The 72,089-nt window shown below is 37.1% G+C and overlaps 1 protein-coding gene across 4 annotated transcripts; it reads left to right on the plus strand.

Moving 5' to 3' along the window:
- The first annotated feature begins 14,386 nt into the window (after window positions 1-14,386).
- On the plus strand, window positions 14,387-31,418 carry MGST1 (microsomal glutathione S-transferase 1). Of its 4 annotated transcripts, none has more exons than XM_069489963.1 (4): window positions 14,387-14,493; window positions 19,952-20,114; window positions 25,084-25,178; window positions 31,150-31,418. In XM_069489963.1, the coding sequence occupies exons 2-4, from the start codon at window positions 19,974-19,976 to the stop codon at window positions 31,394-31,396; spliced, it is 483 nt and encodes a 160-aa protein (XP_069346064.1). In that variant the 5' UTR covers window positions 14,387-14,493; window positions 19,952-19,973; the 3' UTR covers window positions 31,397-31,418. The 4 variants fall into 4 exon arrangements, with proteins under 4 accessions (XP_069346064.1, XP_069346065.1, XP_069346066.1 ...); XM_069489964.1 differs by having other exon boundaries at window positions 14,392-14,497; window positions 19,952-20,099; XM_069489965.1 differs by lacking the exon at window positions 14,387-14,493 and having other exon boundaries at window positions 19,949-20,099.
- Window positions 31,419-72,089: the final 40,671 nt, after the last annotated feature.

The raw sequence follows: 72,089 nt of genomic DNA on the forward strand, positions 1-72,089 counted from the left end.
AAGTGTAAGGAAGCATATAAATACACACATATATGTGTGTATATATTTATATACAGATATAGATATATAGATAATTTTTCAACACACCTAAGGGCCATGCTTTATATTCAAGGGTAAGTTAGGTTGGTGTAGTAGAAGTGTCAAAATTATAAAAGTAAACAAATTACAAGGTAATGTAAACATGCCATAAAAGAGTATTTTGCTATAAAAGTTTAGCAGAAGATGAAATGATTTTAATTGGCTAAGAGATTCAGAATTGAGAAGAAATAGGGGCTAGGTTAGGCTATATGGATTTTAGAGAGATTTACATGATAAAGAAGACGTTCTCAGACAGGATAATCTGAGGAGAGGTATAGCCATGGAAGCCCGTGGAACATGTGTGAATTAACCACCTCCAGAACAAGTAACACATTTAGACTCTCACCCTTCTGCTTTCTCTGCCTCATCAGAAATTTCATATGTAGTCAAGATATTAATACTTTCCCTACTGGCCCCATGAGCTAATAACTCCTTTGGCATCCCTAAGCTATTGATGACAGGGATTGGAAACATCCCATCACTGTTAACGTAGAGCACTCTATTTCCAGATCTCGTTTGAGGCAGGAAGCAATACATTTTACCAGGATAGGGGCTTTAAACCCCATCTTTATCTTTCCAATACCCTTTGAGTAAGAGGTAGGAGGATGTTTATTTTACAAAGAGACGGCAGATAGAGAGAGTGTCATTGTCTGCAGCCAGTCAGCATTTAAAAATCATACTGGAAAGAAAAACTTTTCCACAAAAGTCATATACAGACTTCCATATACAAACTGCACTATGAGCAAGTATCCACGTAAAGACTGAGACTTCCCAGGAAGCATTCTGCAGCAAGGTGCAGCATAGGTTTTGTTGGACATAACTAGGGTAGGACACGCAGGAGACAAATCCACTCAGACTCAAGTTGTTGCCAGTTACCGAGTTATTGAATTAAACAATTGCCAGTTTCTTCCCAAGGAGGAACTGGAACTGTGGTCCAAACCTGCTGTATGTTTATTGTGTGTTAGTTGTTTAACCAAAATGTATGTGTGCTTGAAAGGCCCTCTCTTTCTCAACCTGCTCGTTGAAGCTCAGCTCAGCACCTCTCGTGATTCACTTAGGTCAATAGGTGTAGAGTTGCCTCAGTCAATAGATAGGAAATCAATTACCTATGACTTTACAGAGAATTGGACACTTTACTAAAGATTGCATGGGAAAAGAAGAGATGGATTACGTTACATGTTATGTCTGAAAACTTAATAAAAATCTCCATTAGTTACATCTGTTCTCCCTCTGAAGTTCTCCAGTTGCCTCATCTCTTTCTCAATGTTTTCTCCAACTGCTCCTGAAGCTTTACTGGCTCTGCCTTGTAAGGTTTCTATTCCAACAACCCTCCTCTCTTTCTATCTCCTTTCTATCTTATATAGACCTAGTTAAAATCTCTCTTTTTCAGTAGCCACTTTCTTTTGAGGGTGCCAGGAAATTGCAAATTACTAATTTTCTTCAATAGAAATTTAAAAATTTCCCATATGTATAATAAGAAATAATGTTTATTTTCAAAATGTCTGCTTAGTGATTCTCAGGAAATCCTTCATACTGTCTTCAGAGAGAAGCTTGAATTACATAACTCCTTTGGTTACTATTAATACTAAGTGCAGGTAGATCTTACCTGGCTATTACAGTCAAGATCTTAACACTCCAAAATTTGTCCAAACCAGTTAGGAAGATCCATTCTATTTCCCAAATACTTTACTTTTACTGCAGCATGACACATTCTAGAGATAAGACTGGGAAGGTAGACCAGGCGGAAATGACTGAATTGCTTAAATTCCAGACAAAGGGAACTACTAAGATGATTTTCCTTAGTGAAATCTAGTGCCTCAATCAGAGGTTTGCTTCAGAAAGTCCAAACAGGCAGTACTAGGTGGGGAGAGAGAATGAAATTGGGGAATCCAGTTAGAAAACTGTTGTGATATTTCCGTGGTCACTGGAAAGGTGTCCTCTGAAGAAAACCTGAGATAACTCCCCAAATTCTGCTATGGCCTGAAAAAAGCATTCCTTTTATTCTGGACAGTTTGCTATTTCTCATTTGGATTTTCACCTAAGAAGTGAATACCTCATAAAGTAGATTGAATAGTCTCATGAGTGGAAAGACAGAACTCCCCTTTTTTACTTACTAAATTGCAATATTGTTTTATAAATGAGTAATAATAAAAATATTATTTAGGTTATTAAGTATAAAATGTCCAATTTCCTTAAGTACTAAGTTTGACAGTTGATATCTCTGACATTTCACTTTGACACCTCTTGTTTTATTTTTATTGTGAAGGTACATCTTCATTCTTTCAAATGCACGGTTTGGCTTGGGATTATCTTTCAAAATTTTTTTTAGAGCAATTTTTGTGAAACCATGGATAAGTCAAAAATTCGTGTTATTTTCAAATATGAGTCCTGTCGTGGAACCAGTGCAGTGCAGACAGCTTGAAATATCAACAAAGTGTTTGGGAAAGATGTGGCTAATGAATGCACAGTACATTGATGGTTTGAGAAGTTCCGTTCTGATGATTTTAATATTAAAAATGAGCCACGTGGGTGACCTGTGACCAAGGTGGATAATGATGAGCTGAAAGCTGTAGTGGAAGCAAATCCATCTTAACGTATGCGTGAAATAGCAGCAAGGTTCTATGTTACTATTCCAACAATATTGGATCATTTGAAACAAATGGACAAGGTAAAGAAGCTGGATAGATGGGTTCCACATGAATTAAATGAGCGTCAGAAGAGAAATCATCTCTCGAAGCTTGCCTTTCTTTGCTGTCACACCATAAAGGCAAACCATTTCTACATAGTATTGTTATGTGTGATGAAAAATGGATTCTTTTAGACAGTCGCAAGTGTTTGGCACAGTGGTTGAATAAAGAAGAAGTGGCGAAACACAGTCTAAAACCGAATATTCATTAAATATTTAAAATTATTTAATAAAATTATTTAATATTAAATTTAAATATTAAAGCTAATGGTATCTGTTTGGTGTTCCAGCGCTGGTATTATCCACTACAGCTTCATGAAACCTGGTCAATCAATTACAGCAGATGTCTACTGCCACCAACTGGACAAAATGATGAGGATGCTTGAGATTAAGCAGCCAAGATTGGTCAATAGAGACAGGCCTATCCTCTTGCAAGACAATGGTTGACAATATGTTGCACAAACAACGCTGTTCAAACTGTAGAGACTGGGCTTGGAAACTCTCTGTCATCCACGGCATTCACCAGACCTTGCACCAACTGACTACCACTCGTTCCAGGTTTTGGAACACTTCTTGCAAGGGAAAATATTCGATTCTCAACAAGCTGTGGAAAATGCCTTTTGTGATTTCGTCGCTTGTTCTCCAGGCTTCTTCAATGCTGGCATAAACAAGCTACTGTTAAGATGGCAAAACTGTGTCAATAGTTTAGGAGCATACCTTGATTAATTGTACAGCTTCTTATTTGAGATATAATAAACTAAACTTTTGATTCAAAATCAGACATTTCACATTTAATGACCTAATAGTATGAATTCATTCTGGAGAAACTGAAGACTTGCATAGGCCAATAAAAAGGAAATATTTAAAATATTTTAATATGAGGCTGGGAGCAGTGGCTCACGCCTGTAATCCTAGCACTCTGGGAGGCCAAGGCGGGTGGATCGTTTGAGGTCAGAAGTTCGAGACCAGCCTGAGCAAGAGTGAGACCCCGTCTCTACCAAAAAATAGAAAGAAATTAACCAGACAATTAAAAATATATATAAAAAATTAGCCGGGCATGGTGGCACATGCCTGTAGTCCCAGCTGCTCGGGAGGCTGAGGCAGAAGGATCGCTTAAGCCCAGGAGTTTGAGGTTGCTGTGAGCTAGGCTGACGCCACGGCACACTAGCCTGGGCAACAGAGTGAGACTCTGTCTCAAAAAAAAAAAAAAAAAAAAAAAAAGAAAGAAAAAAAAAGAAAAAAAAATATTTTAATATGGAAAGACAGAAACATCTGTGAGGCTCAGCATTTGTAGCCCACCCACCTTCTAGTCGGCCATGCTTCCCATTCTCCCTTTACTTTTTAATTGCCATTTGACATTTCAAGGTCATTTAAGCTCTGTTCTTCAGTTTCCTGATCTATGAAAGGTAGATAATACTTCTCTTAAAGTGTTGTTCTCAGGATCAAATTATCAGTAGAAAAGAGGGCACTTGAAAAAAAAATTGAAATGTTAAAAAAATTTAAAGGGATAAAAGGTCAATTTCGTAAACAAAATTTGTTTTTTTGACCACTGTTCCTGTATGAGCCCTATGTGGCTGGGCTGAAAGGATAAAAGACATTTATTTAACTTCTATAAAATGTATGTCCCTGACTATTAATATTTGATAATATACCCTGCTCTTAGGGTTTAAAAAATGTTCGTGAACACTGGTATTAGATGTATGATGTGTCTAGGATAGAAATTTTAATGGAGAATAAATTGGTAACTCCAGAGAAGTTTTCTGGAATGGTTGGAAAGATGTTCAATTGACATGAGCCCAATCAGAAATTCTCAGTTTGGGGTGAGTTGTCCTCTGCTCACCATAAAAACAACTCTTCCTAATAACATTTAATAATCTCAGTCTCCCTCTTCCAGCACTAATGCTATACCTCAGCCTTGCTTGAAAATATGTACTGTTGCTATCACTGATGTACCTGTGCTAGAAAGAAACAGGCTTTCGTTTCCAAGACTGTCAAATCGGGAGCTTTCACAAGAACACAAAAATTCCCTCTATTATTGCACATCATAGAACTCATGCCTGTAGCTTGAAAATAGAAGTCTTTGGTGTAGGCATTTGCTTGTTTGACAGTTCTGTTCTAAATTTTGCAACTAGTGGTACTGTAAAGTGCCTGTCTGACAATGGTGTACCAGAGCTTAGTCATGCAAAATAATTATTGTTCATGGTTCCTTAGCTGAAGTCAATAGCTCCCTGCAAAACACAACATAATGCAGAGATCTAAAGTTACTAAATCAAAACTGAGAAAAAGAAGAATTTTAAACAGGTTTGGCAGAAAAAAATAGTTTCTACAAGATTTACCAAGTAATTTCTCTCAGCCCATGGAAGGCCCTAATCTTTCTAAGAGAGGCTCCGTGATAGAAATGTTGATAAATTTTATTAGTCCATTCTGGTAATTGTTATCAGTAAGCTTATGTGATGTCAAAGGAACAAAAGCAATTATGGAGATATTAGCAAATAATGCACAGTGCTTATTTTCTAAACTTTAAATAACAATTATGTCTCCATGTTGCCTGAAATATTTGTCAGAGAATCCTGCTTCACTGCTTGAATAAAAAAGATAATCTCCTTATTAACCTTTGGTAGACAATTAGATGTAAGAATATCCCCCTTGTAGGAAAAACAAGAAAACAACAGTATCTATTGTTTCCCCAGAAGAGACAGAAACCCTGAAATAAGCAAGGATTTCACAGAATTCTCTATGATATATTTATGTACATTTCCCTTTAATACTTTCAATCCAATATTAAGGTGAAGCCACTTGTAATTAATATGTAATTAATTTAGTCTTAGTTTATTTAAAAAATTAATTTGTTATTGAGACATAATTTGTATACAGTGAAATGCACAGATTTTAAGTGTACATACAGGTCAATGAGTTTTGACAGATGTATACTCCCATGTAACCAATACCCTGCACATTTCCATCATTCTGGAAAGTTTTTTCATGCTCTGCGATTGTCTGAATGTTTGTGTCCCCCCAAATTCATATGTTGAAACCTAATTCCCTATGTGACGGTATTAAAAGGTGAGGCTTTTAGGAGGTGACCAGGTCATGAGGGTGGAGCCCTCATGAATGGGATTAGTGCCCTTACAAAAGAGGTTGAAAGGAGCTGCCCTGCCCTTTCTTCTATGCGAGGAAGCAGCAAGAAGGCACCATCTTACAGACACAGAGCAAGCCCTCACTCTACACCAGACCTGCTGGTGCCTGGAACTTGGACTTCCCAGCCTCTAGAAGTATAAGCAATAAATTTCCATTGTTTATGAACTACCCAGTTTAGGGTATTTTGTTATAGCAGCACAAATGAACCAAAACATGCTCCTTTCCAGCCAATCACTGGCCCCAGTCCACTAGAAACAGCCGCTTTTCTGATTTTTATTATTATAAATTAGTTTTTCTTATTTTTGAATTTCATGTAAATGAAACCATACTCTTTTGTGTCTGGCTTCTTTTGTTTAGCATAATACTGAGATATAATTTTGTTATTCTGTTTATCAGTAGTTTTTAATTTTTTTGTGATGTAGTTAACATTTTCTCGAATGAATATACTACATCTTGAATTTGCAGTCTTCTGCTGATGAAAATTTTGGTTTCTTCAGTTATTCATAATTATGAATAAAGCTACTAAGATCATTTTTGAATAATCCTTTATGTGGCCATATGCTCCCATTTCTTTTGGGTGAATACTATACCTAGAAGTAGAATTGTTGAACTATAAAATAGATCTATGGAACTGGGTGCAGCAAGATGGCTGAATAGAAACCTGCAGTGATAATTCCACTGCATTAACACCAAATTCAACAACTATCCACGCAAGAAAGCACCTTCAAAAGAACCAAAAATCAGATAAGTGAACATATTACCTGGTTTTATCATTGCATCAAGGAAAGAGGCACTGAGGAGGACAGAAAAGATAGTCTTGCATTCCCTATGCCACTCTTCCCCCAAACCCCAGCAGCAGCCAGCCAGTGAACCAGATGAAAAGACAATCTGTGTGCCCAGGAGGAGGGAGAGTCACATGATTGTGGGAATTTGCATTGGAACTCAGGGCTGCTCTGTCACAGGGGAACACAGCACAGGGCAGAATTCCACTGATGCCCACAAGGGAGCTTTTAGACCAGTCTGGCCAGAGAGAAATCCTCTGCTCTGAAACCCTGAGTACTAGCTGGCCCTCCTTTGGGCTGACAAAAAGCAGCCTGGGGCCTGGACTGAATTCCTAAGGCAGTCAGGCCACAAAGGCTGCAGTCTTTGGGCAATTCTTGTGGTTATGCTGGCTTGGAGCCAGCGGACTTGGGGTGCATGTGACCCAGTGAAATACCAGTGGTGACAGACAAGCCAGTGCCTGTGTCACCCTTCCCCCAACTGCAGGCAGCGCAGCTCAGGGAGAGTCTTATTCCACTTGGGGAAAGGAAAGAGAAGAGTTCAGAGGACTTTGTTTTGCAGCTTGAGTACTAAGCCAGCCATGGTAAAATAAAGTACCAAGCAGATACCTGAACCCCCTAATTCCAGGACTTAGTTCCTGGACAGCATTTCTAGACCCACCCTGGGCCAGAAGGGAAGCTGCTGCCCTGAAGAGAAGGACCCAGTCCTGACAAGATTCACCACCTGCTGACTAAAGAGCCCTTGGACTTTGAATAAATAACAGCGGTAACCAGGCAGCAGTTACCATGTGCTTTGAGTGAGACTGGGTTGGCTTCAAGTGTGACCTGGCACAGTCCCAGCTGTGGTGACTATGAGGCAGTGTCCACATCACTCCTCCCCCAACTCTAGCAGCCCAGCACAGAGTGAGAGAACTTGTCTGGTAATCCAGAGAAATCTCCCATATCTTATGTAAGCCCACCAAGGTAGTACCACCAGGTGTCTGCAAGAGTCACAGCATTACTGGGCTTGGGGCACTCCCAGTGCTTGCTGATATGGCTGCAGTGACCAAAGACTTAGGTAATAACACTCAATTCCTTTGAATATCTGGAAAGCCTTCTCAAGAAGGATGGGTTCGAACAAGTCCAGACTATGAAGATTAAAATAAATACCGTCAATGCCCAGACATTGATGAATATCCACAAGCATCAAGAACACCCAGGAAAACGTGACCTTGCCAAATGAACTAACATATCAAAACCTATGGGATACAGCAAAAGCAATGAGGAAAGTTTATTGCAATTAGTGTCTACATCAAAAAAGTAGCAAAGCTTCAAGTAAACAACCCAATGATACGTCTTAAAGAACTAGAAAGAATAAACCAAACCAATAATTAGTAGAAGAAAAGGAATAGTAAAGGTCAGAGCAGAAATACATGAAATCGAAACCAAAGAAATCAATACAAAAGATCAACAAAGGTTGAACCAGGAAGAAATCCAAAACCTAAATAAAACAATAAAAGGTAATGAGATAGAAGCAGTAATAAAAAGTCTCCTATCAAAGAAAAGCCTAGGGACTGATGGCTTCACTGCTAAATTCTACAAAGCATTGAAAGACGAACTAATACCAATCCTACTTTAACTATTCCAAAAAGTTGAAGAGGAGGAAATATTCCCAAACTCATTCAATGAGAGCTGTATCACCCTAATACCAAGACCAGACAAAGATGCAACAACAACAAAAAAGAAAACTAAAGGCAATATTTCTAGTGAACATATATGTAAAAATCCTCAACAAAATATTAGCAAACCGAATTCAATAGCACATTAAAAAGATTGTTCATCATGATTAAATGTGATTCATCCCAGGGATGCAAAGATGATTCAACATATACAAATCAATCAATGTGATACATCATATCAATGGAACAAAGCACAAAACCATATGATCATTTCAATTGATGCTAAAAAAGCATTTGATAAAATTCAACATCATTTCATAATAAAAAATTCCAAAAAAAACTGTGTAAAGAAGAAACTTATCTCAACATGCCATATATGACAGATAAACCTACAGCAAGTATCATACTGAATGGGGAAAAACTGAAAGTTTTTCTGGAATAAGACAAGGATGCCCACTTTTACCACTGTTATTCAACACAGCATGGGAAGTTCTAGCCAGAGCAATCTGACAAGAGACAGCAAGAAAAGGCATCCAAACTGAAAAAAAAGAAGTCAAATCATCCTTGCTTGCAGATGATATGCTCTTATATCTAGAGAAATCTAAAGACTCCACAAAAAAATCATTAGAATCAAATTCAGTAAAATTGCAAGATACAAAATCAACATACAAAAATCAGTAGCATTTCTATATGCCAACAGTAAATAATCTGAAAAAGAAACCAAGAAAGTAATCAGATTTACAATAGCTACAAATAAATAAAATATCTAGAAATAAACTTAACTGAAGAAGTGAGAGATCTCTACAGTGAAAATTTTAAAACATTGATGAAGGAAATTAAAGAATAAACAAAAAATGGAAAGATATTCTATGTTCATGGATTGGAAGAACCAATATTATTAAAATGTCCATACTACTCAAAGCAATCTACAGATTCAATGCAATCCCCACCAAAATACCAATGGTATTCTTCACAGATAGAAAAAAATAATCCCAAAATTTATACAGAACCAGAAATAGCCAAAGCCATCTGAGCAAAAAGAACAAAACTGGAGGAATCACATTACCTGACTTCAAATTATACTACAGAGCTATAGTAACCAAAACAGCATGGTACTGGCATAAAAGCAAACACATAAACCAATGGAAGAGAATAGAGAATTCAGAAATAAATCCACACATCTGTAGTGAACTTACCTTTGACAATGGTGCCAGGAACATACACTGGGGAAAGGACAGTTTCTTCAATAAATGATGCTGTGAAAACTGGATATTCATATGCAGAAGAATGAAGCTAGATCCTTACTTCTCACAATATACAAAAATCAAACCAAAATTGGTTAAAGACTTAAATCTAAGACCCGAAGCTACAAAACTACTAACAGAAAACATTGGGGAAATGCTTCAAGACATTGATCTGGGCAATGATATCTTGAGTAACACCCCCAAAGCATAGGCAACCATGCAAAATTGGACAAATGGTATCACATCAAGTTAAAAAGCTTCTGTACAGCAAAGGAAACAATTAACAAAGTAAAGAGACAACCTTCAGAATGGCAGAAAGTATTTGCAAACTACTCATCTGACAAAGGATTAATAACTGCAGTATATAAGGAGCTCCAACAACTCAATAGAAAAAGATCAAATAATCTGATTAAAAAATGGGCAAAGGATCTGAATGCAAATACAAAAGAATACATATTAATGGACAACAGGCATGTGAAAAAATGCTCAACATCATTAGTCTTCAGAGAAATGCAAATCAAAACTACCATGAGATATCATCTCACCCCAGTTAAAATTACTTTTATCAAAAACACAGGTAATAATGAATGCTGGTGAGGATGTGGAGAAAGGGGAACTCTTGTACACTGTTGGTGGGAATGTAAATTAGTGCAACCACTAAGGAGAACACTATGGAGGTTTCTAGAAAAACTAAAAATACAACTTCTATATGACCCAGCAATCCCACTGCTAGGTATATCCAAAAGAAGGGAATTCAGTGTATCAAAAAGATATCTGCACTCCCATGTTTATTGAAGCACTATTCACAATAACCAGTATTTGGAATCAACCTAAGTGTCCATCAGTGTATAAATGGATAAAGAAATTGTGGTACCTATACACAATGGAATATTATATAGCCATAAAAGAGAATGAAATCCTGCCATTTGCAAAAACATAGATGGAACTGAAGAACATTATGTTAAGTGAAATAAGCCAAGCATAGAAAAAGAAATCTCACATGTTCTCACTTACATGTGTGAGCTGAATATTAAAAATAATTGATCTTGTGGAGTCAGAGAGTAGGTGATGGTTACCAGAAGCTGAGAAGGGTAGTGGGGGGTAGGGATAAAGTGGGGATGGTTAATGGGTGCAAAAATATAGTTAGATAGTTAGAATAAACAATATTTGATAGCACAACAAAGTGACTATAGTCAACAGTAAGTTAGGGTATACTTTAAATTAACCAAAAGAGTGGAATTAGAATGTTCCTAAGAAAAAGAAATTATAAATGCTTGAGGTGATGGTTACCTCAATTACCTTGAATTGATCAATACACATTATATGCCTATATCAAAAATCACATTTCCTATAAATATATTCAACTATTATGTATCCACGATCATTAACAATTTAAAAAAAAACAGATCTCTGTGTATTTTTACAAGAAATGATGAGAGAGTTTTCCTAGGTTGTGTTCCATTTTATACCCTCACTAACAATGTATGAGAGTTCCTTTTGCTCCATACCCTTTTGAATATTTGATTTTGTCTGTCTTTTCAATTCTTGCTTTTGTAAATTTTGGTAAGTATCTCATTGTGGTTTTTTGACTTGCGTATCTCTGAAGACTAATGGCATTAAACATCTTTTCATGTGTTCCTTGTCCATTCATATATCTTCATTTGTGAAGTGTGTGTTCAAATATTTTGCATGTTTCTATTTTTAATTTTATGTTATTGTCACAGGTGTCCTTTTGCATACACGTTATTTGCCAGATAAATGTACAGTATTGATATTTTCTCCCAGTCTGTGGATTGCCTGTTTATTTTCTTAATGATGTCTTTTGATGAGCAGAAGATTTTAATTTTGATGAAGTCCAATTTATCAATTTTTTTGCTTCACAGATAATGCTTTTTGTGTCCTGTTTGAAATAGCATTTTCTACTCCAAGGTCATGAAGATAATCCATGTTTTCTCCTAGAAGCTTTATAGCATTAATGTTTAGGTCTACAATCCATCTCAAATTAATTTCTGTGCATGGTGTCAGTTAGGGGTCAAAGTTCATTTTTTTCCATATGGCTATTCAATTGTTCCAGCCCCCTTTGTTGAAAGCTTTCTTTTCTCCATTGAATTGCTTTGGCGCCTTTGTTGAAAATCAATTGCCCAATTAAGTGTGATTCTATTTCTGGACTCTATTCTATTCTTTTGACCTATTTGTCTATCCTTATACTCTTATCATACTCTTTTGACTGGCTTCGAGAATCTTATCATTTTTTTTAGTTCTGTCCCTCTCATTCTTGCCTCTTGCTGCTGTTAAGTTCAGAGTTTATTTCAGAAGTTAACACAACTGCCAAGCTGCCATGGATCGCAGCGTGACCACCTGTAAAACAGGAAAAATAAGAACTTCCTTATAGGATTGTAGGAAAAATAAATAATGTAGTGTACATTTTAAAAATATAATTCTAAAATAACATTTACTTGTGTAGAATGTTGCTTATTTTTATTTCACTTTTTAGGGCCCTTTATCTTAAGACGTAGTCTCATCTACATCCACTGAAATCCCCAGGTAGGGTCTGCTCCTTGTGTTTCAGATTGCGTGGGGCACCTATTTGTGGATTTAGGAGAAAACAAAGATCCAATATAATTGAGGGGGTGATGGGCATCTATTTTTCTTTCATTTACAATAAGCCTCATCAAGTGGCAATGGCAATCCTTTTTGATATTTCTCCTTGTCTGTTTTAAAAAGATAGGAACTGCTGGACTTCTAGTGCTTTGTTCTTCTAGATATTTGTGACTTGATCTCTCCAACAGGCAGCTACACTTTGCTGAATGACCTTTGCTCTCCCCACTCCAAATCAATGACCTTTTAAACTGTTTTAATATTTACCAGGGAATTACTTTGTCTTGAAGCTTGGATTGGGTTTCTCTGAAAGATTTTATTCTAGGATTAAAATGGTGGTGAGGAGAAGGATAGAAAATCTGAGCTCTTCCTTTTATCCAAACGAAAACAAGTTGAATAATAACCCTTTCTCTTCCTCACTCATCTAACAGCATATAGCAAAGATCAATACAAAGCATCAATTTTTTCACAACTTTTTCCTTTTACTGTCATAGTTGGCACCCCAATTATCATTCTTATTTCTAAACTGAAACTTTCCTTCTACAAGTTTAACAGCAACTTTTTGTCTTTTTGGCCTTTGTGTTTATTAGATCATAAATTCCTTAAGGACAGCTATTTTATCTTAGTTTTAGATTTTAGCATCAAGCCACTTAATAAATGTTTATTAAATTATATTTATAGTAGTTGAGGGCTGGTATTGTACCAAAGACAGTGTCATATATATAACAGATAGGCAATAATTGTTCATGATTTATTAATAGCAAGAACTCAGTATTTATTCATTTATTAGTTAATAGTTTGAACACATTCTGCAGTAGAATCAGGTGCTCCTTTCTTTTCAAAAACATGTTGGAACCATTCAACTGGCATTCTGTAGATCAAATTATTTAAATAATAGCTCTTTTGTACCTTTTTCTATAATTGTTATTCGTAGGATTTGGGCTGTATCACCTTGTTATAAATGAAAACAGTCTTTTAAATACTTATAATACCAAACTCCCTTGGAGAGAATTCAGAATAGATTTTTTAGAATCTCAAATTATATACTATTCTAGTTAATGTTACAGCCAGGTTTTAGTGTACTTTACAGAGACAGGTGAATAAATACAGTTTTCAAGAGATACAGACATAAAAATGAAGCACTAATGTCTTCTGATACTAGATTTTCCAGTGCTCCTATTGTTACAGTTATGTAAAAATTGTTCTTAGGCCTGCCTGGGATTCATTTCTGTCTCCTAGGCAAACTGGTAATTCTTACTTCTGTTTTTGGTAGAACACGAACTTGTCCATCAAATCCTACAAAGTTAGTTCTGGTAGTATCCCTTAGAGCCTAAAGGGGGTAAAATTAAGGTTAAAAAAAAAAAAAAAAAGGGAAGGAAGTAGACATGGCAACAGGTGGTAAATGTCTGAGAGAAGTAATATAAATTGAAAACATAAATTATTAAAAATTTTGCAGATAAACCCATGGAAGACAGATCCACAAATTTGATTGTGGGGATTGTGGGGATTGTGGGGAATTGGTAGCTTGGAAATATCCCTAATCTAGATATTGATGTTAGCATAACTTTGCCCTCCTAAAACACTCCCCGAAATGTCCCTGTAAAAAACATACTGTACTGACTGTGCAATGAACTGATCCAGTATAATCTCCTCCAATTCCATTTTAAACCCTTAATGTGTGGGGACATAGTGACAAAGCAAGTTGTCTGGTGTCATGAATCTGGAACACTATACTCCATCATCTTTGTTAAAAAGTTACTTTCTGTCAGTGCTAGCCTCTTAAGGAGGCCTCCCCACTGCTGCAGGGAAGGGGGGTAATTTTGTCAATGACTTCTAATCAGTTTTCCCCCATAGATATTAAAAGTTTATTTTTAAAGCTTTCAAAATGCAACATTGAAATCTTTTTCATTGTCTCCAGCTAAATAAATGTGGACCATCTTCTCCTTCCTTCCCCTCCCCCGATGCTGAAATGTTTGAGGACCCAGAGTTCTTATGCAATCGCTAATGTCCCCTCTACTGAAAAGGGGGATGGCATTTCAGGAACCAGAGCTTCGGGGCGCCAAATACAAAGGTTCAAAGAAGGGAACCGGTAGTCCGGGTTACGACAGGGAAAAAAATCAGGCGATTTAGGGGAGAGGCTTGGCGAGGTTGGGAAATCCGGTTTAAACTCTGGAGAGCTAATTACCACGAGATTAGCCGGGGAGGGGGCGGCGCCTGCGTGCTGCCCGCGCGGTGACACGACCCAGCGGCCGCAGTGCCCGCGCGCCCGGCGGCTGGACAGGTCCGCGTTCTCCCAGCTTCTCGGCTTCACGGCAGGTGCCCGGGGCGGGAGCGTGGAGAGGGTGGCGGGTGGGCAGGGGAAAGGCTGGTGGCGGGTGTAAGGCTTGAGGGATCTCTCCCAGCCCGAAAGTTCTTGGCTCCATTTAGCTGCTAAACGTCCGCTTTGCAGTCGCTCACTCCTGCAGGGGCACCGTGTTTCTGTTCCCATGGGGGGAAGGTTTCCCGCTTCTCAAACTCCTAGAACGAAACTTGAGAGTAAGTCTTTCCGTGTTTAAGTAATGCTTTCCTCACTTTTTAAATTGTAAGTCAAAGTAGCCTCCACTTTGAAAGGGTCCCTTGAACTTTGGGGGAGGGAAAAGCCTGTGCAGGAAAAGGGGAAGTCGCGGTGCCTCTGATTTCATGGACATGATGGCCTTTGTACCTATGGCAAGACAGGGTTTGCTCTTCTCGGTTCACCTTGATAGGCAAGAGAAACATCAGCAAGTTTTAAAAAGTATAATGATTAATAATAATAATGATAATGTGCAGGAAGTTGTGGATTGGATTATGATATAGATTTTATAGGCCAGATGACTGGAGAGCTAAGGATAAAACCCCTTGGGAGGGTTCTCACGTGTGTGTGACCCCACGCCCCTCCTCCAGTCTGGAGGAGGAAGCCATGTGGAAGGAGGAAAGGAGAAGGGGACCCTTTTTGGGAACTAAGGCCTCAGATATTATTGCTCTGGCTGCACTGGGGCAGTGGAGAGAGGGGTGCCTGCAAGTCTTTCGGCCTCCTTGCACCCCTTGAAATGTCGTAATGTGAGCAGCACATTTATTTTCTCATATATCCTCTCCCTGTTTTCTCTCCAAATGAGTGCCATCTGGGTGCTTACCAAGCATTGTAGTGTGTCCCCCTAGCTCCTCAGCTAATAGTTTTTAAAGAAGAAGTCCATTCTCTGGGGGACTCCTAGCCAGGCTAGACCCACCTTTTGCACACTCTGGAGGCCTGCTCTCCTGGGATTAGGGTAGTCCTGGGTTTCCTAGTCCTCTGCTCTTTCCAAAATAAGATGACTATGTGTGCTGACCATCTTTGGACATTTAAATAATGGCAAATCTGTCTAAATTTGAGTATCACTCTCTGTGGCAGACAAGTAAAATTTTTCCAAGGGCTTGTTTTTGAGTGGCATTTATTAATCCTGGAGGCTGGAAAAGGAGGTCCCCCCAGGCCCCTGAGAATGGACTTCCTACCACATCCTCCTCTGCCCCCCTAGAGCCACCAGCATTTTCCTCCTGGGCCTTGGGCTCTGGATCCCCTCTGCATGAGACCACATAGGAGGCTGAGTTTGCAGCTACCACAGCCTCCTCAGTCAATTCTAGAATTGATTAAGGTAAACAGCAACGTGGCCACTGAATTATCTTTATTTAAAAAAAATCTCATATGTAGTGTTTGTTAGTTTCAGAAAGCACAAAATTGCAGAGTCATGGACCTGGACATGCGTACCCAGATTTTCCATGTGTTTCACAATATTGGTGTAGAGGGGCTGCATAATCCCGAGAAGAGAACTTTGCTCTGTTTGGCCAAGAGCCTATAAAGGAGAGAGGTGAACTGGGAGGTGAAGACACTTCTCCAGTAGATTCTAAGGGGAAATAACAGGAGCGGAATGAGATTTAACAGGAAAAAGCCTCTGGAAGACCAGAGCTGTCTAGAATTCTTAGCCTTGACAGTGGCTAGCCCATGAGTTAAACGGTTGAAAAAACTGAACCCCCATTTTGGTCTCTCCAGCTGTGAATTTGAGTCATATTACTCACTGGACTACTCTGGGCTTCGACTTCCTTGTATACTAAAGCTTGAGAAAAACATTTGCTCTGATTACTTTAGGGCTTATCAGATTAAGTGAGGAAAAGTATGAGAAAGGTTTCTGAAAATTCTAAAATGGTATCCTCAGTGCCTAGAACAGCTCCAAAGTCAGAACTTTCTTATTCACTAAACACTTACATAGCACTTAGTAGGTCTCAGTGCTTTTCTGAGCACTTTTCACTTCACTCAGTTAAGATACTCTACCCTGCGTCCTCTTACGAGGCAGTCACTTCCACATTGGGGACCGAGCCCTAATCTCTGGTGAGATAAGTGGACATATTCACTACTCTGCTGGCCAATAAATGGATGATAAAAGGAACAAACCACTGTACAAATGTAATGCATCATTGTAAATATTTTCTGTAATTCATAACCAAGTTTCATGTTTTTCCCTACTTGCTTTTTCTTAGATTATTTCTCCCTCATTCCTGGAATACTCAGGTCACCTCACATTTTATTTATGTATTTATTATTATTTCTTAATTATTATTACTACCGGACTGCTCTTATCCCTTCTGGCGGCCTTTTTCCTGGTAAAAGCTTTCAGTAACTTTGACTGTAGTGCCTATTCATGATAGTGGCTTGAGTTTTGTGCATCAGGCTCACGGCAATTTATTGGTAAGTCAGCTTTGGGGGAAAAGAGAAGTCCAGACCAGCATGACTTTAATCCATGCTGTAAATTACTTCTATTTTTTTTTTTTGGAGACAGAGTCTCGCTCTCTTGCCCGGGCTAAAGTAGCGTGGCGTCAGCCTACTTCACAGCAACCTCAAACTCCTGGGATCAAATGATCCTCATGCCTCAGCTTCCCAAGTAGCTGGGACTACAGGCATGTGCCACCATGTCTGGCTAATTTTTTTTTCCCTATTTTATTTGCCCAGCTAATTTCTTTCTATTTTTAGTAGAGATGGGGGTCTCGCTCTTGCTGAGGCTGGTCTTGAACTCCTGACCTCAGTGATCGAGGCTAGGATTACAGGAGTGAGCCACCATGCCCGGTCAACTTCTATTTCTTAATTTTCTTACTTTCACTACGCCTCACCTGGCCCTCGGGTACTTCCGCAGGTAAGATGTTATCCAGGAGACGTGGTTCAGGGTGTGTAGGGTGTGTATCATAGGCTGGGTATTGGCTCGTCTCCCAAAACCACTGACTTGAGGAGTTAAGCCACATTCTTCATGATTGAGAAACTCTTTTTGTGAGGTGTGCTTTCTTTGTGTTGCTCACTTTTAAAGAAAATGCCTCCCATTCTCGTTTTTCGTCAGCTGCTGACATCTTTGTGTTCTTTTCCCACTAACGGTTCTGGAAGGTTTCCACTTTTCTCTACTCTTTCAATACTGATTTTCACTGAGGGGAAAAAAAAGTTCTCTGGACTTCTGTTTCATCCCCAAATAAATTTCATTCTAGGAACATTAGTAGAGAACTAAAGAGACTATTTTAGTTTTAAGGTTGTTAAGTAGCAAACTCCTACTTGATAAACTTTTCTTAATTTTTAAAAAATGAACATTCCTGCTGTATTTCTTCAGATCTCTGTCTAGAGGCATAGGACTTCAGGATCATTTTTTGAGTAAATTACTTTATATGTGCTCTGAAGGATAATGCAGTTTATTCATGACTTTCACCTCCTCAATACTAGAACAAGAGCAGATACATTAAATGTTACTGAAAGTATTATCTTGCACTGAGAACTAATCTAACGGACTGTGCTTTCAAGACTACAGACTTTGGATTAATTTGTTGTCATATGTGGGATTTTTTTTTTAAAAAACCTAGAATATATAGTTTTTATTTGCCTAAATCCAAGGAGTACATTTTTAGTCTAAGTAAACAAAAATGGGGATTTATTAATATTTAGGAAGCTTTGGTTTCTTTATCTGCACAATGGGAATGATAATAGCTACCTCAGGGAATAACTGGAAAAGGAAAGAAGATGACGGATGCCAGGGATGCCCAGCTATGCCAGCCACAAAGTGGGCATTCAGTCAATGTCAGGTGAATCAGAAGTAAGCAGAATTAAACAGTTGAGAGCTGAGTTAATCAAGTCTCTTGAAAGAGACAGTACAATGTGGTTAGCGTACAGGATGTGAGGTCAAAAAGTCCTGGGTTTATGTCCCAGGTTGGCTAATTCCCATTTGTGTCATCTGTGAAATGGATATAGTTATGACAAGTAAAATACAGTTACAAAGATTATGTAAAGTATTGCACAAAACACACATGGCATAGTTGGACACATAGCAAACTGTTACCAAATTAAATATATGTGGTTTATGTCATATTCACCAGCAATAGTAGACAACTATATGATCAGTAACAATATATATAGAAATATGTATATATTTATAGATTATTGGTAGTTGGATAGAATGATCAGAATCTGATACTTGTCAGGCTTATAATGTCACATGCAGGGGTTGAGCTTTAAAGGCAGGAACCGATGTCATCTAGAAGAGGCAGGACTGCATGCTAAGCAGGTTAAACAGTGTCTAAGCTTGAGTATGGGAAAAGATTTGTGTTTCTGTGGAAGAGACAGAAGAAGTAGGTAGCAGAGCTGATGAAAGGACAAGAGGAGGTTACAAAGAATGACTGTCAAATATGGCTGAGAGTTTAATTTTAAGAATTACTCTGAAGTCCTATATGCTTTGACTTCAGTGTCACCAGCATGCCTTAGCTTTCTTCCTGACCCCATTCCCGATTATACTTCCAACTGCAGACGCAGATAGCGACATTCCTTCATTGGACAGCTTTTAGGTGGGTGTAACTGTGGAATGTGAAATGACCCGAAGAGTCATATAAAGCTAATTCTCCTTCTCTCATTCCTTCTATGAAAGTGCCATAAATGCTAATTCCTTACCTTGCATTTGCAAGCCTGCTACTGTGATGTTTCCATTATACTACTTCTGTCCTTCACCTGTCTTGGTATTAGTGATGACCATGATCATGATGATAGTGATGACCATGATAAAGATGTCATAAACTTTAAGGTTTTTCATGGGCCAGGTGCTATGCTAAGTATAGTGCATGTGTTCTCTCAGTGAAATTTGGCAACAGCCCATTAAGTTAGAAGGTATTACTATTCCTATCTTATAAATGAAGAAATTTAGTCTCAGAGAGGCTGAATCCTTCAAGCAAGTTTAGTAGCTAAATGGTGGAATGAAATTCAAATCCTGGAGCCTGTGATTTTGAATGCTACTGAAATGACAAAAAACTGTAAATTGGGTTTCTAAAGCAGGACATAGATTAGACCCTAGGCCTTCCTAATAAAACAGCAGTGGCACTATTGTGTACATAGTCTGATGTTTCTAAAGAGATCAGTTTAAGACCTCTGGTCTTGTGCATTCAACCTATAGTTCATCTTGGTGCTAACATATGATTTTAGTCTATGTTTAGGGCATCTGGCTATTTATTTTTGCTTGTAATACCCCCTACATTTTCATTCAGTACTTGTTTGATGTCGCCAAGCTTAATGATGTAGGACTAGACACTATTGTTTACTTTAAAATTTTTAAAACGAAATGTTCATTTCCTCTGCATATAAACCAAGATGCTTTTGAGAACAGTATATTAACAGTTAATGCCTCAATATAAGCAAATCGAATGATCATCAAGTTATTTTGGGTATTTGTGTGTGCTTTTTCTCATCTTGTCTAAAATCTTTTTAAGATTTCAGACCAAAATTGGAAAAATGGCTGACCTTACCCAGCTAATGGAAAATGAAGTATTCATGGCCTTTGCCTCCTATGCAACAATTGTTCTTTCAAAAATGATGTTTATGAGTACAGCAACTGCATTCTATAGACTAACGAGAAAGGTAAGAAATTTGGAGGTAAAATTTTCTTACTTTTAAGGGTTGGAATTCTGGAAAGTGGTTTTCTTAATTTAGCTCAATATCACACTGTTTAATGCTGTAAGTGACGTATATACTCATTTGATGCAGATGGATCTAATATATTTATGGAACAGTTGCTTCTCTCAGAACATAGAACATTGTGACTTTTACATTTTGTCATTGTTTTTAACAGATGAGATTTCTGGAGTATCACAGTTTTCAAGGAGTATCAAAGTTCTCTGTGATTTTGGAGTTAATTTTGCCAATTAGAGTTTAGAAAATAGTCATTTCCCAGACAGTTAATGGTGTTTTCAGTTTTATTACAGGCTAAAAGTATTATTTGGTGAGGGGAGAGTAGGGAGAAAAAAGAAGAAAGAAAGAAAAAAAGAAAAAGAAAAGGCAGAGAATTAAAATTCTTATTCCCACAGTAGAGCCTCTTATGATTAGAATGAACCATTTGAATTTTGTGTACTTCTGACTTCTTAAGTGCATTCCTTTTCTACCCAGCATTATAAGAAGGACTTTTTAGAAAAACAGCAGGTGTGTGAAAGGTGGTAGAAAGATTTTGAAGCACATATTCAGTATTCTGGCAGGGTTTATGGCTCAGGAAAGGGGATGAGTGAGGCTGCCTTCACAAAGTTAGAAGATTTTCATTGATATAGTCCCTGTGTCTGTTAGCAACTTCCTCCTGGAAGCCACCTATTTCTCTCTTAGGGCTTGTCCTGAGTTTTTGTTCCTCCTGAGCCTTGATTTTATGTAGAGATCACAGTTCTCCCTAGGGTGTTCCCTTGTCACTGTCTTGAGGTATAGTGGAAGGATGTTTGCATGTTAATGGTTGGCACCTACACACATGGGTAAGTCTCTGATGGGGCACAGTGTTGGAGCTGCAGGTCACAACATGACTGTCTGCTACTGGGTCCACACTGTCCTCTAGTGAGGAATGATAGCAAGGAAACGTACCCTTCCTCAATAAGAAAAGAAGAAGGGAATTCAGGTTTGTTTTTGCCAGGAGTCACAACACTAGTTATATGTGCCTGATCACTGAATCGTTTTTCATAATTGATAGCCTGGTCAGGTGAATTGAGGGTTGGTTTCCCCGTTTTATAGAAGAGGAAATGAAAGACAGTGTAGGCTGCTGTTTCAAATAGAGTGGCTTAAACATTTCTCTCTCACAGATCTGGAGCTTGGCAAGTCCAAGATAAAGATGCCAGCAGATCTGGTGTCTGCTGAAGGCCTGATTTCGGGGTGGGGAATCTTTTCTTGTTGGAAGGCCACATTAATTTAGCTGTAATCAAATAAGGCTGCATTCAAGAAACTTCAATTAGATATACTTAAAAATGTACATTATTTTGTAAAAATCTAACTACTATGTACTTAATTTCAAAAAATGAAAACTCTTAATTTTAAAGTTAACTAAGCTTGTAATGACTTTGTTGTGTCTGCTTTTTGTTGGAAAGCATTTGAATATTTGGTTGCAGCCCGGAGGTCTGCGATTTCAGTTGATCCTCTAGATGGGTATCAGTCATTTGTGACCTTAAGGACATCTTGATTTGGGTTAGGTAGGAGAATGTAGATTCCCAGCAATAAGTGTTTGAAAAGCAAGAAAGCATTTTTCAGGCATGTTGCGGAAGGCACTTTTCCGTATTTCAGTTGGATCTTCATTAACATCAAACAATGACTTTAAATGTCATCTACTAAGAGCTCAATCAATTCCTTTTGTAGTTCTTTAGGTACCTTGGTGATATCAACTAGGTGAGGTTGAAATGCTAATTTGAGTGTGATGTCATGATTCTCAAAGTCAGTGAACCTTTCATTGTATTCTCTGATTAATAGGTCTATAACAGAGGCGTATTCTTCAAATAATTCACATATATCATGCTGCTCATTAATGACCTTTGCTAACTGGGGAAAATGTTCTGAAATTTCCTTTTGAAGAAGAAATGTTTTGACAAAAGATAGTATTTTCTAAATTGCTTAGATTTTTGGCCACATATCATATGTAGACTTAGTTTTACCTTGCAAAGAAATATTTAAGTTGTTTTGATTTGACATAATATCACACAGAAATGCTGCAATTCCTATGGAAATCTTCTTTCAATAATTCACATTGCTGATTCTATTCTTCATAATATTTAACTATCTGTTATCACAGAGGTAAAATTTTGGCTAACAGCTGTCCCTGAGATAGCCAACGCACCTTAGAATGATATGGCAAATCCACACTGAATACCTCATGGTTCAACTTCAGCATGTTACAAAATTGGTGATGCTGTGTTGCATTTGTACCAATATGTTAACAATACTTACAACTTGTTGCAAAGTATCACTTAACATAGTAGCTTTAGCACAGAGATTTTGCTGATGCAAGATACAATGAAAAGAAATGAGAGTATCTGGATCTGTTAATAATTTTTTTTATCTGCAATAAACCCTTCATGTTTTCCTGCCATGGAAGGTGCACCATCTGTACATATACTCACTAAATTGACCAAATTCAGTCCAACTTCATGACGTTTATCTTGAAAGTTGTTGAAGATACCTATTCTCCATGTTCTGTTTTCAAGAAACGAGTAACTCTTCATAGCAAAGAAAATCTTCTGTTATGACCTGAATGAGGTATAAAACCTGTGCCTAGTCAGTAGTATCAGTTGATTCATCCAAAGTGATTAAATTATATGTATTTTCCTTTTGAAATGTTGCATGAAGTTGTTCTTTTAAGTTGAAGCCTAATTCATGCTACTGATCAGTTATGGTTCTCTTTGAAAGAGATAGTACTTTGAAATGTCATCTGGGTCTAAGTGTCCTACAACTTCAACAATGCATTCTTTCACAATTTCTACATCACTGAATGGCATCCACTTTTTCCTGAGTATATAAGCTACTTTATAAGTTCCTTCAGTGGCATTATTTCCAGGTGCTATTATTGCTTGAAAGAATTGTCTTTGCTTTTGCTTCTCATCTTTTAATTTCTACAGTACAACCTTTGGTGACTCTCCCTCTAGTTTAAAATATTTGTGGTCCTTATGAGTGTTATAATGCTGATGAGCATTGAATTTCTTTAATGTTGATATTGCAGTATCACAAAGCAAGCAAATCATCTTTAGCATAAACAGGATAATATTGCAATTCCCAATCCTCATTAAAAAATGTTTTCTTCCTTTAGCATTCACTTGGTTTTTTTGACATGAGGGGCTGTTAAGCAGACACAATTAAAAAATACTGTCAAGCTGTGCAACTATTCACAAATTCCACTTCAAACAGAAACACAATGCATCCTTGTCAAAAGCTGATGACAGACTGGCGTACTCGACCCCCATAAACTCTCACCAACCAGCCTCGTGTGGTAGTGGCGCCAGTCGCAGGGGGAGAAGTTAGAACTAAATCATTAGTATAGGAGCCGGTAATTTAGCCCTTATGGGTTGCTAATGTTCTAATTGTGCCAGTCAGTCTGGGAGGATTATTTTGTTGAAACTTATTTTATTCTTTGGTATTTTAAATACATTCATTTTAAAAATAAAAATATTAAAGACGAAAAGCTTGTATTAATAAAAATAAAATTTTGGATCCAGTCAAAAGGCCACACTGAAGAACCTAGATGGCCACATGCAGCCGTAAGGCAACAGGTCCCCCATCCCTGGCCTGATTCCTGTTTTGCAGATGGCCGTCCTCTTATTGCGTCCTCACATGGGTAAAGCAGAGAGAGAGAAAAGGACAGAGAAAGAGAGAGGGAAAGAAGCCAGTTCTCTCCTGTCTCTTTTTATAAGGGCACTGATCCCATTCATGAGGGCTCCACTCTCATGGCCTAATCACCTCCCAAAGGCCCTACCTCCAAATACCATCCCTTTGGGGATTAGGCTCCAATGTATGAATTTTGGGGGGACACAAACATTCAGTTCATAGCAATAGCTTACCCACGGTTACATACAAGTAAAGGGTGAGACTGAGATTCAAATTGAGATTGTTTTAAATCCAAATCTCATGCACTTTCCATTGTAATACATTTATTTCTTTGTTCAGAATATATTTATTGTACATCTAGTATGAGCCAGGCACTTATTTAGGGGACACTAAAATGAGCAAGACAGACAAGCCTGACCTCAAAAGCTGATATCACTTTTCTGCCTGTCAGTTTTCCTCAACATCTTCATCTGGAATAAATGCTCATATCATATTAAGAAAAAATATAATATTTATGAGATTTTTTAAGCTTAAATTAAGACTGATTTTGCAGTTTGTGTTTTTCTTTATAGTGAATTATTAAACAGTGGGACATGTGTACATGTTTTGTAAATGCATATTTCAAGTTTCAAGGGATGGGGAAATCATTTCAGACAGCATAATAATTGCAGGAAGGAATACATGAATATGTAGTGTTATTCTTAGGAATGCAGTTCAGCTTCTTAAATTTCACTGTACAGTATTATTGAACTCAAAGTTTTACCTAGTTTAGGAAAAAGAAAAGAGGTACACATATCCTAACAGAGTACAAAATATCTTTCCCACTCCTGTTTCTTTTATGTTTCTTGCCTGTTCTCTAACATCTTTGGCAAGTAAACTTATTACTTTCAGAAGAGCCAATCACCTGGAAATGTTAATACACTTGAGAGAAGGTGTGTCAACATCACTATGAAAGAGATGCCAGGGAACCATAGTAATAGTCAATCATGACTTAGAATTATGCCTCTTTTCCAGTTTTGCTTCTTTTATACTGTTTTATATGCTGGGTTTTATTTAAGTTATTTTCTATGCTTTTTTAAAAAATTTTGCCTGGCTAATAAAAATTTAGGTTTAAACTATAGTTGCTCCTCCCTCCCCTGTGTTTGACTTACAGCTTGAAATTTTGTTTTAATAAGTGCCAACCTGGATACCTGTATTTCTTCTATTAACGTGCAAGTAACTTACTAGGTAGGATACCCCCATGTTATTTGGTATTTGGAATAAGGTTTTTTCTTGGTATTTGGAATAGGTTTTTGTCAACCCAGAAGACTGCGCAAGCTTTGGCAGAGGAGAAAATGCCAAGAAGTATCTTCGCACAGATGACAAAGTGGAACGTGTACGAAGGTAAACCACTGTGTCTCGAAATTACTTTCTAGATCAAAGAATTTTGGCCAAGGAGTTTGCTGAAGATGCTGGAATCTTGGAGAAGAAGGATAAAAAGCCAGTCATTTTACCTACTATATATTATAATTGCAGAAATCTAGGGATAGAAAAGTCTCCAAGTATCACTGCAATTGCTCATATTGCCAGTTTTGCAATACTGTCCTCTTATATGCAGTTTGTTGGGGATAATGACTTTGCTCTGTAGAAGGATGTATCAAAAGTAATGGCAGGCAGGAGGTAAAGTGGGGACAGTGGATTCTTGCAGTTTTGTCATCTTTGTCCAGAGGTGAGACTAACTCACATAAAAAGTTGAACAACTAGGTGTTTTTTGCATAAGATTCAAAATAAGAATGTTGATAATTTTTGTAGAAATAGGGAAATCAGTCTCCCTCTCTCTCTTTCGCTCTGTCTCTCTCTCTCTTTTGTAGATACTATGTTTAATGTACTGGGAATTCAATGAACAATGAAAAGCAATAAGCCAAGATACCATCTACATAGTTCCTAACAATACAATTAATATACTTATTTGAAAAGCAGGTTAAATTCTAGTTTTGGAGGTATATTTCTTAATCTTTATCATAAGTCTTGTAAATCGTGAAATATTTTATATTGAGATTCACTGCCAATCCCTTAGTCACCTTTCTCTAACATGTGAAATACCAAAGTTACATACTATCTTCTCATTTAGAGTTTTCGGATGCTCATCCAAAGTGTAGTGCAGTTCTAGGCACATTTGAAGGAACACATAAAATTATATACAATTAAAGAGTTAGTGAAGAGTTTTTATAAGCCACAGTTAAATGTACAGATACTTAGATTTTTGATGAATAGGTTAGATAAGAAATATAATGAATCTATGTGATTATACTTCCTTAATTTGATGAGTATGGATAGGTAGTGAAATGAATACTGAAAGAAAAGAGTTTTACTTTTGTAATTCAGGTATCAGCTGGAGTCTCTAGTTTCTTTAGGAGCTAGACCATATTTGCATGATCCCTTTTGCAATTCCCTGTGAAAGGCTGAAGTCTCTCCTGAGATTTCTGCAGATTCCCTTAGGGCCTATGGTCTCAAGATTAACTCTGGATCTGGACGTCTGGATCTGTGCATGTTTCCATGTTCTGCAATTTGTTACTCTGATGTACACCCAGCCCTTTTCTCAGTTCCCTCGACAAATCAACTAAAAAGTGTGGATAAAAGTAGACTTGACTAAGTGGAAGCGCAGAGGAGTTTACACAAACATTTCAAGTTGTCTGTTAGACCACTGTGTCTGACAGTGTCCTTTAGCATCCTGTCTCTGGGGAATGTGCCCCCTACCTTCTTCACTCACGTGGTGCCCAGCATGGCACCATTTTCCAGGCTCCCCCCTCCCCCCACATACTCTTTGGCTCTTTCAATACTAAAATTTACCTTCTTGCTTATGCAAAACGGTTCTGCTCCCAAGGTATTCATCGAGCAAGAATGTTTTTCTTCTAAGAGAAAGTCTGTGTACTAGATACTTAGAACACAATTTCACCTTCTGTTTCACTGAGTTATGTGCTTGTTAATTCAGCAGTCCTACGGAGTAAATCAGCCAGTCTGGAAAATGGGTTGTGCCAAGAGTGTGGATCTAGGCCGGGCGCCGTGGCTCACGCCTGTAATCCTAGCACTCTGGGAGGCCAAGACGGGTGGATCGTTTGAGCTCAGGAGTTCGAGACCAGCCTGAGCAAGAGCGAGACCCTGTCTCTACTAAAACAATAGAAAAAAAATTAGCTGGACAACTAAAAATATATAGAAAAAATTAGCCAGGCATGGTGGCGCATGCCTGTAGTCCCAGCTACTCAGGAGGCTGAGGCAGGAGCATTGCTTGAGCCCAGGAGTTTGAGGTTGCTGTGAGCTAGGCTGACGCCACGGCACTCTAGCCTGGGCAACAGAGTCAGACTCTGTATCAAAAAAAAAAAAAAAAAAAAAAAGTGTATGGATCTAAATAGTGTCAGGACAAGGAATCAATGTGAAAATTTCAAACAATATCAGAGGAAAAATTGTAAGTGAAATGATGAAAAAGAGTAAAAATCAGAAAAGGTGCGTGAAGCTTGGAATTCTCAGAACCGCTGAAGAGACATCAGGCAGTTTAAAGCTTTGTCTCGTCGTTTGTGTACTTCCCTTTTAGAGCAGGCAGCCGTGAGCATGATGCTAATCATGGCCCTATACTCATGAAATTGCCTAGGAATGAGTGGAAAGTGAGAGCAATTAGACTCTCAGTAGCATTAGTAAGATTGAAATGAAGATCCAAGTAAGTCTCATGTGTGAAAGCTTAACAAAAGATATTTATTTGAGGATTTTAGATTCCTCCCCACTATTCTTTCCCACCTCCTACCCTTACCCCCTGCCCTTGGGATTGCACTTTTAGAGGAGAAAGCTATTATCTAAGTTGATCCTCTAGTCAGGTTGCAAATACATTTTAGTAAGAACAATTGATCCTAGTTCCTAAAGGGTTCAGTGTCCTTGAGGAGGTGCGGCGATTGTGTGCACAGCGCCCCCTGGTGATCAGACACTGGCTTTTCATTGTGGCAAGAGGAGCATCTGTAAGAAAGACAAGGTGTCCAGTTTCCAGTTGTATTGATAATTTTTGAGACCTTATCTGCCCCACTGAAAAAGTTCCTATTATTTAAAAAGTGTTATTACACACTTTTGTAGATACTTTTCAGAGAAAGGGTTTCCAGAATCTCCCCTTCCCATTTTTAGCCTAAACTTTTTTCTCTCTTATTACTTCAACACGTAAAGCATATTCCAATGGCAGGGACAGAATGGGGCTACAAATGAAGGGAAAAGTACGCTTTACGGTGTGCAATAATGAGAAAATGAATACATACACATATAGCATGATTAATCTAAGACTTAAAGTAATATGTGTTGAAATATCAAGATATGTGGCTTAAAGTAAGTTATTTGAGTTCTGGACAGAAATCAATGATGATTAGAAAGCACTTTACATATTTCTTTATTTAATCCTATCTTATCTTATTCTAGGAAGCATTCAAGACCCATATACATTCAATACAACAAGATAAACAGAAATTGAAAAGCAAACAGGGCCTCTGGTGAAATAGAGGGACTCATTCAAAAGACAAAAAGTAAGGCTAGGGAGAGACACTTAGAATACACTACCTTCTAACGTAGATAATACCCCTTCACTGAGAGCGTTTGCTGGAATCTAAGTGACACTTGCCGGGGATTCTTTCAAGAAACTGGAGCATCAGCTAGGGGTTGAACTAGTTGACATCCCTGTGGCCCCAGTGCGTAAACAAAGCATTAATGGAGAGATTGTCACGTATGTATCAACAGTCACTTCCATTGGGATGCTACCAAAGAGCTGTAAGACTGGGTTCCTGGGTTTATAACACTCCCCCTGATAATAAGACCAACATGCGTGTAGCAATCAGAGAATCATATGAAGCAGTGCTCCGCTACATGTTAAAGTGGTGGGGTGCAAAGTGTAAGGTCCTAGGATATTTAGGAGTATTTCGTGAAGGAAGACCTTGAAGAATGTTAGGATTTGGAAAGAGGAAGAGGAGAGGAGAAATCATGTCAATTTGGGAAAATTCCTTTGTGGGGATTTGGACACACTGCTGTGTGCTGAGAGGGAAGAGCTTTGGCTGAGATGAGGGCGTCAGGAGAAATCCAGTGTGGATTTCCTTTTGTAGTTGGCCACCCCCTGACAGTTCCCAGATGTGTGTAGCAACTCCATTGTAGGCCAGGTGGATGCTGAGATCCAAGTGATTCTGATCTGAGGGGATGAGGTGTGGCTGTGACATGAGCACAGAGCTGGTGGGAAGGCCCGTCACAGAGCACATGTGTGCCACAGGGCACCAGTCCAAAGGAGAGACAAATGGGAACATGGAATCCTGGGATAAGGGAGATAGACCCAGGTAGAAAGTGGTCACTCAAGAAGACTGATATCCACTTGGTAATAGGCTTTGACAGCTGTCTGTAAATGGCGCTAAAGTGAAGGAAGCTGCCACCCTTAGAAGGGGTCTGTTGTTTGCACAGAGGGAAGGGTTAGATCAGAAGGGGGTGATATTGAGCCATAGCAGGTTCTCACTGGGAGAGCTGGGGAAGGATATGCCTGGAACAGGGTCTAAAGAGAACAGTATATACAATGGCATACATTAGCATAGGGCATGAGGGTCTGTACTAGGACAAAGAGGAGTGTTGCATTATCCCTTATCCATGAGATCCCTTATCTGTTATCTGTGAGAACGTTTGAGGGCTGAAGAAAGAGAAAGATAATTGAAAAGGAGAAATAAGATAGAGAATGAGGCTGGAAGAAAATGGAGGAACCAGAAATGTCAAAGGAACCCCTGCCCCACCCTTCCTTCCCTCTGCCCCATGTCCTCCTGTTGTCCCTGACATCGTCTCTGCTAAGACATTGCATTCTATTTGTCAATTGCCTAATATTGGCTTAGAAATAGACACTGTTTTCCAGAGGGTCTCTCCCTATGATAGTTTCTTCCTCCACTTTAAAATTTCTGTCCTTTTAGCCTGTTGGGAAGGAGAACATTAACATGCCCAAGGTTGGAGGTGAGGATATCCCTGTGGTCCTGCAGGAGAATTTAGATGACCAAAACAAGTACACTTGGTGTAATTGATGAAGCGAGCCCTTCTTTAGTAGAAAATGGTATTCCTGTCCTCTTTTGCCCACCTTATTCTCAGTAGCCCTGGGGTTGTTTCGTGAAAGAGAGGGCACAGGGACACTCACATCTTTCTCTCTTTGCTTTTATTCAGGGGCAGGTACTTCTTTGTCTAAGCCTTTCGAACCATTACTTACCTATGTTGTTGTTGCCCTTTTCGTCTCTTCATGTAGTGATCAGCTTTGTCAGGCAAAGTTAAAGATAATGTAGGAAAACAGGAGAAAGGAAACAAGAGAGGATAATGGTGGTCACTGAGCAGACAATAGGAAATAATTATATTTTATGCTAAAAAAGAAGATAGTAACATAAAACAAATACTTTTCATTTTGAAATATGTATCCATTAGCTGACAAACTCTATCAAAATCCCCATTTCTAGCCTAGATTCTAAAACAATTTGTAAGTCTGTAGACTTTAAAGAGGACATCAGATTTTAAAATTAAGCATTTTTAAAAATGTCATGTCAATGATCGATGTGCCTTGTATTAACAATCCTAGCCAGAGAAACCCAAGGTGTCATAGACTGGAGCAAAACTGTGGCTAAACCATGCTTTTTGTTTTTTGTATAAAGATAAAATTTAGAAAATCTCTCTTTTTCTCTTTCACCCATCATTTTTGTGTATACTTTATACTCTTGCACCATCATTATTAACTACTTCCTTTGGCATTTTGAAGACAGGTTGGCCAAAATTTTACCCATATTTGAAAGGCTAGCTATGTGTTCTGTTATTTGGATGTAAGAGCATAAGATTCTTGATATTAATTGGTAATTAATTCTTGAGAACCTCGTGGTTTGAGTTGGCAAGGACTCGCGAATAACCATTTCGTAGTGTCGCAGAAGTGAATGAGGCATCTTAAGAAAGGTCATCACCGAAATGGTTTTGTTCCTTTGGGAAAAAGAGTTTTTGTAGGAAGAGTCTTGAATTACTAATTGTTATGAACCTCAGAAGAGAAGATATTTCATATTTATAAAAATGGAGTACGTTTTATTAGATAGATGCAGTTTGATATCTAGAAACTGCAAAGTACTTTCTCTGTTATGTTTAAACATGCACTAAAAATAAAAAGAAGCAAAAATAATGAGACGTTGTAAACAAAAGTCAAGTGGGTAAGGAAGCCAGGCAATCTGAGAGGAAAAAAAATGAATCTTACTTTGCAATTTAAAGATCCATTAGCACTTGTATTCAGTTTTAGGACAGAGGGAAACATGGATGTATTTCTGCTGCTTTTGAAATTAGTGTCTTTAATAGTCATCTTTTTCCACAGGGCCCACCTGAATGACCTTGAAAATATTGTTCCATTTCTTGGTATTGGCCTTCTGTATTCCTTGAGTGGTCCCGATCTTTCTACAGCCCTCCTGCACTTCAGACTTTTTGTTGGAGCACGGATCTACCACACAATTGCGTATTTGACACCCCTTCCCCAGCCAAATAGAGCTTTGGGTTTTTTTATTGGCTATGGAGTTACTTTTTCAATGGCTTACAGTTTGCTGAAGAATAAATTGTACCTATAAAGAGAATCGTCCAACTCATAATCCAACTGGTGTTTTAAGAATTCTGTACTTCCAATTTTATACATATAATGAATACTTCCCTGGCTTTAGGTAGAAGGGGAGCCAAGAATTTAAGAATCAGGGAAAACTCATTTTGAATATTAGCATCACCAATATCCTGTATTCTTGTTTCATACTTGTACTAGAAATTTAACATCATAATTCTTACGTATTCTGTCTTCTTAAAAGTACTTTGTTGGAAATTTTGATTGTGTTATAATTTGTAACATTCATTCAGCATTTCATATTTTGAATCTATAAAAGGATTGTGGGTATGGGATACCTATATTTCAATACTGCAGAAGTGGCCATATATAATAAAGAATTTAAAGAATAATTTTGTTTGGTGTTATTTTTCCTAATTTTTTTATTTTCCCAAAAGTACCAAACTTATGGAAAAGTTGAAAAATAGTACAGTCACTTTCTGTATACCCTTCACCTAGACCCATCATTTGTTAACACTTTGTACATTTGCTTTAGTCCTCTACTCAATTTTTCTGAACATTTTGAAAGTCAGTTGCAGATATCATGACACATCACCCCTAATACTTTGACATTTTTCTCCTATGAACAAGATAATCTCTGAATAACCACAATACCATTATCTCACCCAAGAAATTTAACATTAATATAATATTATTTTATATGTAGTCTTTATTCAGATTTCCCCAATGTTCTCGATAACAGCCTTTATAACTGGTGTATTTTAGGTCCAGGAATCAAACAAAGACCATACATTGCCTTCTGTTATCATCTTATTTAGTTTTCATTAAAATGGAAGACTTTCTTCACTTTTTTTTTTAATGACCTTGACTTTTCTTGAAGAGTACAGGCCAGTTGTTTAACAGAATGACCCTTAATCTGGATTTGTTTTATCTATTGTTTTCTCATTCTTAGATTCACGTTAAACATTTCTGGTGGTGTGTGTTTCATATTACAATACACCAATAGGCATATGATGTCAGTTTGCCCTACTATTGGTGATGTTAAATTTGATCAATTTAGTAAGGCAGTATCAATCAGATTTGTCCATTGTAAAGGTATCTATTGATCTTTGTAATCATATGTAAAATAATAAATTGAGATTATGTGCATATCCTTTTCCTCTAAAAAGTTTCACCCAGTGGGTTTAGCACCCAGAGATGATCAGTTTGGATTTTACTTAAAAATATAAATATATAAACATAGAAATTTGTAAAATATATATAATATAAATATATAAACCTACAAATAAATACAAATTTAGACTTTTTTGTCTTAAATGGAATTATGTGCACATAAACTTTTATAACAAGGGTGAACTTTTAAAATATCAATATTTGTCTTATATATGCCATCCAATTTACATTAGCTATTAGTTTTCCTTTCTATCTTTTGATTAGTCTTAATTACTTGTTTATTAAGTGGTACTTTTAGTGGCATTTGTGAATCATTTAGGTTTGCCACACAAATATAAAGTCACTGTGTAATATTTTAGGTTTCGTGGTTTGAGCAACCCTAAACTTTTCCTTAATGTTAAGAAGCAGTTTTGTGTACTGTGGATCTTGGCTTTAGAGAATCATTGTGGTGTAATTAGTGGAAAAGACCATGAGCTCAGAAGTGAAAAGTCCAATATCCAAGGATAGGATTAGATCTGCCTGCATAAACACATGCACATGTCATACATCAGCACACTCCCTGCTGTCTGGATTTGCACACCCTACTTACCCTGTCTGATCTGCAGTTTCCTCAAACTTTTTATGAGATTGTTTTGAAGGTCATATGCTTTTCTGTATTTAAAGCATATGGAAAAAGTATGTTCTAAGCAATGAAGTGTTCTCCATATGTAAATTATTTGAGTAATCCATCAATCATAAAGATTCAGTTTGCTGAGTTTTTCCTGGATTTGGGTCAGATCTTTGTTGAACCATTGTCACTAATCTCATTGCTTTCTTAAAATTTCTATTCACCTGGTAATGCTTCTGTGAGTAGTAGCAGAATGGATTGTGGTTATTGTAACGGTTACCTATTTAGCTATTAATATTTGATACTCATTACTAGACAATTATTAGGAAAAAAGGATATTTAAACTTTATATTCTCAAAGGTTTAAGAACGATGTATATGTGCAGAACATGCCTACGAAAAATGAAGAAGTCTAGGGATTACTTATTTCAGTTTCCAAATTTAAATAAAAGTTGTAAAAACAATTTAGAATGGTGTCTAACTATATTTTCACTGATAAGAGAAGCTTTAGATGCTGGGGATTACAACTACTTTCATGGAGGAGGATGGTTGAAGGGGAAGAATTATTACTGGTTTTGTCTTTGCTACACCAAGCGATCCCCATCTGACCACATGACAGAATTGGCTCTAGAGTAAAGTCTGTGTGGCAAGTGACCGTAACCTGTCATGGGACACAGGTGGAACTGCGCAGCTTGCCTTGACACTGTTACCTGTGAGGGACAGGACGGATGCGTTTTTCTGTTTCTGACACTTAATTAGCGCTCTTTGAAAACAAAGATTGTGGTTTATTTATCTTTGTGTCTGCCTTCACATTCATGTACACATTCACACACACACAGACACACACACACACACACACACACACACACACATTGAAGGATGGAGGTGGGCCATGAGATGTTCATGTATACTGAAAGGCTCTGTGGTTTAAACAAGGTTAAGATAAGCTTGTAGAATCAATGTCAAATGGATGTCCCTCCCACCCTTTGAAGACTGAGAGACTTACTCTTTCAGGGCACAGGTGTGATTAAGCCCTGAGAGGCAGACTCATAAGAACCTAAATATAAATGAAACTGGAGTGGAAAACAGAATGGCAGGAAATTCATGGAAACTCAGACTTAAAACCGTCCCATGACCTGTTATTTTCTGAATCCTAAGAATTAGTCCACTCTGCCCCTGTGGTCAATCTGCCCTGGAAGCTAAATCCTAAGAGAAGCCATATTGGTTCTCTTGTGGGATCACCGCTGAAGATCCCGGAGTCCCTGCATATCCCAGTACTCTGCACCCTGCTGTACGTAGACTTGTGTGGCAAAGCAGCATGTTTGGTGAGCGTGGATCAACCAAAGAGAGGAATCAAATATCAAATGGCATAAGACTAAGATAATCTGACACATCCATTTCAAGATAGAGATGAAATTATGAATGGAACTAAAGATACACACAGTCCATTGACGACAGCACTCCACCTTCATCTCTGCATTTGGAACTGCCTTGCAATTTAGGCCTGGCAAAGCCAAGTCTGATGACACGAGACCTCACCACCGTGGGTGCTTGGACAAGTACAGTCAATGCTTATCTTGTTTTCCTGTTTTCTTGGCTATCCAGTCGCTCTCTGACTGAAACATTTTCCCTTTCACCGTATTAAAACACACAGAGGCTACCTTTTGGGTCTTACTAACCAAGAAGCCAGTGACTTGGCATATCTATGCTGCGTTTAGCTAGGAGGTTAACTAGGAGGGTAATTGTGAAAACTCTGGTCCCTAGTTATTGGGCAGGGGGGAGGTTCAAAACCCCTAAGCACTATTAGCTACCTTCCTGATCCAACATCCAATGATTCTAAGGCCAGATGTTTTTTCAGGCAGTGAGGAGAAGGCAGCCAAAGCATTAAGCTTGAAGGCAGAGTGGCCCAGTCCTAGGGAATCCTGCAGAGGCTCTATGCACCATTCACCTGAGGGCTCTATTTCATAAATACAAAACCAAAAAAAAGTTTTTTGAGTTGCATAGTTGCATCACACTGACTCTTCATGGAGGCAGATGGTAAGATGTGAGGCATTTGCCTTGGGAGTCTTTACAATCCATTTAGAAATAGCAGCACAAAAATCCTATGATCATCTCCCCCCTGCCAGCCTGAAATGTCAGCCCTGTGGGAAGCTGATAGGTGTTCCTGCCATCAGCTGAAGCAGCACCTCTACATTCATACCTTTCAGGATACTTTATTCACTATATATTCTATGTAAACTGTTGGATTTGACAAGGAGGAGTTGTCAAAGGCAGCCTATTGGGAAGGGGCTATGTTGGGTTGAATTTGGCACCAATCTCTCACACTTGACAGCTCAAGTACGAGATTGTGGATGAGCTATAGGACCTGTGAGCCTCCTCAGTCAGCAAGTGCAGGCCTTAAGTCACATTTAATTCAGAAAACCTTGACAGCCCTGCATAAAATGTGAGCCGTAAAATGGAGGGATAGGAGCTGTGTGTAAGAGTAGACCATTTAAAGTTATTTCCTTTCACTGAAGTTTTGGAAAATATGAACCAGGACAACACAGACTCCAACACACTGCAAAGGGATCCACATTAGTAAATAAAGAGAATAATCCAAACTTTAAGCCATGGCGACATGATTTTTAATGGCTAAAAGCTAAGAGGGAAATCGGTGGAGAGTTAGAAGCTGCCTAAAAGTCTTAATTTTTTAGCCTAAATCATACATATGTATATCTCTATATAAACAAAAAACCTAAAATAAAGAGAAAAGTGAAGGATAGAAGCAGCGTGGCATAGTGAGTAGAATACTGGAAAAACACCTATATCTGGGTCTTGATTCTGAGACTTTCTGGCTGCCTGGGATAACCAAGGCTTTAAGCTCCATCTTCAATTCTAAAATGGCCAAAGTAATACTTCACCTACTATATTAATAGTCTATTGACACAATAATTCTGCATAACAAATCATCCCATGATCCAGGATGCTGCAGGGTTGAGCTGATCTTGACTGGTTTTGCTCATGTATCAGCTGTAAGTTACAGGTGGGCCAGGCCATTCTGCTAGATGTGTGGTTGGGCTCACATATCTGGAAATTGGCTGAAGCTCGGCTGACTCAGAAAGATCTCCACAAGCATAACTGGGGCAACCCAACTCTATTCCGACCCAACTCTATTCCATGTGTCTTATTCTCCCAGTATCGTGCTCAGCCAACTATAGCCTATGGGCCGAATCCAGCCCTTGGGCTATTTTTTATAAATAATGTTTTATTGAAACACAGAGGCACTCATTTGTTTTCATATTTTCTGTAACTGCTTTTCTACTACAGTGGCGGAGTTGACTAGTTGAATTGTTGCAGTGGAGAACACATGACCTACAAAACCAAACGTACTTGCTATCTGGTCTTTTACAGAACAAGTTGTCTGATTCTTGCTCCAGAAGGCTAGCCTGAGTGTGTTATCATGGCCGTGGCAAGGGAGCAAGAGAGGAAATGGAATTGTGTAAGCCCCTCTGAAGAGTCTGCACACTAACACACCACTGGCCAGAAAAGTCAAGTGGCTGATTTCAGAATTAAAGTGCTGGGAAATAGATTCACCCTCCTGGGAGGAACTGCAAAGTCACATGGCATAGGGGCATGGATGCACAGAGAGGTGAAGAGTTTAGGTCATTGATACAATCAGCAGACTACATTTGTCCACTTTGTGATGCTCTTATGAGGTTCAATTCAGACATGTATTAGCATTTTATAAACCCTACAACATTATACAATTAAAACAGTATTTGTTCTAATGTGTCATAATTTTATCAGATTAGTGGTAATCTGTGATATATTCAGTATGCTAGCAATAGTTATAACTAAGTAAAAAATGCAATACAGGATTTGTGAACTTGGTCTTCTCCCTCTTATTTGCAATGTGCTGCCTTAGGAAGACAGATGGGACAAGGAACAAATATTTGGATAACCTTATCCCCTCTATGACCAAGTTGGTTCCCAAACTGTGCCCAGTGTGCTCTCTTGAAATTATCATATGCACTCTGCTCCCAACCAAGTTTTTCATCAAATTTAATCAGTTTCTGACTATCGGCATATTGAATGTAGACCAGAGAATATCACTGGCCCAAACATAGAATTTTAGTGTTAGTCTTTGCTGAAATAATTGTATATTATCTTCTATGGGTTGTATTAATCACGAAAATAAGACTGTGCTAAATCTTATTTGAGCTACCCAATCTATAAACTTGATAACTAATGGAATGTAATTTACTTTTTTTTAAAATAACTCATCTCTCATGACAATATAGTTAGAGGTGGAATCCAAGAATTGATTATAATGATAGTCTTGCCACTGACAAACGTGAGACACCCAGGCAAATTACCTACTCATGCTCTGTCCATTTCTTCACATTTATTTTGTTCCCACTTTTTAAATTTATATATATTCATGGGGTACAAGTAAAATTTTGCTACGTTGATATATTGCACTGTGGTGAAGTCAGGGTCTTCAGTGCATACATCACTGAAGCAACACACATTGTACCCACGAAGCAACCACCTAACTTCCACCCCTCTCCCACCCTCCTACCCCTCTGGGTCTCCATTGTCCATCATTCTGCATTCTGCTCCCATGTGTACATACCATTTAGCTCCACTTATAAGTGAGAATATGCTGTATTTGTCTTTCTGTGTCTGAGTCGTTTCATTTAAGACAATGGCCTCCAGTTCCATCCATGTTGCTACAAAAGACATGATTTCATTCTTATTTACAGCTGAATAGCATTCCATTGTGAATATACACCACATCTTTTTTATCCAGGGCTCCATTGATGGACATTTAAGTTGACTCCATATCTTTGTTATTGTGAATAGTGCTGCAATAAACATACAAGTACAGGTATGTTTTTTATGTATTGATTTCTTTTCCTTTCGGTAGATACTCACAAGTGGGATTGCTGAATCGTATGGTAGTTCTATTTTTAGTTATTTGAGAAACCTTTATACTGTTTTCCAGAGAGATTGCACTAATTTACATTCCCACCAGCAGTGTATAGAGTGCCCTTTTCTCTGCATCCTCGCCAACATCTCTTGAGGTTTTTTTTTTTGTCCTTTTATAATAATTATAGCCATTCTGATTGGTATAAGATGGCATTTTATTATGGTTTTAGTTTGCATTTTTCTGATGAGTAGTGATGTTGAATATTTTTCATACACTTATTGGCCATTTGTTTATCTTCTTTTGAAAAATGTCTATTCATGGCCTCAGTCCACTTTCAATGTTTTTTGTTGTTGTTGAGTTTTTTGAGTTCCTTGTAAATTCTGGATATTAGTCTCTTGTTGGAAGTATAGTATACTTTGCAAATATTTTCTCCCGTTCTGCAGGTTGTCTATTCACACTGCTGATTATTTCTTTTGCTGTGCAAAAGTTCTGTAGTTTATTTAAGTCCCATTTGTTGGTTTTCATTTTTGTCACTTGTGCTTTTGAAGTCTTAACCATGATTTTTTTTTTTTTTTGTCTAGACCAATGTCCAGAAGAGTTTTACCTAGGTTTTTGTTCTAGTACTTTTTTAGTTTTAGATCTTACATTGAAGTTTTCAATCCATTTTAAGTTGATTTTATATATGGTGAGAGATGGAGTTCAGTTTCATTCTTCTGCATATGACAATCCAGCTTTCCCAGCACAATTTACTGAATAGAATGTCCTTTCCCAGTGTATATTTTTGTTTACATTGTCAAAAATCAGTGTGTTGTAGCTATATGTCTTTATTTCTGGGTACTTTATAATGTTCCATTGGTTTACGTATCTACCTTTATACCAGTACCATGTTGTTTTGGTTACTATAGCCTCATAGTATAATTTCAAATCAGGCAATGTGATGCCTCCAGCTTTATTTATTTATTTATTGCTTAAAATTGCTTTGGTGATTCAGGCTCTTTTTTGGTTCCATATAAACTTTAGAATTGTTCTTTCTAATTCTGTGAAAAAGTGATGTTGGTATTTTGATAGGGATTGCATTGAATCTGTAAATTGCTTTAGGCAGCATGGTCATTTTAACATTAATTTTACCAACCCATGAACAGGGGATGCTTTCCCATTTCTTTGTGTCACCTATAATTTCTTTCATCACTGTTTTGTTGTTTTTCTTGTAGAGATCTTTCACCTCCTTGGTTAATTCAGCATCCCTTTATGATAAAAATCCTCAACAAACTAGGCATTAAAGAAACATATCTCAAAATAATAAAACCCATATACAACAAACCCACAGTTAACATTATACTTAATGGGGAAAAGTTGAAAGCATTCCCCTTAAGAACTGGAACAAGACAGGGATGTCCACTGTCACCACTCTTATTCAACACAGTACTAGAAGTCCTCACCAGAGTAATCAGGCAAGAGAAAAAATAAAAGCCATCCAACTTAGGAAAAAAAAATTCAAGTTGTCCCTATTAGGTGATAATACAATTTTATATCTAGAAAACCCTAAAGACTCCACCAAAAAAACTCTAAGATTTGATAAATGAATTCAGTGAAGTTTCAAATACAAAATCAATATAACAAAAGCAATAGCATTTCTGTATACCAATAATAATCTAGCCAAGAACAAAATCAATAAGGCAATCCCATTTACATTAGCTGCAATAAATAAATAATGTCTAAGAATGCATTTTTTCATGTTTAAAATAAAGATACTAAATTAGAAAATATTTTGAAGTATCCTGTAACTCTAAAAATTCTATTTGTTCTGGATACAGTTGTCTGTCCACTCTTTCTCCAGTGATAAAATATGAATATCTAGATGTCGAATAATTACAGCAGAAAGCTTGTAGCCTCTATTACTGGGGTCAAAGCTAAATTTGAGTTAAATAGCATTTTGTTATTGAATGTCTTAGAATAGCAATCTTTAAATTAATTTTCTCTGAATCACCTATGCAATGTTACTAAAACAAAATAATCCTCTATTAATTTTCAGAAAAATTAAATAAATGCATTGAGTTAGCCACATTTAAAATTTTTCTTTTATTAACTTTTCTTCAGACATTGAACATACTATCACTTGAGTACACCAGTCACTTTTCCTAGTAGTTGATGGTGAGACAAATAGAATGCACAGAAGTAAATGAAATAAGGTTCCTTGGTCTTATTTATTTTGGGCTCAAAGAATCTTGACTCTACAAGTTAATTAGGTTAACCCTAGTCCAAATAGCTATCCACAAAATAGCAGGGAATGTTGATTTCTTTATGAAAGAAATATTTATAGAGAGCCTCCTATGTGCCTGGCACTTTTCTGGGTGCTTGGTATACAACAATGAACAGACAAAGAGTTTGGATTTTAGTGGGTATTCTTTAACTTAAGGCTATAAAGAAAGCAAAGAGGTTCGTTGAAATGACTGAATCCATACTATAATGGGAATTATCTATGCCAGAGTTCATGCCAAAATGGTCCGTGGACCAAATCTGACCTGCCACATGTTTTTATATGGCCCACAAGCTAACAGCGGTTTTTACTAATGAACCTATGCAATCAATTTGATGACTAGAAGCACTAACCTTAAATCCTAATTAAGCACAATTGTTATTCTTTGAATAAAAATTCCATTCTTCTCATTGGCAGACCTGAATTGCAAAAAAGGGTACACTATTATTATTGTTATTCTTTGAATTTTATCAATTAAAAAATATAGAAATTTGTTTTCTACACAACATACTCAATTTTTCCTCTTGGTTTACAAAGTCTAAAATATTTGCTCTGGCATAAAAATAGACACATAGATCAATGGAAAAATAGACACGTAGAATATAACCCACAAATAAATTCATGCATTTACAATCAACTCATTTTCAACTAAGGTACCAAGAACATACACTGGAGATAGAACAGTCTCTTCAATAAATGGTGTTGGGAAACCTGAATATCCATACTCAGAAGAATGAAACTAAACTCTTATCTATTGGCATACACAAAAAACCAACTCAAAATGGATTAAAGACTTTCATCTAAAACCTGAAACTATGAAACTACTAAAAGAAAGCATTGGGGAAATGCCCCAGGACTTTGGTAATTTTTTGAGTAAGACCTCTAAAAGCATAAGCAACCAAAGCAAAAATGGATACATGAAATCATATCAATGTAAAAAGCTTCTGCACAGCAAAGGAAATAATCAACAAAGTGAAGAAACAACCCATGTAATGTGTGAAAATATCTGCAAACTACTTCTCTAACAAGGGATTAATAATTAGAATATATAAGAAGCTCCAACAACTCAACAGGAAAAGATCAAATAATCTGATTAAAAAATCAGCAAAAGATCTAGACAGATATTTCTCAAAAGAAGACATACAAGGGCTAACAGGTGTATGAAAAAATGTTCAACATTACTAATCACCAGAGAAATGCAAATCATGACCACAATGAGAAATCGTCCCACTCCAGTTAAAATGACTTTTATCCAAAAGACAGGCAACAACAGGTACTAGTGAGGATGTGATGAAAGGGGAACTTTCGTGTACTCTTTATGAGAATGTAAATTAGTAGAGCCACTATGGAGAACAGTATAGAAGTTCCTCAAAAAGCTAAAAATAGAACTGTCATATGATCCAGCAATCCCATTGCTGGTTACATACCCAAAAGAAAGGAAATCAGTATATCAAACAGCTATCTGCACTCCCATGTTTATCTCAGCACTATTTATAGTAACCAACATATGGAATCAACCTAAGTGCCCATCAATGGATGAATGGATAAAGAAAATGTGATACATACACACAATGGAAGCCTATTCGGCCACAAAAATGAATGAAATCCTGTCATTTACAATATGGATGGAACTGGAGGACATTGTTTTAAGTGAAATAAACCAAGCACAGAAAGACAAATATCACATGTTCTCACTCATATGCAGGAGCTAAAAAAAATTGGTCTGATGAAAATAGAGAATAGAAGGATGCTTACTAGAGGCTGGGAAGGGTAGCGAGGATGGGGGGAGGAGGAGGGGTTGGTTAACAGGTGCAAAAATATAGTTAGATAGAAGTAATAAGATCTAGTGTTTAGTAAGTAGCACAATAGGGCAACTAATGTCAACAATAATTTATTGTCTGCTTCAAAATAACTAGAAGAGTGGAATTGGAATATTTCTAACACATTTCTTTGTGTTATAAATTCTTGAGGTGATGGATATCCCCATTTCCCCAAGCATACATTGTATGCTTGTATCAAAATATCACCTGTACCCCATAAATATGCGCAACTATTATATATCCATAAAAATAAAAATAAATAAAAATAAAAGATAAAATAAAATATTTTCTCTGGCCCTTAACAAAGTTTGTCAGGCCCCGATTGATATAACTAAATAAAAAGAACATAAATGGATACTGAAATTTCTCTAGTTCTTTGTTACTGACAAACTTGTGTCAGAACTTACCAAAGTGACTAAGAAAACCACTTTATTTCAACACTTATCCTCTCATATTTGAGACAAATTATCCATTTTTGTTTCAAATTATTGTGTTCATTAGGGCATGGTACATGCAGAATATTTGGTAATTTTTTAAAGAATCTTCCCAATTGTTAAAGGATTGAGATATTATTAACTGACTCCTATGAAAACATAGCTTCTTATTAGCATGTTTTGATTTTGTATATTCTCTCCCTAGTAGCTGAATTTTCTCCATGAGATCAGTATTCTTGATGTTAATGTGATAAAAATTGAATTTTTAAAGCCCCTTTGGCTGGAAAAGTCTCTTTTTGCTTGGAGCAGATATATAGAAATCATGATATTTCCAGTGTTAAGTCACTCACCATTAAATCATTCACTTCTCAGAAATGGTAGTTTAAATCATTAATGCTTAATCACATCATACCCAATGCCAAGCAGTTTACATTAACAGAGAGCAAAATATGCTATGGCCAAATGAAACTGAATGGAAACCTCAGAAACAGCTGATGATGTCTAATTTAACATATTTGTTTTTTCCTGGGACATTTATGATCATGGTAATGATTTTATATTGTTTATATATAATATAGCCATGGTTATTTCTTTTAAAATTGCCCCTCGTTTCTTCGACGGATTTAAATTTATTATTGTTTTATGGAGAGATAATATATTGTTCCACTAGGAGCATCTTGACTTCTCATTGCTCTGCCATACAAACAAATTTTAAATCCACTAATTCAAAAATTACCTCAAACCTCTTTACCAAAACAAAAACAATAACCATTATATTTAGAATCTTGAGCTAGAGTTTTAAAATATATTTCAAAATATGAAGTAGAAAAGATACACTAGACAAAAAATATGAAAGTATTTGCAAACAAGGCTATTCATTGAAGCACCATTTGTAATAGCAAATTATTGAAACAATTCAAATATTCACCAATAGAGAATGGTCAAATAAACTATGATGATTCACACAATGGATTATTATACAGCTGTAAAGAGAACTGGAAAATTCTCCATATGTTACTATGGTTAGTATGGAGTAATCTCTGGGATATAAGAATATATATATCTGCATATATACATATATACACACACATACACACACACTTGTGCTTACATTTTGAGTATCAATGAAAAGACAAACTATATTATAGCTTAGAAAAATCATTAACTATATGGCCAAGGAAGAAATAGAGTGAGGGGGAAAGGGATAGAAACTATATTTAAAGATATCTTGTTTTGAAGATATGACTTTGAAAATATAAATATTTTACATAAGAATTAAACTAAATTAAATTAAATACAAAAAGCAATTCCTAAACATTGAAAGTAAAAAGAAACAATGAAACTTCAATGTGTATCCTGTTGATGGTATAACCTTCCACAGAGAAACCACCCCAAGTGAACTTAAAGCCTGACAGTTTGATTGTACATCCATCATGGGACCAAATAACTTAAAAAAATAACTTTTCAATAATGGTATTATTGGTTGCAGTGTTGATATTATTCTAAGACTGAAGTGTATGTAGTGTGAGATAGAATAAACGAGTAATTATATGGATGTCATTAAAAACCAGGATTTGGGGCAGGGCAGAAAAAAGATACAGATATGAAATCAATTAGGTTAAGTAAAAATTTTGTACTTCTGAATTTGAATTAGAAGTATTTGTTTGAATTGATGATGTGTTTTACCTAAAACAAAACAAAGATAACTATTTCTTATCAATGTTCACTAAAAAGAACTGGAAGGTAGATGCAGGAAATGTGAGATGAACCTGGCTTATAACTTGTGATATAAGCAAATAACAATGCTATTCAAGACTACTAGTGTCATGTCAAAAGGACCAGGCCTAAGTGAACAGGTTTCCATGCCAATAAATTGATGTCAAAGATGTTTAAATCCATAAGCTCATAAAATATATACATATACATACACCTATGCACATATACATATATACACATATTTTATATATGTATACAAATGTATTTTATGTATGTATATAAATGTATTTTAAATACGTGTGTGCACATATATTTATATTGTCTTCTCTGAAGGATGTTAGGGATGTTATTCTTTTTTTTAAATTTTATTTTATTTTATTTTATTTCAGAGTATTACAGAAGTACAAATGTTTTGGTTACATAAATTGCTTTTGTACAGTTTGAGTCAAAGTTATGTTCCCACCACCCAGATAGTGTGCATTGTATCTATTAGGTGTGAATTTATCATGGAGTATTACTCAGCTATAAAAAAATGGTGAACTAATACTGCTTATGTTAACCTGGATGGAACTGGAGACCATTCTTCTAAGTGAAATATCATAAGAATGGAAAAACAAACACTACATATACTCCCTATTAAATTGGAACTAATCGAACAACACTTACCTGCACAGGTGGAAATAAAACTCATCAGAAATCAAGCAGGTAGGAGGGGGAAGGGAGGGATGAGTAAGTTGACATGTAATGAGTACAATGAGCACTATCAGGGATCTTATTTTTTTTGAAAACTGTTTAGAAACAAACAAACAAAAAGAACTCCAAGCATTTATCTTGCCTCTCCTATACAAACTGTACCTCAGAATAACTAATAGTTGATGAGGGGGAATGTCTCCTTGCAGAAGCAAACCAGCTAATAATTGAGGAAACATTAATAATTTATCTTTTCAACACCTATTGAGTTGATGGATCTAAGCAAAGATTATCAATAGCTGCTAACAACACAAAAAGAGGACAACCAGAAATTATTTATTCCTTAGGGAAGTACACAATACCATATGGAGTTGTTTGGACAACAAAAGCCAATAAAAGTCTCTAATCTTGAATACAAATTTAAAGGAAATACAAAGGACAAAAAACCCCATGAATTCATAAAAATTCAAACTGAGAAAAACTGTACAGAACATGCAATCCATTTCTTCAACAAAAGCTTACAGAGAAAGAGAGAGAGAGAGAGAGAGAAGGAGAACCTAGAGATTAAAAGAAACTTGAGAGATTTGTCATCATTCAGTTATAATGAATGGATATTAATTGGATTCTAATTAAAAAAACAAAATAAATGGCAAAGAATTGGGTAAATGTGAACAACAATGGAATATTTAATTTTTTTTTTTTTTTTTTTTTTGAGACAGAGTCTCACTTTGTTGCCCGGGCTAGAGTGAGTGCTGTGGCGTCAGCCTAGATCACAGCAACCTCAAACTCCTGGGCTTAAGCGATCCTACTGCCTCAGCCTCCCGAGTGGCTGGGACTACAGACATGCACCACCATGCCCGGCTAATTTTTTCTCTATATATTTTTAGTTGTCCATATAATTTCTTTCTATTTTTAGTAGAGACGGGGTCTCGCTCTTGCTCAGGCTGGTCACGAACTCCTGACCTCGAGCGATCCACCCGCCTCGGCCTCCCAGAGTGCTAGGATTACAGGCGTGAGCCACCGCGCCCGGCTGGAATATTTAATATTAATGAATTATTTTAATATTTGCAGGTGTGATAATGGCATTGGGTAGGTAAAAAACAGTCTTTATCTTTTAGAAATATCCCTGGAATGTTTACAGATCATATGATGTCTGAGATAGCTTCAAAATTCCGGGGAGGGATAGAGAGGAACAAGTGGGTGTCAGAATAAAGAAAGTGAGGTTAGTCACGAATTGTTAATTGTTGACACTGAATGATAGGTACATGGAAAATTATTGTACTGTTCTCTCTCTTTTTATTTCTGTTTGAAATGTTCTAAAATAAAAAGTTTAAACAGAGAACATAAAAGCGAGCAAATTCTTCCAAGACTTAGAGCTATAGCTTATCAAAACTTAAATATATTAGATGCTGCCTATTGAACTAATACTTTTAAAATATTTTGTACTCCATAGAGCAAGGTTTTATATAAACCTAAGTTGTTTTTAGTTGATGCTTCTGATTAGCATTTTTATATATAGTAAAACTTTACATATAATTTTTTCCAAGTCTCAGTTTCTCTCTTAAAGTTTGTATTAAGATGTTGCCATGTGGGACCAATATCATCATATAACATACCTCTCTGTGTGTATCTGCACATGTATAAGGGAGATAATATTATTTTGAAATAGAGTTACAAATAATATAATCTCTTTCTTAAACCACAGGGTTTTTTGTTTTGTTTTGTTTTGTTTGACCATTAACACTATGCCCTGACATTTTGTCACCCGAGGGAAGAGAAGAGTAGGTACCTTCCAGAGTCAAGAAGCCCACAAGTAGAAACTGATACAGGTGCAACAAAGGTGAATTCTTACTGAAAAGGGACAGGAAGTAGAAACTCCTCTGGTGCAAAAAAGGGGGAATTCAGAGAGAATGTATCTAGGGTTGGGAGGCTACTAGAGTTCTGAGGGAACTTACCCATCCCTGGCCTTCATGAGAAGTTAGAGACCCGAGTCAGGAATATGCCCCATGTAATTGATTTAAAAGTTGCCCCCCAGAAAGATGTATCCCAAGTTCTAACCCCTGGAAACTACAAATGTGACTTTATGTGGAAAAAATGTGTTAGCAGATGTAATTACATTAAAGATGTCTAGATGAGATTATTACAGATTAGGGTGGACCCTAAATCCAATGGCAAATCTTTGAAAGAAGAGAGAAAGGAAAAGAGGCATAGAGACAGCCATGTGAAGATGGAGGCAGAGAGTGGAGTTATGCAGCCCTGAGCCAAGGAATGCCAAGGGGTGCAGGTGGTCAGAAAGCAGAAGAGAGGAATGGAATGAATTCTCCCTTAGATCCTCTAGAAAGAGCCAACCTTGCCAACAACTCGACTTTAGGCCCCTGGCCCCCAGAGCTAGAAGAAAATAAATTTCTGTTTAAAGCCACTAAGTTTGCAGTAATTTGCTATCATGGCCTTAGGAAACCAATATTCCTTGCTTCTCATGTCATACTTGGGGAAGAGTCCATCTCACAGGGTATCCAGGTGCAGTAGGAGATGGTCAAAAGGGTAGTAATACTGGTGTCTGGTGGTGCGGAAGGGCGAGGTCTAGAGATAAGATCCTTGAATCTCTGTGGACTCACTTTCATAGACAGTTTCCTGGAGTTCTCATATGCTTCCTGTGGGATGCGGAAGACAGTCAATGGCTAAGAAGAACCAGATCCCTTTAGTGAGGGTTAGAGCAAAGGCTGAATGAAGGTGTACAGTGGAGGTGGAGGCCAAAGAAGGAACAAGGGTTAGGTAGGAAAGGGGAGATAATACCAGGCAGTAAATATGCTAAGAGAACAGACCGTGGATTTCACCAGCTGTGGACTTGTTAGAGGGGATTTAGACAGGACAGAGTCTGGGGCCTGACACCAGGAGAGACTAGTTACAGCTCAATCAGAGAAGCAAAAGCCAGGAGAGAAATACAACACGGCAACTAGAGACCACCTACCCTGTATAAATTTCCTCTTGTGCCCAAATTTCACTTTGGGAAGAAAGAGAATCTTGAAGAGAGAGAATTGTTCTAATAGTTTGAACTGCAATACGAGTTCGACTGCAATGGACTATTGTAATGAAGAAGAGATTTAGCGAGCATGAATGGGCAAGATTGACAATTTTCTTACGTCATTAGGTGGGGGTGGGGGTTGGAAGGTGAAAAGAGAAATTTGAGATTACATAATTTCTTAAAGACTACATTTGGGTGCACGAATTGTAGTATATGATATTTGACCTTGCTACACGTACAAATGGCAAACGCCGGAGGTTATACACTATCAATATTTTTCTCAAGTGAAATCCACTATGATTTTTACCAGCTAATTTAGACCCAATTTAATTAATTTGCACATCTGTCTGCCTGTGAAAGAATCAAGTTCAAACAATGAAAATCTGATCCAACTGTATCTCTTAGCTTCAATCTTACCATCAAAGTCCAGGAGAAGCCTGTCTCTTTTCAAAGGGCTTTGTTTTATCAATCTGGGTGGCTCGCTTTGATTTGGCTTTGGCATGTTACTATGAAGCTCACAAGTAACTCTTATTAAGAGTTCTGTGGATGCTAATTGACATATCAGCAAATTTGGAAGGCTGTTTTTAATGTAATCAGCTTATTTTGGAGCTTTGCATCTTTTCTACCTCTCAATGGTCAAGTCTGTTTTACAACTAACTAGAAAGAGAGTGCTGAAGTAACTGCCCGTAAAATGAAGGTCTCCCATATGTACCCTCTCCTCAGCACACTTGCCTGGAGAGTCTGCCTACCACTTTCACTCTGCTCCATTTGGCTATACAGAGGCATGCTGGGTGTGGGCTCTTTTGGCCAGAGTACCCGGCTGTATTTCAGGTCCCTGTGATGCCTGCTTGCCTTCAGGTGCAGCGACTAATTTGCTAGGGTGTGTGGAAAAGTTCAATACGTGAATCTAAAGCACCCAAGCAGTTTGTGGTTTGGAAATTCTTGAACTCTTTTGGAGCAGATCGGTGATTTTCCACTGCCACTAGATGTCCCTGTGTGGCTTTTCTTTTGGACATCAGTGCTGTACACGCGGCAAGTTATTTCTACTCTGCTGGATAGAAGGAAAGTGCTCCGCAGGCTCTGAAGAAGCAGTTTACAGTGGAATGTCATCCAAGCTGGGACTTGGCACAATGTAGCCTAAGAATGTGGATTTGGAGTACAAGGACATGGCAATGCTGAAAATTACTCTGAGGCTGTGCAGAAATCAGGATTATCTCTATAGAGGTCCTGGGGTCTTTCCAACTTGCATTCGTTAAACTTCCCCTGCTTCCCAGCCCACTTTCAGTCACCTAGACCAAAGCTCCTAAAACCATCTACCATGAAGAACTATGAAGAAACTAGCTTTTAAAAAATATTTTTGCATGTCTGATCTTTTGCAGACCAATACACAGTCTTACTGTGCATGCCTGGTATGCAGCTTATGTCACATGCAATTCACTATGTAAGTTTGATAACACCCAAACTGGGTACAGTAATCCCCCTTTGTCTGTGGTTTTGCTTTCTGTGGTTTCAGTTACCTGTGGTCAACTGCAGTCTGAAAATATTAAATGAAAAATTCCAGAAATTAATACTTCTTAAATTTTAAATTCCTCGCCATTCTGAGTAGTGGGATGAAATCTCGTGTCCCACTCCATCCTGCCGGGGTGTGGATCCTCCCTTCATCCAGCATCTCCACCTGTGCACACTGTCCACCCCATTAGTCACTTAGTAGCCGGCTCGGTTATCAGATCAACTGTTGTGGTATTGCAGTGCTTGTCTTCAAGTCACCCTTACTTTTACTTAATAATGGACCCAAAGTGCAAGAGCAGTGATGCTGGTATATTGTTATAATTGTTCTATTTTATTATTAGTCATTATTATTAATCTCTTACTATGCCTAATTTATAAATTAAACTTTATCATAGATATGTATGTATAGGAAAAAACATAGCATAGTCATGTATTGCATAATGATGTTTTGGTCAACGGTGGGCCACATATACAATGGTGCTCCCATAAGATTACAATGGAGCTGAAAAATTTGTATCTCCTGGTGATATCGTAGTGGTCCTAATGTTGTAGCACAACGCATTACTCCATTTGTGGTGATGCTTGTGTAAACAAACTTACAGTACTGCCAGTCATACAAAAATGCACAGTAATGTCCCAGGCCTTCACTTTCATTCACCACTCACTCACCGACTCACCCAGAGCAACTTCCAGTACTGCAAGCTCCATTCATAGTAAGTGCCCTATACAGATATGCTGTATTTTTACTGTACTTTCCCTATGTTTAGATACATGAATACTTACCATTAGGTTCCAGTTGCCTATGGCATTCAGTATAGTAACATGCTGTATAGGTTGGTAGCCTAGGAGCAATGGCTACACCAGGGTTGGGAACCTATAGCCTTAAGGCCTCATGTAGCCTTCTAGGTTCTTAAATGTGTGGCCTTTTGACTGAATTGGAATTTTACAGAAAAAAATCCTTTTATTTTTATTAATATATTTTTGTTCCTCTTTTACATTTTTATTTTATATTTAAAATGCCAAAGGATAAAATAATCCTCCCAGATTGATCGCCACAATTAGAACATTACTAAGCCATAATGGCTAAATTGACAGCTGCTATGCTCATGGTTTAGTTCAAACTTCCCCTGCTGACTGGTACCGCTACCACATGAGGCTGGTTGGTGAGAGTTTATGGGGGTTGAGCACACCAGTTTGTTATCATCTTTTTGACAAGAGTGCACTGTGTTTCTGTTTGAAGTGGAATTTGTGAATAGTTGCACAGCTCGACAGTATTTTTTAATTGTGTCTGCTTAACAGCCCCTCATGTCAAAGAAGATCAAGAGAATGCTAAAGAAAGGAAAACAGATTTTTTAATGAGGATTGGAAATTGCAATGTTATCTTGTTTCTGCTAAAGATAAAATGATTTGCTTGCTTTGTGATACTGTAATATAAACATTAAAGAAATTAAATATGCATCATTATTATAACATTCATAAGGACTACAGATATTTTAAATTAGAGGGAGAGGCATGAAAGATTGTACTGCAAGGTAAAACTATGATAATTCTTTCAAGCAGCAATAGGACCTGGAAATTATGCCACTGAAGCAATTTATAAAGTAGCTTGTATACTCAGGAAAAAGGGAAGCCATTCAGTGATGTAGAAATTGTGAAAGAATGCATTGTCGAAGTAGTAGGATGCTTAGACCCAGATAACATTTCCAAGTACAAGCAACTGCCTCTTTCAAGGAGAACCATAACTGATCAGTGGCATGAATTAGCCTTCAACTCAACAGAAAAACTTCATGTAATACTTCAAAAGGAAAACATATATTATTTAATCACTTTGGATGAATCAACTGATACAACTGATTCAGTGCAGGTTTTCTACTTCATTTGGGTCATAACAGAAGATTTTCTTTGCTACGTAGAGTTACTTACTTTGGGCACTCTTGCAAACAGAACATGGGGAATAGATATCTTCAACAACTTTCAGGATAAATGTCATGAAGTTGGACTGAATTTGGTCAATTTAGAGAGTATATGTATAGATGGTGCACCTTCCATAACAGGAAAACATGAAGGGTTTATCACACAGATAAAAAAGTATTAACAGATCCAGATGCTCTCATTTAGTTTCTTTCTGTCTTGCATCTGCAAAATCTCTGTGCTAAAGCTACTATTTTAGGTGATGCTTTGCAACAAGTTATAAGTATTGTTAACTACAGCGTGTCCCAAAAGTTGCCCTATACAGGGAAAATGGGAAATTGTTGTAAATAAAGGTACATTTAGCTAAAATTCATACAAATATTTATGCAAATGCAACATGGCATTGTCAGTTTCGTGACATGCTAGAGTGGAATGATGAGACATTCAGTGTGGATTTGCCTTATAATTCTAAAGTGAATTGGCTATCACAGTGATAGGTGTTGGCCAAAATTTTATCTCTGCAAGAACAGATAGTTAAATATGATGAAGAACAAAATCAGCAATGTGATTTATTGAAAGAAGATTTCTGTAGGAATGCAGCATTTCTGTGTGATATCACATCAAATCAAAACAATTTGAATGTTTCTTTGCAAGGTAAAACTAAGTCTACATATGATATGTGGCCCGAAATCCAAACATTTAGAAAAAAACTGTCTTTTTTCAAAACAATTCTCCAAAAGGAAACATTTTCCCCAGTTAGAAAAGGTCATTGAAGAGCAGGATGATATATGCGAATCATTTGAAGAATATGCAGCTGTTATAGACCTATTAATTGGAGAATACAATGAAAGGTTCACTGACTTTGAGAATCATTACATCACACCCATATTAGCATTTCAGCCTCACCTAGTTGATATCACCAAGGCACCTAAAGAACTACAGATGGAATTGATTGAGCTCTCAGTGGACAACATTTTAAAGTCATTGTTTGATGCTAAGAAAGATCCAATTGAAATATGGAAAAGTGCAGTAGAATATCCACAACTTTGGCAACATGCCAAAAAAATGCTTTCTTGCTTTTCAACCGCTTATTGCTCTGAATCTACATTCTCCACCTGACCCAAATCAAGATGCCCTTAAGGTCACAAATGACTTACACCCATCTAGAGGATCAACTGAAACTGTGGACCTCCATTCTGCAACCAAATATTCAAATGCTTTCCAACAAAAAGTAGACACAACATAGTCATTAAAAGTTTAGTCAGTTTAAAATTAACAAATAGTTTTAATTTTTTGAAATTATTAAGTACATAGTAAAGTTAGATTTTTTACAAAATAATGTATATTTTTAAGTATATCAGCTTGAATGAAGCCTTATTTGATTACAACTAAATTATCTTCCAACATGAAAAGTTTCCCCACCCCTGGGCTATGCCATCTGGCCTAGGTGTATATAGTAAGCAGTACCATGTACGTTTGTGTAAATACACTCACTGATGTCCACATCGTGACACAATCGCCTAATGGTACATTTCTCAGAACATATTCCCATTGTTAAGCAACACATGATTGTATGCATAGGATTTGGTACTACTTGTGGTTTCAGGCATCCACTGGGGGGGTCGTGGAACTTTTTCCCCTTGGATAAAGGGGGACTACTGCACTCCCTGTTTAATAAAACCAGTTCATTGATTATGTGCTTGGATGTCCCAGCAATTTCAGCAGCTATAAATGTTTTCAATGCTTAGTCTCAACTTCTGTATTTATATTTCACAGACAGGCAACAGTTTGTAGACGAGCACTGGTCTGAGGATCATACTTTGAGCAACACTGGCCGAGGCATTATCACAAGGCTGAGTTCTATATCCTTAAATTAAAACTAATGGACTGTAAGGAGCTGGAGAGGCCAACACAGCTATAGAAGACTTGCGTGGAGACTCGAGCAATGTGGAGGGAGCTGTGCTCTCTGTCCTTCCAGGGCTCCTGCTCCAGGCCAGGCCTGGACCTTGCACTGAGCAACTGCACTGAATCTCAGATTAAGGCTACTTTAAACAGAAAACAGTGAGTGATCCCAGGAAGCAACAGCAGTGCAGAGGAAATGTCCTGGACCTTCCTTGAATGCTTCTTGAGATTCAGTTTCTGAACCTTTTTGGAGAAATTAAGTGAATCTTGTAAAGTGCCACTTTGCACATTTGAAGAGAAATAAAAGTGGCATAGGGATGGCAAATACCACGCACTTGGATTCATTTTAATAATTAGCCATAGCGACACCTAGGTGATAGATACCATGATGACGGCTTACCCAGCAACCAGCTCCAATTACAGAAAGAGCAAAGGGAATCTTAGCTTCACAACTGAAAAGAAATATTTTGTTTACTCAACACATCAACAGTTTGTGTCCCAACAATTATTTATTAAGCCAGTTATTTGTAATGCAGGAGCACAATTTGCTAAAAAAAAAATAATGGGAATGGTGGTTAAGTGTCCTGTTCACTCACAGAAAACCATTTAAACCAGGCTGTAGTTGAACTAAAATAATTAAGCTATATTTTTCTCTTTTTTTATGATTCCATGGGTCAGGTCAAATCAAGACTACAGAGAACATTGCTTACTCTGTTCCAACTCTTGAAATCACAATTCGACTTTTTTTTTTAAGAGATAGGGTCTCACTATATTGCCCAGGCTGGGCTCAAACTCCTGGGCTCAAGTGATCCTCCTCATTCAGCCTCTTGAGTAGCTGGGACTATAGGCACGTGCCACCATAGCTGGCTCGATTGCAAATTTCAATAGAAGGGGTTTCACTGCCCCTTCTCAGTATAGCCAGTGGAGAAATGGGGTCCTCTGAACCTCCTTGCTCTGGTAGGTATGGCAATATGACATGAGTCCCTCATAGGAGTAGCCAGCAGAGAGGCCAGGATTCTAAATGAAGCAAGGATTTGGAATGTGGAAGAAGGTTTCACTAGCTGATTCTTTGGGGTTTGAAATATGAAAATGTGTTTAATGAGCAGTGTTGAGGCATTTGTGGTGAAAGCTTGCAGAGGTGGCTAAGAGTGTGGCATGAGATCACTTAGAAAAGGCAAAATAGAGAGGTGAGAGCCACAAGCACTGGATCAGATGCTACCACGTGGAAGTGATTACAAAGAACGGAACAGGATTGCACAAGTGAGAAAGGGAGGAGAGAGAAATGCTTGTGTGAGAAGGGAGGTCAAGAGCAATATACGCTACAGCTCCACCAGTCATAGGATTGAAATTCCACAGGGGAAGGCCCATTTTTATATGTTTACATTTACATGGCAAGGGCTCCAACAGAGAGGCCCTAAATGTGTCCTCCCAGAATGACTCTAGGAGGGCTGACGTCTGCACATCCTGCCTTGGGAAGTGTAACAGAGGCAGGGGCAGACCCAGGCTTTATGGGGCCTGGACCTTATGCAATTTGTGGGTATCTCAGGAAAAAAAGAGAAAAATTAATAATATAAAATTAGGTATGAAAACAAATATTTAGATGAAGAAATACATTTAAAAAATTATCCCTTTGAAAAAAACGAATGTAAAAAATACAGAACAATAATAGTATTTTTAACTGTTGGTCTTATCTCTACAATTTTTCGTCATATTTTATAGCATTTTTTGATTGCCTCTTCAAGTGACAATGATTGTGTAATATGATTTTCTATAGTGAGGAGGATGATTCTTTCCTCTAGCCTCTTGCATGTTTAATCAAAAACTTAAAGATTTTATTGGGACTTTTAGAAAAACTTTATTTTTATAATACTTTATCCAATAATGTCAGGCAAACTTAGGATTGTTGACAAATTTAGGAAGATTTCTATCACATTTCTTCATATATGAACCATTTGGAAGAATTTTCCACAGACTAGCTTCTAGTTTCTGTATATTTCTGCCTTATGTCTCTCCTGCTATTTACATAATTTTGGTGCCTGATATAATAATATGTGTTCGAATCATAATATAAACCATAGCCTTCCCTTAATTTTTGTTCTCCCTACATAAGTCAGCACATTAACCAGTGTTGGGACTTAGAAAACAATACCCCAAAACGAAGGCCTTGGAAGCAGCCTTCAAAACAACTTTTTCTCTGAACTTCTCCTGTCTTCTTGCCTCTTGGTCCCATTCTTCTCTGGCTAGCCATAGAAACCAGAACTCCTTTTTTCTCATGCCAGCCATAAAACCTAAAAATATTACTTTAACCTTCCCTTCACCTTTCTGTGTAAAAACCGGCCATAAAGAAATTATCTGACCTACCTTGTTTGATTGTTGGTCAAAAGTCCCCCATTCCAAAATTAGCCGGGCATGGTGGTGCATGCCTGTAGTCCCAACTACTCGGGAGGCTGAGACAGGAGGATCCCTTGAGCTCAGGAGTTTGAGGTTGCTGTGAGCTGATGCCACGGCACTCACTCTAGCCTGGCAACAAAGTGAGACTCTGTCTCAAAAAAAAAAAAAAAAAAAAAAAAAGTCCCCCATTCCAGAGACAGTCCTGCCCCACACCCAGAAGGAAGGAATGCTGCTCAGAGAGATCAAGAAGAATCTAGACAGACCTTGTTGAGTTTCCCCACTCAGTCTATTAGCATTAGATTCTTTTTCCAATCATATTTCTACATGGCTGTCTATACTCTGTTAAACCTAAGCATAAAAATAGACAGTTTCCCCTGTATCTTTGGGTCTTCATTCTGATGGCTCCTGTGTGATGTAAAACTATGATCAAATAGATTTTGTATGCCTTTTCTCCTATTAATCTGCCTTTTGTGAGTAGATTTTTCAGTGAAATTTCAGAGGGCAAAGGGAAAGTTTTTCCCTTGGTCCCTACGTAGACCAGTAAGAGTATTACTCCTTTAGGCTGTTACTATGTATGGATGACTAGCAAGAACTTAACCATATCAAGAAATGAGAAAAACAGATGAGGTTTATAGTCTTGTACTCATTTTTGGATATGGTTGTTTCTCCATCTCTCTCTATCTTTGTATATGTATTTCCTATATAACTATCTATATCTCTATTATATTAATATAATTATCTATATTTATGTAGAGTAGGCTAGATAGATACATAGTTAGATAGATATAGGCATTTATCCATATTCCACTAAAACCCATTAGAAATGTATTCCCAGTTCAACTTCCCCTTAACCAAATATTAAAAATGCCCTTGGCCATTCTAATGTCACCCACGACAAGTTGAAGTTTTACGAAGGGAAAGTTCAGGTGGAAATAGACAGTGTTCTTAACACATTCCTGTTAAAATATCTTAGTTTTGCAAATTTCATAAAGCCATATGACCATGTGAACACACTGCCAGGGCTCCTGCCAGGACTTTGGAAAAAACCTGTGCCAATCAGGGGGCCCTGATGTTTAACAGTTTCATTAGCTTCACAGTAAATCTGTGAAAGGTGACAGTACGAGGAGAGTTTGTCCCCAGGAATGTGGGGAATAAAGAGAAACCTACCCTAAAGGAAGCAGCCTTAGTTTCCTGATGTTTCCTTCCTCAGTCCCAAAAGAGTAATGTAAAGGAGGAGGTTTTGGGAGGAATAGCCACAGTTAATTTGCCTTTCAGCCCGAGGAAACCCTGCAATGCGAGGTGGCTCAAAGGAGAGCGCTGAGGCTGAGATCACTGCCCTGTGGTGACAGCAGCAGCAGCAGCAAAGGTGCAAGTGAAAACGACACACGGGGGATGGTTTCATCAAACCTAAGGCCTAGCAGAACAGCAGGTAACAAACAGGCTTGGTGGATGTAATCAAAAAGTTGGTACACCTTTGACATTCTTGGGTTTGAGGGACACGGGTTTAAGGAAAGAAAGGACTTTGGGATTCCAACCATTGTGCTAATTGGGGATCAGCCTATTGTACTTATTATGTCACCCACACTCTGTTGATTTTCCTTCCCTAGACTGGTGGCACAGAAGATATCTAATCTGCTACACTTAAATACCAGTAATTTTTTTAACCCCCTAGGGAACTGTGTCAGTTAACATTCCATTCAAACCCAATCCAAACAAGATGGTATAGTTATTTTATTGTCAATTTTGTTTAGTAATCTACTGTATTCACATATCACAATTTATTTCTCCAGTTTATGACTATTTGTATTGCTTTGAGTTTTTGCTACTATACGTAATGCAGCTGTGAGCGTCCAGGTACATGTGTCTTTGTGCTAACATACAATGTGTTCTCTGGAGTGTATACCCTGGAGAAAAATTCCTGGAATGTGGAATGTGAACAGTTCCAATTGTACTAAGTAATTATTAATACAAACTATTTTCCAAAGTGATGGCATTAAAGAACACTTCCACAAGCAGTATGAGAGTTCCTGTTGTTCCATATCTTTATCAACATTTGATGCTCTTAGAAGTTTGAATAGTTCTCAAATTTGTGAAGGTTAGTGGTATCCCACTCTAGTTTTAATTTACTTATGTTTTCATTGTGATGAGCATCTTTTATTATTTTTTGCCATTGAATATTCTCTCCATATACTGAAATCTATCTGCTATCAATTTTATGTATAGTAAATATTTTCTCTCAACTGACAGCTCATCTTTTTACATACTTTGAGGTATGTTTTGATAAATAGAAGTTTTTAATTTTAGTGTAAGTAAATTTAAACATCTTTTTTTCGTTGGTGCTTTGTGGATAAAATTTATGAAAATGCTTCAAGTTTAAAATAATATTTATACTTATTTTTAAAATATTTATAATTTTGTATTTTATATACAGGTCATAATCCACTGGGGAAGTGATATTTCTATATAGTATGAGGTATGGATCCAATTTTCTCATCATCATTTATTGAAAAATTATTCATTTTACACTTAAATGCAATAAATCTCTGCCATATGTTAAGTATCCATATATGTGTGTGTCCTTTTCTGGCCACTCTCTATTTAGTCCCATTGGTCTATGTGGTATTCCAGCATCAATAACACAGTGTCTTAAATAAAATAGCTATATAGCAAGTTTTCCTATATACCTCTACCTTGAACTTCTTCGTCAAGAGCATCCTGCATTTTTTTTTTCTTGGCATTTATGTACGTATTTTAGTGTCAACTTGAGTTACACACACACACACACATATTTTCATTAGTATTACATTAAAAATATAGGTCAATAAAAGACCCACTGGAGGAATTGATATCTTTACATGTTGAATCTTCTAATTCATGATCACAATTATCTCTCCATTTATTTATGTGCACTTTGACATCTCTCACAAATATTTTAATTTTCTTGTAGAGTTTTTATGCATCCATGGTTCGATTTATAACCAGCTACCTAATATTTTTTTATGCTACCATAAATAGTATCTTTTTCTAATTTTTTGTTTGTTGCTGAAATATATAAATATAATTGAGTTTTATGTATCATTTTGTATTTAATAAACTTACTTAAATCTCTTATTAATACAATAGATTCTTCTGGTTTTTCCATTTACTTGTGCCTTCTGAGCTTTTTCTTGATTAGTCTAACCAGATGTTTGTATTTTTCTTGTTCAGTCTTTTAAGAATCCAACTTTCACTTTTGTTGATCCTCTCCACTATATGTGTATTTTCTATGTTATTTATTTCTCTATTTGCTACACTATTCCTTCCTTCTACTTTCTTTGTAGAAAGATAAGAGCATTTTTGAATTTTATATTTTACTTTCCTTACATTTTTTTAAAAATGATTCTATTTGTTGGATGGATGCTTTACTCAATAATTTTTTTTTTTTTTGAGACAGAGTCTCACTCTGTTGCCCAGGCTAGAGTGAGTGCCATGGCGTCAGCCTAGCTCACAGCAACCTCAAACTCCTGAGCTCAAGCGATCCTCCTGTCTCAGCCTCCCGAGTAGCTGGGACTACAGGCATGCACCACCATGCCCGGCTAATTTTTTTCTATATATATTTTTTAGCTGTCCATATAATTTCTTTCTATTTTTTTTTAGTAGAGATGGGGTCTCGCTCTTGCTCAGGCTGGTCTCGAACTCCTGAGCTCAAATGATCTGCCCACCTCGGCCTCCCAGAGTGCTAGGATTACAGGCGTGAGCCACCACGCCCGGCCAAATTTTTATTCCTTCAACTTTCCAATATAAATATCTAATGCTAGAAGTTTCCTAAAAGTACAGCTTTAGCTGTACCCTACAAGTTTTAATATGTAGAAATTTTGTTATCATATTAGTTAAAATGTTTAAATTTTCATTCAACTTTTTCTTTGACCTGCAGATGATATAGAGTGTGTTTATTAAATACTAAATTTGAGAAGTTATTTCTCCTTTTAGTTTGTTTGTTTTGTTGTTGTATTTAGTTTCTGGCTTAAGAGCACTGAGGTGAGAAGAGATGCTATATAGATTTCAATCCTTGAACATCTAAATTTTCTTTATGGCCCACCATATAGTCAATTTTGCAAATGTTCCATATGTGTTTGAAAAGAATGTATATTTTGCAATTGTTAGATCTGATGTTCTATATATGTCAATGTTTAATTAGACTGTAAAATTTTGTCTGATTTTTTAATATCAATTATGAGAAAGTGCAATGTTGAAGTCTCCTACTTTGTAATATTGTCCTTTTCTCCTTATAATTCAATTAATTTTATGTCATGTAGTTTGAAGTCAGGTTTTTAGGTAGATACAAAATATTGTATACAAGTATGTATATTTGGATTGTACCTTTTATCCTTGTAACATGACCCTCTTTCTCTCAAGCAATTCTTTTAGCCTTAAAGTATATCTTGTATGATGTTAACATAGCTACAGCAGCTTACTTTTAATTAACGTCTACATGGTATATTTTTTCCATCTTTTTGCTTTCAAGTTGTCCAAATCATTATGTGTTACATATGTTTCCAATAAACAGCACATAATTATATTCTCTTTTTAAATTCAATCTGAAGGTCTTTATCTTTTTACAAGAGCATTTAGTTCATTTTCATTTAATGCAACTGCTGATATATTTGTATTTATACTACACTACTTTTTTGTATCATTGATCATTTATTCTTTTCTGTCTACTAGTATGAAAGCTATGCATTCTCTTCTAATTTTAAAATAGTTATTTTGTAAATTACTACAAGCATCCTTAACTGATCAAAGCCCAAATTTAGCCTATATTTTTAATCACCTTTGGGACCTTTCAAGGACCATAGAAACTGATGCACACTTTATTCCTGTGCCTACTTTTGTGTTATAGTCCTTGTCTATTTTAATTGTTTTTTTTTTAAATTCCAAGGATATTATTATTCTTTTATTCAGTTGGTGGTCTTCTAGCTTTACATCCTCATTACCACTTTATTTGCTCTTTATTTTTTGTGTATCTCAGACTTTCCAATTAGAATTGCTTTCCTCTGTTTTGAGGTACATCATTTAGAGCTGCCTTTAGTGTGAATCTACTGATGGTAAACTCTTCTCAGTTTCTGTCTTCCAAAAATTGCCTTTGTTGCACTCTCATTCTTGAAAGGTATTTTGATGAATATGGGATTATAATGCGATAGTGTTTTTCTCTCAGTGCATTCTGACACCATTCTACTGCCTTTCCACTTCCATTAATGCTGTTGGAATGAAAGCTATCAGTAAAATTATTGCTTCTGTAAAGTTAGCCTTTGCCTCTGATTACTTTTACAATCTTCTCTTTTATTCTGGCATTTATTTTCACTATGAATTTTTTATCCTATTTTGGATTTGTTGAGATTCTTGTATTTGTATTTTGGTATCTTTCATCACTTACAGAAAATTCTTAGCTATTGTATTATCTAATATATTTTTAATTCTTTTTTCATCACTTCTGGGTCTCTGATTCAGTATGTGTTAAATAATCTCACTCTCTTTTCAATATTTTCTCATCTCTTTTTCATTTTTCTAACTCTTCAAAACCTGTGCTACATTCTGGAGTATTTCTTTTGAGCTATCTCTGATTCACAAATTCTTTTTTTAATTGAATCTGATCTACCCTAAAATCCATATATTCTATTTTAAATTTTAATTACTGCATTTTTCATTTTTAGAAGCTCAATTTTTCTTTCTGCAAATCTACTTTGTCATTTTTGTAAAGTTTCTATTCTCTAAACAAAATTTCAAATTTGTTTCTGATTTTTTAAAATCAACTAGGCATTAGTATTTTATAGCCTCTTTGTAATTTAAATAGCTGAAGTCTTTGTGGATACACTTTTACTTTCTGAGTTTTTGTTTATGATCCCTAGTTTTCTTGTGTAGTTCACAAAGAGATATGGAAACTGCTTATTTTCCTAGAAATTTGTAAAAATTATCTGAGGCCTGGCATTAAGGTGACGTGTGTGTGTGTGTGTGTGTGTGTGTATTTGTGTGTTTCTATATATATTCTCTGGATGAGAAAACAGACCATATATTACTCACAGAACATCTTAGCACCAATTAATTACCCATGACCTAATTCTCAATAGAGTGATGCAATGAGGGTTAAATACCTAAAAATTTATCTGCACATGCCGAGGGATTGTACCATAGAGAGCATTGCCATAATTATGAGACTTGGGGTTTACATAGGTGGCTGACACATCTGCTCCTCCTCCCCTCCAGAGAGAGAGAGAGACAGAGAAAGAGACAGAGAGAGAGAGAAATCTTTCTGAAATATAAACAATCATTTCTGGGGAGAAGAGAGAAGAGGCAGACCTTAGGTTTTTACCTCCCTGGAATGTAAGTGAATGGCTTCTGGGAAGGTAAGTCTCCAAACCTTTGATTCCAAGGCATGTTTGGTGTTAAACCATCCTTTAACCATTTTTTCAGTGCTCTTTCCCTAGAAAGCCTACACCATGCAGAAATGCAGAAATGTGAAAATATTCACTGAAGATTGTTTTCCAACAGGTGGTTCTTTGCGAAATTTAGTTACCTTTGCTTCTACAGGTGCCTCAGGCATAAGCAATCTGGCACCCATTTAACCTCATTTAAGCTAAATGAATAGCTTGAAGTATATTGAACCACCAAGGTAACATATATTAGCAAATCTGAATGAGAAAAAAAAAATACTCATTTTATGTTATCTCAGGGGTGGTTCCCCACCTCCCTCCTGAACTCTTCTCAATGCCAAAGTAAATTTTTTTATATCCTGGGAAATGAGTGGGGTAAGGTAGGGCAGATTTAACTCTAGGCTTTTTCTTCTCTGTTTATAATCTGCGACGGTCTGAGTAATGAAATTTAAATTTCTCAGGTTCAGCAAATGTCTTCAGGGTCAAAGTGGCTATGGTGCTATACTTCCCGTTTCTCTTTCACTTGGAGATTAGCCTATCTTGCCTGCTCTTTGACATTTTAAGACTATTTACCCTTTAAAAAATATATCATCTTAATTATTTTAATGGAAGGGTGGAATCTGCTATATGGTACTGGCATTCCTGCTTATATGCCTCCTAAGCATCTCATACATACACTTAACTCTCCCTGGTTCTTCTCCCAACTCTCTAGTTTAAGTTCTCACCAGTTCTTACCCTCGTTGCTGCGATGGGCTGTGTCTGTGCTTTCTAAATCTGCAAATACGATACACTCAGCTCTACAGACTCTTGTCAGTTTTAAATAAATATATAAATTTGATTATGCCATGCCCCAACCCCCCAAACTCTTCATCTGCTTCTCATCATTCGCAAGAAGAAACACTACATAGCTCTATTTGGTCTGACCCTGTTTTCTTTCAGGCTGCTCCAAAAGCACTGCTTTCTCTTGCTCTCGTACCCAGTCAGGCTGGCCTGTGTTCCAGGTCTTGTGTGGCTCACTTCACACTCCTTCCCGACTACAGCCTTTGCATGTGCTTTCCCTCTGGCTGCAGTCTGCCTCCTGCCCAGCCCCAATGTACTTAGCTCTTCTGCTGTTCAACCGTTACTTCCTTAGGAACATTCTCAGGCCCCTGTCCCCCATCAAGTCCTTCTGTTACAGACCCTCAAGCATGTAAGGCACATGCTTTCTCTCTTGGGCACTTACCACAGTTGTAATTTTGCATTTGCCTGTTTTTGTTCCATGTAGGCTCTGTGTTTCAAGAGGGCAGGGCTGTATCTGTTTGGCTCACTGTGACATCCAGTCCTTGACATCTAGTGCAACACTGGTGCTTGGATCATTGTGGGAAGCAGATGCGAAATATTTGCTAAGTAAGTAGGAGAATGGATCTTGTGTGCAAGGTTGACTATTTCTCATACATTATAATGGTGAAATCTTGTATAGTGTGGTACCATATGAGATACATTTGTGAAACCACCAAAGGAAGATAACTGGAGTCCCTCATCCTAAGTGAAGTAACACAGAAATGGAAAACCAGGTATCACATGTTCTCACTTATAAGTGAGAGCTAAACTATGGCTATGCAGGTGCATACAGAGTGGCATAAGGGACACTGGAGACTCAGAAGGGAGGAGAGTGGGAGGGGATAAGGGGAAGAAAAACTACCTATCCAGTGCACTGTACACTCTTCAGCTGATGGGTATGCTAAAAACCCAGACATCATCGCTCTATAATTCATCCATGAAACCAAAAACCACTTGTACTCCTAAATCTTATGAAATGTTTAAAAAAGTATTTAAAAAAAAAGAATAAAGTATATAGAAAATATGGGGACAATGACAGGCTACATATCAAAGATCCCACAAATATTTTTCAAAGAAGTTAGTTTTCTTTCATCGTACTTGATAATCTTGGATGACTTAGCACAGGCAACTGGTTCTAATAAGAGCCAATGCAACATGAAGAAGAACTGTACAAATGGTGGTGCTTTAAGTCATGTAAATCCTTCTATGAACAGTGTCATAATGACGTTGTTTTCTAATACTCTTGACAGACTATAGAACTAGAGAAGAAAAATGGCTCCTCTGGTGTTGTATATTCTCTGACAATATATATTAAAATTTTCTTCTCTTTAACTGTAAAGGTAGTGTCAAATAATGATTAAGAGCACAGACTTGGGAATCAGGTCTGACTTCATATTCAGGCTCAAACACTTATGAGCTCTATGGTCTTTGTAGAGTTACATAAATTCTATAAGCCTCAGTTGCCTTGAATGTCAAATGGAATTAATAATAATACCAACCTCATAAGGCTGTTATAAGAATAACAAGAGTTAAACTCATATAAAGTACATATATTATTGCCTAATAAATAGTAAATGATTAATAAATGGTAGTCATTATGATTATTTGGCCTGTGATAGATCTGAATTTTTAAATTAAGCAGTCATACACTTTCGGGATGGAAGTTGGGGCTGTATTATTTGTGGCTAGTTTGCTTTTATAGATCAAACTTAAGGTGCACTAGACTTGAAGTCAGAAGACTTGGATTTGAATCCAACCCACTGTTACCCTGGGCATAAAATGAATCTTAACAACTATGTCTGTAATGTGGGGATGATAATACTTATCTGAGAGGGTTTCTTTAAGCTCACAAAATATAGCAGATAATGTAATTGCTCCAATCAGATCTCCTAGTTTCCCTTGCTACTGTTTTTCTACACTGCCAAATGTAGTGAGATATTATTTTAAAATATTAATTTTGTCCTAATTTCTGCCCAGTTGGAAATTGGTCAGAGGCATTCATTGCTTTGAGGAGAATTAGAATTGTTGAAAACAAGCATTTAGAGAAAGAAACAGCTAATATTTCAATCTTGACATGCAAAATAGGCTTTTGGGGCCCTCTTCAAAAACTGCAATTTTGAAAACAATATTTTTAATTTGTAAGAGTCAGCTTTTCATGGGGAGAAGGAAAGGCTCTTGATTTCAAGAAGGAAGACTCTGAAGGAAGTAGAACACAGAGTATAAACCTTAATAACAAACTGGAAGGAGAGTAGGGAACTCCTCAGTCTACCCACTCCTGATGGTAGTAGTGGTCGGTGGTCATTAATTTGGGTGTGAGCGATGGGGTACTAATGAATGTCACTTAGGAAGAAAGGAGGGAGGAGAGTGGAAGAGACCAGCAAATGAGCATTGAGGGAACCATTATCACTGTTTTTCTTCAGTCCTGGTTTACTGTGCAGGAGCTAAAGTGATACCTTCAGATGCTATGTTGCATTTGGGTGACCACCCCGCCATGTTGCTTGTGTTGAGGAGCCATGCTAGTGCTGCTCAGGTAGCTGGCAAGGGAGAGTCCTGCTCCACACCTGCCTGCATATCGTCCATAGATTCTGCAGCAGAAAAGACATTTGTCCGTTGCCCAAGATTTTGCTGCCTCTCATCCAAGTAGCCCCATTGTGAGGAGACCACCCATTTTTCTATGGCTCAGGCATTTTATGACCCCTGGGAACTACAGGTAAGTGGTTGTATGGAATTTGATGAGAGAAATCTCCTAGCACCAGTCACTGCATAAGAAAGGATAGTGGTGAAATACTCATCATACCAGAATCCCCCTTTATCCCCATCCTGGGTCCAGCAAATAATTTTTACTTATCCTTACAGATAGGTCTCAAATGTCTCATTTATTCTTAATTCTTTCCACACCACCAAGGAAGTGTTAGTTACCCCTTCCTTTTGGGTAAAGCACTATGTTTTGTATTCTAGCACTTGTCATAGTATGTTGCCAATATTTATTTACATTTGTTTACACTTCTAGACTATGCAATTAATAGTGTTATTTAATCTTGGCATCTCCAGCATATAATTCCTGGCACATCAAAGACTCTTAGCAATTGCCAAATGAATAAATGAATGTGTATATATGAATATGAATATATGAATATATATTATTCTCTTCTTGTAAACATAATATTAAGGCTTACTTTCTGCAGATTTTCTAAAAATCAGAATAAATATAAATTATCTAGAAAGTGTATGATCAATAGCTAAATATTATGATATTTTCCTGGTAAGAGTTGGAGCCATCTGGTCTTATATAGACAATATAAAGCATTTTCTATGTGGTGTAATTTTTACTGTGCCTCTGGAAACCTCTTTTTGGCCAAATAGTCTTCACTCCAACCTCTAGGATACCTGAAATTGCACTATACCCACATTTCACGTATTAAGGAATGCCAAGATTCAAAGTCATGAAAGTCCTGATTGGTAGCCTGGGTGAGGGAGCCGGTAAAGTTAAGTCGGCAGAGTCGCAAGTTTCAACATAAATGTTGAATGAGTTGTGAATTCAACCTAGTTATATACTGATACTTGGCTTAAGTTAAAAGTAGTTAAAAGTGCTTGTATTACTCCTTTAAGATCACACAATTTTGCAATTCTTTTATTAATAAAAAATATTGTTTTTTTTAAAATAAAGGAATTGTAATATCGAAGTAGAGTCAGTTCTTATTTCTCTCTTATGCATATATTTATACCCTCCTTCCTAGAACCAAGATGACCCTCACTAACACAGCTCCAAACACTTTAATCCCTGTCTTCTCTGTCAAGTAAATTCTGGGATTTTTCTTCATTTTGGCCACTCCTGAAGGCCCATGAAGAGGCCCAGGTCCAGTGAGGGCAGGGAGGATTGCAAAGAGAGACCCAGAATGGGTTTATCCTGAGAGTGCTCCTACCTGGTGCAGCAAACCCTATTATAATAGAATTGCTGTTGGGCATTTCATTGTTTGTTGCCAGTTTTAAAAAAACTTTCTTGATAAATAGTAAATACATATGTTTTAACCTCAAATCTAGTAATACTGAAGTCCACCAACCACCAGAATTACCTGGGGCTTGTAAAAAATACAAATTCTTCACCCCTTTGGAGATCTGGTTTTAGTAGGTCCGAGGAGTGACTTGTGTTTTTCAAATGTTTCCAAGTTGATTCTGATGTTCTGTTAAGATCCAAGCTTAATACTCAAGGTAACACGGGTATATCATGTCTCTCATTTCACAGAAAATATTTTACACAACCAATGGACCATACTGGTGGTGGAAACAAAGGTCCTTCAAATGGTAGACACTCGATCTTTGATGCCTAAATAAATGTTTTAAAAGATGTTCCCACCAGTGTTCGTCCATTTCAGAAACAACAAATAGTCTAGCCCAACACCATCCTCTTGTTATTTTTCAAGGTCCTCTTAAAAACCTGCCCTGAGTGTTTATGAAACTGTTATGACTCATGCAAACCTTTTTTTTCCTTCAAACTCCTACATTAATAAAGCCTATAGGATGCAACTTAACTTTTAAGTGTATGCCTTTATTAAATAAAGTGGTGAAAACTCTTCATAAATTGCAAATTATAATTCAAATGGTGTATTTTTTATTCTATCTTATATTGTTTGTTGTTATGTTTCTTCTCTCTCAGATTTCTCTTCTAGATTTCAAACTCTCAAAAGCTACTAGGTATTGTACTTTTTCTTATTCAAATAATAAAAAATCAAAAATAACATGCTCATCAACTTGGGAATAGTATTGCAAGCAAGAGAAGATGGGCTACTAGCTCTACTTCTACTTAAGGAAGTAAAATTGGTGCGTAAGAAGGCAATTAGATCCCCTAAGCTTTTATGTTCTCTTTATTGCTTTGGAGCATCAATTTTTCTACCTACTACATTTTAGTTTTATGTACACAGATTTATGATTTTCTAGCCTAAAAATGTGGACTCTGCAGGTCAGGAACTCATAATCAATTGCTAACCCATTTATTAGGTTCAAACTATTGACCAGACTTGAAAGAGTCATGTCTTTTTTCATATTACCTGATTTTTTTCTAGGCCTCAAGATGGTTATTTAAAAAATATTTTCTGATGATTACCATATGTTGTAACATTTATGATAGGTTAAAACACTTATACAGGAACTGAAGCATTAAAAGCCAAATTTGCATTTCACGGTTGATATATACATTTTCTGGAATTATACAACATTAAGATTTTAGATATCCTACTCTTCACATATTCTTGCCATTTTTTTAAAATTTGAACACAAATATAAGACATTTACTCAGTAATATTTGGAATTTATATTGTTTATTTTACAATGCATTGATTTCCATAGTGAGGAAGGGTACAATGTGAACTATACAGATCTGAGGACCTCCTCTTATTTACTCGCCAGGTTTCCTTGGCCATGAGTAAAATACAGTAGACCTTTGAACAACAGGAGTTTGAACTGCATGGATCCACTTATACACAAATTTTCTTCCACCTCTGCCACCCCTGAGAAGGTAAGATCGACCCCTCCTCCACCTCCTCCTCTTCAATCTCCTCATTGTAAAGACCATAAAGACAAAGACATTTACAATCATCCACTTTCACTTAATGAGTAGTAAATATATCTACTCTTCCTGTGATTTTCTTAATAACATTTTCTTTTCTCTGGCTTGCTTTATTGTATTTATTTATTTACTTACTTTGAGACAGAGTCTCACTCTGTTGCCCAGGCTAGAGTGCTGTGGCATCAGCCTAGCTCACAGCAACCTCAAACTCCTGGGCTCAAGCAATCCTTCTGCCTCAGCCTCCCAAGAAGCTGGGACTACAGGCATGTGCCACCATGCTTGGCTAATTTTTTCTATATATTTTTAGTTGTCCAGATAATTTCTTTCTATGATTAGTAGAGACGGGGTCTTGCTCTTGCTCAGGCTGGTCTCAAACTCCTGACCTTGAGTGATCCTCCTGCCTCGGCCTCCCAGAGTGCTAGGATTACAGGCGTGAGCCACCACGCCTGGCCTCTAGCTTGCTTTATTGTAAGAATACTGCACATAATATGAATGACATACAAAATATGTTTTAATCTACTACTTATGTTATCAGTAAGTCTTCTGGTCAACAGTAGGCTATTAAGTTTTGGGGAGTCAAAAGTTGTATATGAATTTTCAACTGTGTGGGGTGGGAGATGGTACCCCTAACCCCCAGGTTGTTCAGGGATCAGCTGTACACCTAAGAACACACGTGAGGGGAAGCCAAATTCTTAATGGTAGAAGTGGTTTGCTTGTTTATCTTCAAATGGTAGTAGTAGAAAACTTGTGGATAAATTCTATAAAGTTACTTTTATAAATATTTGCAGCTATATTCTAGAAATAACTTTTAAGTTTATTTCATATACAAAGATTTTTCAAAAAGTATAATACACGATTAGTGGTCCTTTCCATGTGTATTTGCATTTAATAATTGAATAGTTACCATTCCTGAAACATAGGATCACTTGGGGCTACCATTTTAACTGATAATTTCAGTATTCAATCTGGGAACAAGATGTAAAATGAGACCAGGAGGAAAATAAAGAACCTCGTAGATGTAGATTTCATTGGTTATGAAGTCCATTTATACCTCTACTTTAAAAACTTGTATTTTTCTGCTTAAAACTCTTATTATAAACATTGTTATAAGCTTGTGGTTTTAATGATATAAATGAGGATAGTTTGCAAAGTTGGAAATTGGTAAGGGTCAAACTCAGCCTTGAAAAGAACTACAAGAATGTAGAAACAAATTTTGAACTAGATTGTGGTGCCAGTGTTGAGGGTTGGAAACTAGTTATTTTGAGCTGTTAAAACAAGATACCATAGCCTGAGTGGCTTAAACAACAGAAATTTATTTCTCACAACTTTGGAGGCTAGAAGTTCCAGAGCAGGGTGTCAGCATGGCCAGGTTCCGGTGAGAGCTGTCTTTCTGGTTTCCTCACATGTCAGGGTGGGAGGGTAGGGGCAGGAAGTAAGTGCTTTCATGTTTCAGAGACAGAGACAAACCTTGTCACCCACCCTCATGACCAAATTACCTCCCAAAGGCCCCAACTCCAAATACCATCACACTGGGAATTAGGGTTTCAACATATGAATTTTGGGGGAACACAAGGTGCAGTCCATAACACGGAAAATAAACAAAATCGATGAGAGTATAGACCTAGAAACAATTGTTACAGACTAGAGATATTTGGGTAAAGAGAAAACATTGAGAGGGAATTCTCAAAGACTGGAACAATTTGGTTGAAAATTCTTGAACCCTGCTGTTGAAAACTAAAGTTAGGACTTTGCAGAATTGGCATTCCTCATCTCATCTGCCTCAATATATTCAGATCAAAAGCATGGATCACAATTATCACAAGTTAGCTAGCTGAAAATAGGCCCAGTTATTTAGACTACAATTCCTATATTGATTGATTATCTAGTTGATTAATAAATTATTTGATTCAACAAACATTTTTTTGTTGTTTTACTTTATTCCAGGGACTCTGCCAAACTCCAGTGTAGGAATGAGTGAGAAATGGCACTCTCCTCAAGGAGCTGAGAGAGCTAATTGCCCAAGGTCCTCCTGTTGGAGAGCAGCACAGCCAAAGTGGGAACCCAGGTGTTATGATTTCTGATTCAGTGCTTTTCCCAGGAGGCCATATTGTTTCTGAAGTTTAAAAGTCTGACCAACACCACAGAGAATTCTCAACAGTGAAGTAAGCAAATCGGTATCTCTAACTTATGGTACGTTAAGGTATTTGAGACTATTAAAAACAAACTTGCAGAATCTGAGGTAATGGGCCCTAAAGTCCCTACAGTAGGGATCAAATTCTAAACCTAAGAAACATACCCAAACACAACTACTAAAACATCAGAGATATTGGTTTTAAAATACAAAAGCAGTAAAGCAAGTATTTAAAGTATCAAGACAAGTATTTAAATGTAATTGAGGTCCTTCCTTAATTACTTAATTAAAGCACTTCTACATATGGGGGATAGGGAATCTTCAATTTCCAGCTTGAACAGCTCTTCTGTGTTCCTTGCTTTGGGGAGAAATTTTTAAGACTTGGTGGCTGATTGGATATGTGTCCCTTCATCAGGAAAATAAAGCAGTCAATGCAGGGCAAAGGGAACTCACAATTACTGAGTAGCATCTATGGTCCCTGAGTTTTATGAGTGCCATGTCATTTAATTATCAAAACAATTTTATATGGTGGGGATTACTGTTTTCATTTTAATGAAAACTCTAAATTCAAATATTTTAAATACTATGCCCAAGGACACACAGTTTGTAAATGGTAGAGGTAGAAATGGAACTAGGCGGGTCTAATTCCAAGGTTCATGTTCTTTGCAGCATATCCTACCTCCTCCAGGGGTTAGAGCAAGATTTAAATGAAAGAAAATATACCTGAAAGTGAAGTAGGAAGATGGAAGCAGGGAAAGGGCTAACATTCAGATTTTTGTTGAATTGACAAATGTATCAGCAGAAGACCTGGGTGTATAATCCTCATTGTTCCCTGATCAAAAATTGCTTTTCCACAGCTGATGTCACGAAGCAAGCTCAGTTTCCTCACTCCCTTGTGCTGTATCCAGGAGCAAACCCTAATATTCTTAGAGGATCTTCTGAGAGATTCTGTATTTACTGAGAAGTAAGAAGATAAAATCCTGAGCCCTGGAAGTAGATAGCTTACGTTTAAATCCCACCTTTGCCAACAACTAGATGTGTGTAGACAAACTATTTAACCATTGTGTGCTTGGATTGCCTCAGGGGAGATGCTAATAATAATGCCTAACCCCTAAACTTGTGGGGAATAAATAAAATAATACATATAAAGAACTTAGCACAGTGTTCAGTCTGTAGTGAGTGCTCAATAAATCTTAGTTTTTCTGTAACTTTTAAAAACAAATTTGATAGGTATAAGTTGCTCCCCTACCCTCAGGGGCAAGAAATGATCTATATCTTTATATTGTAAACTGAGTTGGATCCTTGTCAAGGGTTGGTAACAAGTCCACTGATGGATTTGGAGATCTCACTCCCACTCTTTGACGCACGTATGTTTAGCGTTTATGAGTCCTACACTGGAGGAGGATCATTGTTGATGTCCAGGCTCACATGGCCTATTCAGAGATG

The sequence above is a fragment of the Eulemur rufifrons genome, chromosome 16 (genome assembly GCF_041146395.1).
Source record: "Eulemur rufifrons isolate Redbay chromosome 16, OSU_ERuf_1, whole genome shotgun sequence".
NCBI lineage: Eukaryota > Metazoa > Chordata > Mammalia > Primates > Lemuridae > Eulemur > Eulemur rufifrons.

Excerpts from the sequence above, each read along its gene's own strand:
- MGST1 (XM_069489963.1), top strand. The coding sequence starts at position 19,974 with ATGGCTGACCTTACCCAGCTAATGGAAAATGAAGTATTCATGGCCTTT. Across the intron at positions 20,115-25,083 it reads GAAAGGTAAGAAATTTGGAG|GTTTTTGTCAACCCAGAAGA; the intron begins GTAAAATTTTCT and ends TATTTGGAATAG. Across the intron at positions 25,179-31,149 it reads AAAGTGGAACGTGTACGAAG|GGCCCACCTGAATGACCTTG; the intron begins GTAAACCACTGT and ends CTTTTTCCACAG.